The 71,171-nt window shown below is 42.4% G+C and overlaps 3 protein-coding genes across 6 annotated transcripts; 1 reads left to right on the plus strand and 2 right to left on the minus strand.

The window, feature by feature from the left end:
• Positions 1 to 7,839: 7,839 nt before the first annotated feature.
• Positions 7,840 to 27,266, plus strand: CCND1 (cyclin D1). 3 transcript variants are annotated; one of them, XM_065683448.1, is made up of 8 exons: positions 7,840 to 8,836; positions 8,925 to 9,031; positions 9,321 to 9,404; positions 10,332 to 10,717; positions 12,339 to 12,554; positions 13,187 to 13,346; positions 18,240 to 18,388; positions 23,790 to 27,266. In XM_065683448.1, the coding sequence occupies exons 4-8, from the start codon at positions 10,520 to 10,522 to the stop codon at positions 23,943 to 23,945; spliced, it is 879 nt and encodes a 292-aa protein (XP_065539520.1). In that variant the 5' UTR covers positions 7,840 to 8,836; positions 8,925 to 9,031; positions 9,321 to 9,404; positions 10,332 to 10,519; the 3' UTR covers positions 23,946 to 27,266. The 3 variants fall into 3 exon arrangements, with proteins under 3 accessions (XP_065539520.1, XP_065539519.1, XP_065539521.1); XM_065683447.1 differs by having other exon boundaries at positions 7,840 to 9,031; XM_065683449.1 differs by lacking the exon at positions 9,321 to 9,404 and having other exon boundaries at positions 7,840 to 9,031.
• A 9,331-nt stretch (positions 27,267 to 36,597) lies between these two features.
• On the minus strand, positions 36,598 to 42,436 carry LTO1 (LTO1 maturation factor of ABCE1). 2 transcript variants are annotated; one of them, XM_065683450.1, is made up of 6 exons: positions 42,320 to 42,407; positions 41,812 to 41,906; positions 40,790 to 40,895; positions 39,799 to 39,869; positions 38,720 to 38,837; positions 36,598 to 36,822 (listed from the first exon to the last, which is right to left on the minus strand). In XM_065683450.1, exons 2-6 carry the CDS (start codon positions 41,817 to 41,819, stop codon positions 36,613 to 36,615), a joined length of 513 nt encoding a protein of 170 aa, XP_065539522.1. In that variant the 5' UTR covers positions 41,820 to 41,906; positions 42,320 to 42,407; the 3' UTR covers positions 36,598 to 36,612. The 2 variants fall into 2 exon arrangements, with proteins under 2 accessions (XP_065539522.1, XP_065539523.1); XM_065683451.1 differs by lacking the exons at positions 36,598 to 36,822; positions 41,812 to 41,906 and adding an exon at positions 38,228 to 38,363 and having other exon boundaries at positions 42,320 to 42,436.
• Positions 42,437 to 47,469: 5,033 nt separating this feature from the next.
• FGF19 (fibroblast growth factor 19) lies at positions 47,470 to 52,848 on the minus strand. Its single transcript, XM_065686100.1, has 3 exons — positions 52,624 to 52,848; positions 52,440 to 52,543; positions 47,470 to 49,252 (listed from the first exon to the last, which is right to left on the minus strand). Exons 1-3 carry the CDS (start codon positions 52,844 to 52,846, stop codon positions 48,920 to 48,922), a joined length of 660 nt encoding a protein of 219 aa, XP_065542172.1. The 5' UTR covers positions 52,847 to 52,848; the 3' UTR covers positions 47,470 to 48,919.
• Positions 52,849 to 71,171: the final 18,323 nt, after the last annotated feature.

Here is a 71,171-nt window from a genome sequence, read left to right on the forward strand (position 1 = left end):
TCACAAAGCTAAGACAGTCTGCATATGAACATAAACAAAGTTGGAACTTTGCAGAAAATAAAGCCTTGGGGGGGGGGGGGGGGGGGGAATACCTCCAACTTCAAGTATATGCTGTTCTAAGAGGGTCTCTTTGTAATAAACTCCCACACTGTAGCGCTAAACCTTAATGGTCTGTGAAAGTTATCATGGGATGTTTTTAGCATTCAATTTCATTCTGACAGGAGTTTATGATGTGTATTACAGGAGAATACTGTTAAGCTAATCATATTTATACCAAATATTTGTAATATAATAGCTTCAAACATTTTGAGCAAGGCACAACTTGACTTTTTATAGACACAGAAAAACAAAACTTTTAATGATGTTATTTTCCTATTGCTTCCCCAAGTCCATCTGTTAGAGCTGCTAAAGATCAAGGGCAATCATTTCTTTTTTCTACATGCTGAACAGTGGAAAAGACACTTGGCTTCCCAGGTTCTAATTCTGCACTTTTTTATTTCCAGGGACAGTCTCTTCAGGCAGTATCAATTTGTCATTTTCTTTTCAAGACATGCCTGGTGTAAGTCATGTCTGAAATAGAATTCCTTATTTCTGCTACTGATGACAGGTTAAATTATAAAAAGGAATTTTATAGTTTTGTTTAGGTTTCTCATGTTAATATTATTTTCCTTCCTGCATTTCATTCAGTTTTGGTAGCAGAAGAAGCCTTATTAGAGTCACTTTTTCCTTCTATTCATTAAAACTAATTCTACCCTGTTTGCCTGTGATGAGCAGTTAGAAGAAAAGGAAATAAAAATACAGGTAGTAAATTCTCTGAAACTCACCAACTGCATATACTTAAAGAAAAACTGAATGTGCATCGTAAAGTTGTCCAGAGTGGCCCTTTAAGCTGGAAAAAGGGGCAGATTCTTTTAAACTTTCCCAGAGAATAGCAGTGACCTTGGAGATCAGATAACCCACGGTATACAGGAGTTCAAACATGTCATCGAGACTTTATTTGATGTTCCTTGGCCTACTTGCTCTGAGCAGGCTAATTGCACCACTCCCCAAAACCCCTCACAACAGGACTGTACAACCAGAACCAATGTCAGCAGAGGTACAAGGATAAATGAGACACTGTGTAGAAGGCTGGATTTTTGCTGAGTGACTCAAATCTGATGGGTATGATATATTAAAACTAATGGAAACATTTGATTAAAAATACACTAGATCTTTGAACAGAGTCTTATTACAAAGACATCACAGGCAGGCAGCCAAGTGCTTAGCTACAGCACAAATGACCATGATAGAAACCCACAGGCCCCAGTCATCCTCCTTCCATGGAAAGCTTGCCAGAAGGATACCTGGGCTCCTCATACTTCTGCTGCCTCTAAATATTTGCACTTAGAGACCAAGATCTGTTATTACCACCCTTAAAAATAGAGTCATCTTCTCCCCAAGCCCATGACCTCCTGGTGCATGTCCAAGAAACCTTAACCTTCCCAAGGGATCACCTTCTTTGTGTCAGGTTCTCTGAAAAGCCTTCAACCTGTATGGTTTTATTCCAGAAATGTGAGTTTGCCAGTAGACAGTGTGGTTGGTCCTCCTGCTTGTAGCAAAAACTTGACAGATAGCCAAAGAGAAGTGGTGAAGCTCCAGTCTCTGTGGCTGCTTCAGTGAGGCTGAGAGGCCATCAATGATGCTGGTGTGCCTATAGGATCTTCTGCATCCCACAATAGGGGGTGAGCATTTCACGGCACCCTGCCTCTTCTCACTTGCTTTGCAGCCAGCTTGATTTTGGCAATGTATTTGATTTGCTTTTCCCCTACCCTCGGTTATCACTGAAAGCCCATAAGCTCAAGAAATGTATTCCAGTCAGCATGAGAACTGCTCCCTTCAATTCTCTCTCTCATTGGCTGTAGCTTGTGAAACCAAATTGGGATTGCATGTACAGAAACCCACTACAGTGTACCTCCATCGATTTTTAGTATAACTAAGACTTTTATTTGCATTTTTATGACAGAGAAATAGTTTTTAAAGCTGTTGAGGAACTAGCAGTTGGGGTCAACAAACTGCATTTGTTTTACTCCAGCATAAGCCACTTCAGGGAAGCAAACCAGGAGAATCATAGAATCACAGAATCATAGAATCACAGAACAGTTAGGGTTGGAAAGGACCTTATGATCATCCAGTTCCAACCCCTGGCCATGGGCAGGGACACCTCACACTAGACCATGTCACCCAAAACTCCGTCCAAACCAGCCCTGAACACTGCCAGTGATGGAGCATTTATCACTTCTCTGGGCAACCTGTTCCAGTGCCTCACTACCCTCACAGGGAAGAACTTCTTCCTTGTATCTATCCTGAACTTACCCTGTTTAAGAAGACTAATCACTTTCAGCAACAGCTACTGTCTAGACTAGTCTAGCTTTAACTTTAAACTGTACCCTTAGGCTCCAGTTCAGCAATATATTTAAACATATTTAATTTTTAAGCATATGAGTAATTCCGGTGTACTTACTTATTTAAATTTAGGTACGCTTAAATCTTTTTCTGAATCAGCTTCTAAACAGTTCACAAACTGGCCTCATTTCCACCGATGCAAATCATTATGCTACATTCTTTGATTACTCCAGAAGTAGGAAAAATATTCTTGGTATTCCTTGAGAAAGTTTTCCTGCTTTTTATACTAGCATTTTGCTAAGATTCAGCTTCTCTAACAAGCCTGAATTCAAAGCCAAAGCTGGGATTTCATTAAATACTTTGGTTGTGAACAAAATATGCTCAAACTATGCGTAGGTTTTAAGAGGAGAGATAATATGGAGGCACAGCTTTATCATGTGTTTCAAACAGAAACTGAGCTATTCCCCTTTTCCAGATCCTCCCTTTCCCAGTATGGTGTTCTGGGAAATACCTGTGCATTTCAAGACATACTCACACTATGATACCCAGGCATGTGACACCAGCTTGTGCCTGGTGGAGACTTCTGTGTGTATTTTGGGTTGGAAAGGAGCATTAAGATTTATCTTGTCTTTTCTTTAGGGAGTTGAAGTGTTGGATCTGCATGCCACACCATTTTGGCAGTTGAGTTTCTCTGTCAGATGAGCTCATCTGACTTTACTGTGTTCATCCAGACACCATCTTCCGAGTACGGAATCCCATTCCAGTATCCTCTGAAATTTTAGCTGCATAAGAAAGACCTTCCTGACATAGTTAAGCAAATGGAGTTTTTACACTTGTTGACTGAGCCTTATCGTTTCCTGAATGAGTGGGGATCCTATCAACAGGCAACAGCAGACTACACACTTGGGTAAAGTCACTTCAATTCCAAGCTGGGAATCAAGAAGTGGTAAAGGAAAAAGTGAATTTAGAATGGAATGACATCATATTTTCAATTTTGATTGTTCTTGTACTTAACTTTAAAAGTGGATGCTGATATTGCTACAAGCTCTAGGCTCTTCATAGGCCAAGGTAATGTTAATACCACAGAAAATGGGAAACAAAGCATCTCTGATGCAGCTGTTAATCAAAACTGACATTCATGTTTCATTTTGACTTTTTTACTTTAATTCCTCTGAAATGCAATACAGGTTCAGAAAGATGATTTCTCTTTTTCCTTTTTCGATTTCCCCAAGAAGCATCCAGTTCAAGCAGTTTAAGATTGTAAATCTGACCAATTTAGAAAAGGATGTGAACACAAATGAAACTCAAACCAACAAAAGAAATTCAATTGAGTTAAATAGGAGGCTATTAGCATACCCTACATTTTCTTCTGTCACTAGCTGTAGCTCCTGTGGAGAGTAAGTCAGGTAAGAATTAACCAGAGGGGACAAAACAGCTACTGCTGATGTTATGCACTATTCCAGACACAGCAAAAAGAATATAGAATAAATAGTTTACAAAGGTGTAACTCTAGGATTGTGCATTTCCCTAAAGATATGCTATTCATTTTCAATCAAATTGAGATGCACTGCACCTAAGTAAAAACATACTATTTGCCACAAGCAGTTCAAATTAGGTATAAATATTTCCGAAGAGTTCATAAGACTATAACCTCATCTTTCAAGGTTTTTAGTTCTTCACTTCCTTTACTGATTTATGGAAACAAGTAGATGAGATTCCCCAAAGCTTGTCACGCTGCATCAGTATTTATATTTTTGCCCATCTAGTACAACTGCTCCAGATTCAAAATGGTAGCACCCTGGATCCACTCATTTGGCGCAAACATAAAAGTGCATACACACATAGGGCAAAAGGGAATAGAAAACCCAGGCAATATAAGTTTATTTTATTGTAGTCATTAGTGCTATACATTACAGGTTCAATCCTGCTCCCTTTGATGTTGATGGTAATACTCCCATTGAATTCATATGCTCTGAAAAATGCCTGAGTTTTGCAAATTTATCATTTTGTCATCTATGCTTCAGGTAAAAATCATAATCCAGTGGTTTAGACTTAGTTTTGAGCCAAATGATTTTTACGAAAGGTTCAAGGAATGCATGCTTGTCCTTCAGAAAGGTGCCAATCCACTTGACAACCAAGCAGTAAAACAATTGCAGTTTTCAAAATTGTATGAGGGATGCAAACATCTTACAGGTGACTACAGCAATCTCCGCTTCTAGGGTCTCACTGCAGCAAACAGCAAGGCCTCCTCTTACTGGGGTCATGATGGTGCCTGCCTGCTTAGGAAGAATTAGGAAAGTCATTTTCAGAACACCGGAAGCAAAGGATCATTCATGCTGCTGAACAGCAGCTCTTTCAGTGAAGCATCCTAAATCCTAATAATTTACATTACCCAGTCCACCAGTTTTAAGCGAAGCAGATTTCTTTCTCTCCTCCTCCTCACCTCTCAGCCCCTTGTGGAGAAACTTGCATAGTGAGATAAGTTAGGTAGTAAGAGGCAAATTATTCTGGTCATCATGATTGTTCAACCAAATGTATTCTCAACAGCAATATACAAGGAGTTCTAAAACGAGGCAGATGAGCCTCCCAAAAATGTGACTTCAGGTTAAGTCAACCGGAAGAATGGGAGAACATGGAAACAATTTAGGTGGGTGTCAGATGTCGAGAGTACATGGATTTTGAAAGCCTCTTTCTCTGTCACAAGTTAATGTACCAAGAAATGGGACCCTGAAGAAAGCAAGATCACAGGGTAGCCAAGCACCTGATTTACTGAAGGACTGACCCCTAGAACTGCCACTAACTTACACTAGACTTAAGAAGCACTGAGCACCCCCAAAAGTCTGCCCCCAGAGGTTATTTGTACTGCTTGACCTTGGGAGCATGTTGCAAAGATGCAGTGAGCAGATTTACCATTTTGAGACAGGTGGAGAAAGTGGAGAAAGCAGTGGACTAAAACCAGTGTGTGGCCGGATAAACTCAGATCTGGGTTTGGGAGAGCTGAAGAACAAGTGGTGGAGATGGTGACCAAAAATGTGCCCAATTCTTCTTTGTATTTGGACCATAGAGTCCCAAAATATGCTTCTATCATCACAGCTTTTTACTACAAAGAAAAGAGCACAGGGACACATGTTGATCTCTGGAGCCAGTGTGTTTAGCCAGGAAGCGAATCTGCCCCATGGAGGTACCCAAACCAGCCCAGCCTAACTGATAGCCTGGATCATGACTAGTAATGCTAGGAGAGGGAGATAAACGAAATGGAAGAGGAGGACACTCAAGACATTCCTGAAATAGCTTTTCTGCAGCATATGTCATACATACTGATTTACTGGTACAGGATTTATGCAAGGTACTCCACAAAATTTGCTTAGGGCTTTGACACTAAGGAATAACTCAGTGTAGGGATTCTTCCAGCAAACTCTCTATTCGCTGGCCCCAAGCACATCAGCGATCTGCCCCATCGATGGCTGCTGACTTCAGTGGGAGCAGAACTGAACCTGTAAGTCATGACAAAACATCTCCCTGTGTTGTTTGGTTTACAACACTGGTGAAGAGAGAGATGAAAAATAGTAACACCATGCTTCAAAAACTACTATCAATAGCTAATTCAGCGACAAACTTCTAATGGTATTTATAATGTACCTTTAACTTGCCTTGCAATACTATGAAGAGGAAGTGTCAGTTTGGAAAATGGAAGAAATGTTTCTTTTCTACCTTGTAAATCGAGTTTAAATGCTCTATGTGGCTAAGATGTGCTTTTTCATAGCTCACAAATCTGTATCAAACACCGGTGTCTACGTTGCTCATTTTCATGCTTTATGTATTACCAAACCATACTGTCAACAAAGGCTTCTGGGTTAACAGTGCATAGCAAAACAGAAACTGTAGCTGCTGGTTTTAAAATCAAAATATTTTCCACTGAAACGCTTTCACTTTGAGAATTCTGGTGCATAAAGACATTCGCTTGATACTGTCTGCCAGGCTTCCTTTGGTGCCTCCCCTTCCACCAGCTTGTTTCTAGTATGGCTGAACATGAGGATTCCCTTGATGAAGAAAGAAACAAAACCAACCCTTATTTCCTTCCATTTTCTTCCCCTGTCCTTAGCCTATTTGCCTCCCTTCTCCACTTTCTTACCTCTACTGTCAAGGCCCAACATGGTCTAATGTCCATCAGGTTGGGAAGCAATACCTTGTCAACCCAGGACACCCCAGCCAGCCTGCCCTGGCTCTGCAACAGGCTTATCCCTCTTTCACACCCCCCAGGCTCACACCTCTGCCCCTCTGTAGTTATGTTCTCCCACCCAGAAATCTTTCCTGAGCTCTGCTCTTTCACCTCCCTCCCTGCACAGGCAAAATGGCAGCTGCACACAGGCCCCACGTGGCAGTCACCATTTTGCCTGCTGTCATGGTCAGCACTGGATGGAAACCAGGGCACTGCTCCACAGCCCTGACACTCCTCTACATGGACCCACTTCTCCAGCAGCACTGTAGAGCTGTTCATCCATCATCAGTCATTCACCCAAGGGAGGAAGCCTGGGGACCTCTCCAGACACATCCAGGCCCAAGGGGAAAACATGATGGAGGCCACACCACCGCAGTTGTTCTCCTCAGCTAGGCTCTCATCTCCTCACTATTTCTGCCCTGCCAGGGCAGCTCATGCCTAATGGACACTGCTCCTCTCATCCCCAGTCCTTCGTGCAAGATCATAGAATCATTTGGGTTGGAGAAGACCTTTAAGATCACCAAGTCCAACTGTACCCCAGCACTGCCAAGGCCACCACTAAACCATGGCACTGAGGGCCTTGTCTGCACGGTTTGTGAACACTTCCAGGGACAGGGACTCCACCACTGCCCTGGGCAGCCTGTTCCAATGCCTGAACACCCTCTGGGGAAGGAATCTTTCCTAATACCCAGTCTAAACCTCTCCTGGCACAGTTAAAGGTCGTTTCCTTTGTCCTGTCACTTGTTCCTTGGGAGAAGAGAGCAGCCACCTCCTGGTTCCATCCTCCTTTTAGGTAGTTGTAGAGAACGATCAGGTCCCCCCTGAGCCTTCTCTTCTCCAGACTGAACCCCCCAGGTCCCTCAGCCGTTCCTCATCACACTTGTGCCCCAGGCCCTTCACCAGCTCCATTGCTCTCCTCTGGTGCAGCTCCAGCACCTCAATGTCTCTCTTGCAGTGAGATGCCCAGAACTGAACACAGGATTCGAGATGCAGCCTCACCAGTGCCCTGTACAGGGGAACAATCACTGCCCTGCTCCTGCTGGCCACACTGGTGCTGACAGAGGCCAGGATGCCGCTGGCTTTCCCGGCTGCCTGCGCACACGGAGGCTCCTGTTCCTTCCTCGTTGCGCCGCTCTTCGTAACATTACGGCTGCCGGGCTGAGGCGGCACGCGAGGAATGCGCGCGCCCGCGGCGGCTGCCGCGCGCGCCCGGTGGTGCGGGATGACGTCATGAGAAGCAGCCGGTCGCGGGCGCCGCGGGGAGCGAGCAGGAAGGAAGCGCTGTCGGAAGCCTCCGGGGCCAGAGCGGCGGCGGCGGCTGCAGCTCGGCCCCGGGAGCGCGGCCGGCAGCAGGGGAGGCGGCGGCATGCCCGTTCAGCACTCACCCGTGGGGCGGGCGGGGAGCGGGGCACGCACCCCCGAGTGCTGAGCCCGTAACGGGCGGCTCAGGCAGGGGACCCAGCGGGCCGGGCAGGTGCGGGGCCGCCATCGCGGCAAGCTCGTGGCCGGCCCAAGGGCTGCGGCGGCTGTGGCCAGACCCCTTGTGTGTCAGTGGAACCGGGCGAGCCCCGCGCCCAGATCTGCCCGGTCCGCCTGGTAACAGCCCGGCGCCGCCATTGGCTCCTGCGAAAGGCCGCTTCCTGCGGCCGCGCCGCCCCTGCCGTCCGCCGGGGGCTCCCCGGGCCAGCGCGGCTCCCCGCCGCCGGCGGCCCAGCGTGACGCCGGGGGTCTTTATGAATGAAACGCCGGCCTCCTGCTGGAGGGCACCCGCGGCCGAGCCCACCCCAACCGGGAGGGCGAGGATACTCGTGGGGGCTGGGAGAGGGGATTCCGAGCTCCTGGTCTGCCCGGGCAGCTCGGCAACGTGGCCGGGAGCACACGCTGGGAGACAAAACGCTGTCGTCATGCAGTGGAGTGGGACTGGCACCCCCGAACCAGCTGCTCCCCAGAGAGGTGCTGGGGGTCAAATTGGGGAAGTTCATTAAACAAGATCCCTGGTCTGGCCAAATGCCAGGACTGCAGGGTTGTGGCGTGTTTCTTCATTAAAAATTAAAACCTCCCTGGCCAACTGCAGTTGTGAGGACAGCAGTGTGTGTCCTTGTGTGTCAAGCAGAAGGACACAGCCAGGGGATGGAGAAACCGTCCAGATCTGCATGAGGGCAATCGAGATCCTCCAGCCTGTGATGTCCTCCTGACAGAGGAAGACAAAATGGAGACAAATGATCAAGCGAGCGGGTAAACTAGGAGAAATGAGCACGTATCTCACACAAAGAAATTACGGAGACACACAACTGTGATCTCTTTGGCATTGCTTTCACCACAGGTCACGCAGGAGAGATGCTGGAAGTGTTCAAGGCTAGGTTGGATGGGGCTTGGAGCAACCCGGTCTAGTGGAAGGTGTTGCTGTCCATGGCAGGGGGTTGGAACCAGGTGAGTCTTAAGGTCCCTTCCAACCCAAACCATTCTGTGACTCTATGATGACTCCATGGCATGTCCACTATGGCATGTCATGGCCTCCCTGTCCAGGAGACACTTCCGATACTGCTTTGAGTGCCCACATGATGCTGAAGCACAGAGGCCAAGGTGAAGCCAAGTGCTTGGGTCTGGAGGGTCAGGCTGGTAGCACATACCCCAGTCTGTGGCCTTCCACCTCAGTGTAGGACAAATTGTTTCTCCCATGCCTTGGTGCATTAACTTCAGTTCCAGTATCCCCTCGCAGGCCCCTGTCAGACCCTTGGAAAGTGACGAGCTCAGAAGAGACTCATTGTTTCACTGGAAACAAGGCAAAGCAAAGCATTTCCAGGTATGGGCAGCTCCGGTGAGGAACAGGAGTTATTTAAGGTGGGCTCCTGCTGCTGCATGTCACGCGTGGACACGCTGTTGGATGAGGCCCCAGCAGGCTCCGGTGGCTGCCAGCACCTCCCTCCCTTCTTCCCTCCCTGGTTCATCTCCCTACAGGGGCCGGAGGAAGCTCTGGCCACCATTTTGCTGCTCTGCTGGGATCTTTGAGCAGTGGTAGGGGCTGGGTGCTGTGTGTGGCCTGCTAGGATCAGCTGGTGCCCCATCCCTTGCCACCTCTGTGTGTACCCCTTCTGCAGGATAAAACCTTTAAAGTGACAGAAAAGACTTTAAAAAAATAAGGAAGATAAGAAAAAGCACAATTTTGATGGGGAGGGGGAGACCCCAATAATTCCTTCACAATTCTAGCATGCAGCAAAAACATCCGGGCTGGGAAAAAACAGGGGCTGAGGAAACAGGAGCAAGCTTTTTCCCTTGAGATCAACTGCTAAGGCTGGGAGTTAAGGTTAGGAGCGTGCAGGTACGTGTCAGTGACAATAATAAATAATAATAGGCTATAAGGGACAGGGTGCTGCCCGGCTCCCCCTGCCTGGTGCCCCCAGTAATATCCTAACCAGGTCTCCTTGTATCCACATCCTTGCGTGCCTGTGTGTGGCCTGGCCCTATTCATCATCTGGCTCCCGCTGCAGAACCCGCTCCATTTTTAAAGTTATGCATGATAAACTGAAGAGACAATTTGGGTTTCCCCCACCTCTCCCTCGCCCTTGAAGCGAGCAAGCCCTCGCCTCATTTGCATCGAACCCTGCTCGCTATAAGCGAAGCAAAGGGGGAGGACTTGAAGCCCATGGGATGGCTTTAGGGCTCTGCCCCTTGCTTTTGGCTCGCTCTCTTTCTCATTCTCTCCCGTGCTTTGATCTCTGCTTAACAACAGTAACGTCACGGGGACCATACTGGAGAGTTTTGTTGGAAGTTAGAAAGTTTTGCAGCCTCCAGAGGGCTGTAGCGGCAGTAGCAGAAGCAGCATCCAAGGGAACTCCTGGAAGGGGAAGAGAAGAGCGAGCGAGGAGCGCCTGCCTCAGCCCTGCTACAGAGAGCTGACTCGGAACGACGGAGGCGGCCATGGAACATCAGCTGCTGTGCTGCGAGGTGGAGACCGTCCGACGAGCCTACCACGATGCCAACCTCCTCAATGACAGAGTGCTGCAGACGATGCTGAAGGCGGAGGAGACCTGCTCGCCCTCCGTCTCCTACTTCAAGTGCGTGCAGAAAGAAATCTTGCCATATATGAGGAAAATAGTTGCCACTTGGATGTTGGAGGTTTGTATCTTGCGGGGATTTCCCTTTGCAAGCTTCGGCACCCAGATGAATTAAACCGGAGAGCTGCTCCCCCATCTCCTTGCCTTCACCCCCATAACCATTAATTCCCCCCCCCCCTCCCCCCCAGATTAGTTCCCCGGCTTCGGAGCCGCCGCTATTGCCGGTTCTTTATCCCTGCCGCGGAGGGGCGGCGGACGTCCCCCCCAACTCCACGCTACACCAGGCCGGGACTCGGGGGTGCCCCGGGACCTTTTCCAGCCGTCGGGGAAAGGCAGTCCCGGCGTGGGGGATCGCCGGGAGCGGCCGGGCCGGCGGCACCCCCGGCCCTGGTGCCCCCCGGAGGAACTTCTGCCAGCTCCTCTTATTTGGGGGGGTGGAATATATTTTATTTTAAATTAATATCCTTGTACACGTATGCAAGCGGCTGCCTGTGCCAGTATTATGCGCCATCTTTGTTCTTTTATTTGCAAAGCAAAAGTGTTTATTAATCGAAAAAAACCCAAACCCCAACACTCACCCCGAAGAAAGTCCCGGGGGAGACCGAGCCGAGGGTGGGAGCTGCGGGGGACAGCGAGGACAGGGGACCCCGCTGGGGCTGCGGGCACCGGGACCGCCCGGAGGGGCTCCGGCGGTGTTTTGGGGGGAGCTGCAGGGTGAAAGTTTCTTTGTTCAGCACGAAGAGCGGCTGTGAAGCTGCAGTCACCCCTCAAAGACACGCTTGTGCCGCGGCGTCCGGGCTGCAGGGTCGCCGGGGAAAAGAGAGTTGGAAAGGACGCCGTCCTATGGTGCGAGGCTCCCGGGGGGTGTCCCTTCGGAAGCCCTAGGAGCTGGGCTACATTTTCGTGCCTTTTCGGAGGCTCTGCGAGCCCGGGATCTATTTTTAATTAATTTTTGAAAGCGCAGCACCCCGCCTTTGAGCTGGGAAATGTCGCGCCCGGCTGTGCTGCAGGGCGAGGGTGGGAGGCGGTGGGTTTCACTTCGGGGGGGCTTCGTGGAGCCCCCCAGCAGCACCCCGTCCCCGGGGCTCGGTAAAGGACCCCCGCCGCTTCATTTTCATCTTTTTTCGAGAGCTCGAATTATTTTTTAAATATTTTTAAATATTTTTTGAAAAGATGACGTCTGGGGAAATGAGGCTGGACGCCACCTTTGTGTCTCGACCGGAGAGGGGGGAAATCGGCAGCACAACGACAAAGCAGATGACAAAAATAAAAGCGAAATAAGTCAATCCTGGGGAGCAAGGCCCGGCTCTGCACCCCATTCCCAGGAGCGGAGGGTCGCGTTTTCCTCCGCTTTTTCTTCCCTTTTTCTTCCCTTTTTCAAACTGGGTTCTAGGGGCTGGAAAGATGGGGACAGACCTTCCCCGCTTAGACACCCCCCTCCCTTTTTTAATACCACGAATCGCCTGCGGATTTCGAACGCCGCATTTCTCCCCAGTTTGTCACTCGTGACTTTCATTTTCTTTGGTGCCTCTGTTTCCCTCTTCTTTACCCGTTTCCCCCCAGCTGCATTTCCCCCCTAGTCTCCTTCAACCTTGCCCTGCAAAGCCTGGGGGGTGAGGGGAGGGGAAGCCTGCTTCGCCTCTATTAAATTATTCCTGAACGATTTCTCTCTCTCCTTCCAGGTTTGTGAGGAGCAGAAGTGCGAAGAGGAAGTTTTCCCCTTGGCTATGAATTATTTGGACAGATTTTTGTCGTTTGAGCCCCTCAAGAAAAGTCGGTTGCAATTGCTCGGAGCTACCTGCATGTTTGTGGCTTCAAAAATGAAGGAAACTATTCCTCTGACCGCGGAAAAACTGTGCATTTATACAGATAACTCCATCAGGCCGGAAGAATTACTGGTAATTTCACGTTTAATCATCTCAGGAAAGAAAAAAAAAAAGGGGAAATAATAAACAAAAATACGTGAAAAAAAACCCCAAATCGAACTCGCCGATTGGGACCCCCCTGCCCCCGGAGAGGGTGGTCTCCCTGCAACGGGGCTGCCGCCGGCGGGCGGGAGCCGCTCCCCGTGCCCTTGGAAGCTGTAGCCCATAAGGGGAGCGGGGCCAGGCCCGGGCTGTGGATGTGGATGAGGCCCGGTATCGGGATGGGGATCGGAACGAGGATCGGGACGGACCCGGCGCTCCCCCGCTGCGGCCCCCGGACGGCAGCGGCTGGGAGGAGCGCGGGCGCCCCCTGGCGGCCCCGCGGTGGCGCAGCGGCAGGAGCGTACGGGCGCCGTCCGCCCAGCGCCCGCGCCCCCTGCGCGGGCAGGGGCTCCGCACAGTGGGTTCCCCTCAGTCCCGCCGTAGTTCCGGCGTTCCCCCAACCTTTCCGCTGTCTCCCAGCCGCCGGGGAAGCGAGCTCGGCCGAGAGAGGGGCCCAGCCGCGAGGAGTGCTCGGCCGGGTGCATGTGAGCAGAGCTAACCACGTTTTCCCCTCTTCTCCTTCCTCTTCTCCCCCCCCCCATCCCTCCTTCTTTTCTTTGCAGCAAATGGAGCTGCTTCTGGTGAATAAGCTGAAATGGAATCTGGCTGCAATGACCCCCCACGATTTCATTGAACATTTCCTTACTAAAATGCCTCTCGCAGAGGACACCAAGCAGATCATCCGTAAACATGCTCAGACTTTTGTGGCTCTGTGCGCTACAGGTATGAGCCCTGCAAGTTAAGAAAACCATGCTGCTTTCCCCAACTTGCACACTACCCCCGGTTTGTACAGCTTCCTGTAGCTGTGACCTAAAGTGAGCTGTGGGGAGGTAGTTTAAGCCTGGTTATTGCCCTTTGCTTGTAGAATGTGGATTACTTTGCAGAGGTAAGTTTGCTTTGGAGAAGACGCTTTGCTTCTGAGCACAGTGCATGTTGCTGTTGAGGCAGGAGGAGTGCCTCCCCCCTTTGTGGCTTAGCTGTGGAGTTGTGGCAGGATTCCTTCACCTCTGTATGTGGGAGCTGCATGGGGAATCCCTCCCCATGTAGGTTGATTCTTAAGATGAAGTTTTAAAAGCAGAGAGAGATTTTATGCTTGTGAATAGCTCTACATGGGGGGGGGTGGGGGGTTAAAACTTCTCTCTTCAAGCTGCCTCTTGGCCCTCCCGTCCTCCTCCTTGGTGGCTGGTGGGTTGGAGGAAGGCCATGCAGCACTAAGGCTTTGCTGGCACAGCACTGAGCCACTGCCATCTGCACCCTGCTGACCACGTGCTGCACTGAAGCCATGTGCAGGCCTCCAGAGATGCTGAGTAGGGAAGTATCCACACTTGAAAACCTCGGTGGGACCTGTGCGATGGCATGGCTTAGTGTCGCGTAGTTTTCTTTTCCAGAGGTGGATTTGGTACATAAAAAGATGGAAGAAAGATTGCAGGCACTCAGAAGAAAAGTCTTTATTGCACGGAATTGGCTCTGCTGCAACGCCCAAAGATAGAACAATCGAGTTATAAAAAAGAAATACATAAACACTGGCATTGCTCTTCATCTTGGGCCTAACACCAACCCAGAGGGCAGTCTGTAAGTTAAGATTGCTTGGAATAATACTTGGTGTTGGGAGCACCACAACCTTCAGAGAGCTTCACACTTAACAGCAACGGCATTTTGGGAATATCAGACCTAACTGTCTGTGCCAGATCCCACCCAGAGCTTCCTTTGCTGTTAGCTAAAAAGAGCAGCTACCCGGACTCCCTTTTGGCTGTGGGGATGTTTAACCTAGGTTGTTCTGCTGGCAATGACAGGGATGAAAACAAGAGTAGTTCAAAGGTTGGAGACTTGCTAAGAGTCCAGTACTTTGATCTACTGTCGGTGTTGTTAACGTTTCTTTTAGGAAGCACATCCAGAGCCTTTATTTTACACTGCTACACACCACAGCTGGAGAATGGATCAGTAAATGAGAACCATGTTCTGGGAGTTTTACTTAGCTTCTTAAACAACCCCACAGTGCTGAGCTCACCAGAACTGGGGCCCTCTTCAGTTCCGTATGGAAGATGGGATATTGCCTGGGGAAAAAGCATTCAGGAAGGCTGCCACTGGGCTCTGTGTTTTTATTGTCCTTTCTGGATGTCGGGATTTTCTTGTGCCTTTTGCTTTCCTCGTGGCTTCTTTGTTGGCTAGTGAAGATCACATGTGGCTTAAGTAGCACCTGGACTTTGCTTTGCCTGTTACTGGGTTGTGTTGTATTTCCCCTTGCCAAAATGAACCTAGATGGACTGCAAACTGCCTGGATGCTGTGGGGCCCGATCCAAAGTCCACTAGAAACACAGACACTCACTTAAGTGGCCTCAGGGGCAAGTACAGTATATACTTTGCATGAAGTTCAGCCTGTGTCCTGTGCTGTAAATGAGAGGGTCTCCTAAGAAGAGCTGGCAAAATAATGCTTGCTTAGAAAATGAAAGTTGGCTTCACAAGGTGAAAGCTATGGAAGTGTTGCTAGATGTGCGTATATGTGGTTGCTCCAGAAAGAGAAGGTTATGCTGCAAGGTGAAGTTAAAGGGGAATTCCTTCTAAGCTCCCTGTTCAGTTGTCTGGCTGGTAGAAGTGGATTTGTTTGATTTGGTTTAGTTGTGAAAAAAAAAAAAAAAGAAAACCATTTTCACCAAAGGATGTCTTTGTGCTGTGGTAGGTTCGGGCGAAAAAGCAAAGGGAAGAAGAAGAAAAAAAATTACCAGGGGTTGTTTGAAGTTAACACATAATTGAGCTTAATGAATGGGGCTTTGGCATGGCCGAGCAAGGCAGGGAGAGCTCAAAAGGAAGCAGGCCTCTTTTGGCCCAAGTTAAGACCAGTGTTGAGGGAGAACTGCAGCTCTATACAAGCATAACAATGAATAGCAACAAATATTGGAGCTTCAGCATTTCATTATGTTCCTCTGGTTATCAAAACATACTAGGTTCCTTTTATACTACTATTATTGCTATTATTACTGTTGTTGCTTTCCTCCTCTGGGATGGAGAAAGAAAGATCCCCCCTTTGAAATGAATGTGTTACAATTCCCCTATTCTCCGGCCTTAATAAAATTGGAAGTCTCAAGGTATGTGACCAGTTGGAACCTGTTGCATCTTGCAGCAAGTGATTTATGTTCGCAGTTTTGATTTGCCTCAATGAAAAGATTTTCATTCATAGCCCCCAGCTCTCCAGACGGATGGAATTGCTGCTCCATTTAAAAAGGAAAAGGGGTGACTCGTCTTGTTAGGAATTTTTTTAAAGCGCTGCAGCGCCTATATGCCTGCTTTGTCCTCCCTTCAGGGTGGCTGGCATTCTTCTCTCTCCTCCCCCTCCTCTCTCTCTCACTCTCTCTCTTTTTAACAACGCTGAAGTTGTTTATTCTTTTTGGATGAAGTCTCAGATAGGCTACTGGGGATGTGTGCTTCAATTGATGGGGCCCCCTACCCCATTGTGGCTGTGTCAGGTCTAATTCATCTCACCGAAGCCCCCTTGTTCCTGAGCGCTCAATAGCGCAAGATGAGGCGATGAAGGCTGACAATGATGCCACACTCTTCACTTGGGGGCATCCAATTACAGGCGAGAGGGGCCCCCTGATTAATATGCTGAAATTAGTGGCCTCTGCCACAAATAATTCCTTGTTGAGTTGCAACAAAAAGGCAGTCCATGCTGCTTGTCTGGAGTGGTTATAGGGACAGACACAAACTGGTCATTTAAACTTCATTATCACTTTTCCACCTTGGAAAGGATGAGGGTGTGACTATGAATTCATGTTCTTGTTTACTGCTCCATTTAAAAGAAGGATGCAAATATTAATCCCAAACAGGATCCTGTCAAGACAGACTTATTAAACTGACACATTTTGGTCATGTTCTGTTTGTGGAGCTCACTAAGTAAGTGTTGCGAACATGCTGCCACACTACTACCCATACTACTAGCAGCCCAAGCTTAGCAGAATTAGTGCTCGCCTACTGAAATCCCTTACGTCTGAGGCCTACCTGCAACTATGTATTGTATTTCAGGGAGAGGACTGGCTTTGCAATGTGTGTAGTGTCAGTAAGTAGTCTGGACTACTTAGATTTTTGGGAGTGACGGAAAGTTGCTAGAAGATGGGTCTATTTAATATCTGCCCGGCAATGGACAGATTAGGAAAAGGGGATAAATTAAAATCATTTCAAGCATAAATGAGGCTATTTCAGATCAAGTTTCCCCTTCTGCTGGCAGGGCATCTCGTAAGTTTGGTGACAGTTGTTCATACCGGTTTAATTTTGAAGGTTTGCAGCATGCGGGGCAGAATGCCCCTTTGAAGGTAGATATTGGTCAGGGCTACAATGGAATGTCAGAGGTATGTGAATAGTTTCAGAAAGGGGACTTTCACAGAGTCCCAAAGTCTGTAGTTTCACTGGTAAAACATGTACACAGAAGTTACTTTATCATAATAAAGGAGATGCATGATTTAATACTTAAACTGTTCCACTGAGCCCTCTAAGCTGTCTATTCCTTTGATTTCATTCAGGGGTTTGACAGTTTATATTTTTTTAGCCCAGAGGAAGCTGTATCCTGATAAAAGCTGAAGGAATGTGTCTCAGGTTCTGGTGTACAATGTGGCATTTCCTTTTCTTCCTCAAAATTAGACGTTTACTTGTGCCACTTGCTTCCGTTGTTTCTGATTCTCCTCCAAGGTGTACACTGCCCCGGATCAAATGCACTCATGTTCCTCAGAAAGAGTCTTGGCATTGAAATGTGAATTATTCTTACTAAAAAAAAACAACCAACCAACACCAAAGTAACAAAGCAAAACAAAAACCCAAATGAAAAACATGTTAAATGGCAGAGATAGCCCCTTAAGGAATCATGGGAGTGGCTTTGTGGAGAGACCTACAGCAATGCAGTCTGGAAGGGGGCCCAGGCTCTTGTCAGCATGGTGTCACATCAGAATGTAACTGATTGTCCGCCAATTCTTGGGACCCCCATCACTTAGTTATGCCACATTTACATTAAATCCCTGTTGCCAGGGTGGATGGCAGCCACTGACAAGAGACTAGCTTGAGACAAAGCATTTTGAAAATGAAACCTTAATTTAAATATGGATTATCTGCCTCCTGACAGGGTTAAGCGGCCTTTCTCTTCCTTTTTTGTGGATGTTGTTCATTAACGCTATATTCCTTTGACTGTCAGTGCAAAGGTTTCCACTTTAAAAGGCCTGAGCATTTATTAGAGTTCACCTAGGATCCCATCACGCACAAGTGCAAACAGGTTTTCTTGGATGTCTAGTGCCACTGACCATAGTGGCATTATTCACATGAGCAAAGTATTTTAACATTTGAAGAACAGGGGCCCTGCTTATGATAAAAGTCCCTCGGAGTGATGAATGGCCTCCCAGACTCAGTGCTAGGAAGGGGTATTCGCTGAAGCACAGTTGCTCCTGTGGATAAGTGTTTACAGGTTTGGACCTGTAACAGTTTAGAGTGGGAGGCACCTTTCTGCTCCCAGTTTTCCTTACCTTCTTGGATGCAATACTTGGCAGCTGAAGGCCTGCTGGCAGCAGGGTGCATGTGTATGGGCAGGCTTCTAAAGTAATCATTTCAGTCTTTTTTTTTTTTTTTTCTTTCTTCATACAGATATTAAATTTATTTCAAACCCACCTTCCATGATTGCAGCTGGCAGTGTGGTAGCAGCTGTGCAAGGCCTGCATCTGGGGAACACTAACACTTTCCTGTCCTATCAATGCCTCACACACTTCCTATCACAAGTTATCAAATGTGATCCGGTAAGTAATTCTTCCTCTCGGTTGATCTCCTGCCTTAGAGTTTAAGAATGAATATGTAGCTGGTCTGACATAAATCTTGATCAAAGTCAAGATTGTTGAACGTGTTCTTTCGTGTCCATCCTAGTTATTTAGCTGTCATTTATAGCCATTAATAATCTGTGATTATGCTGCTGCGGTTCACTGATAGGAATGCCACATCCAGTTCAGATGTTTGTAAGAGAGGTGTAAAGGAGTAAGCAAAGGAAAAACTGTATGGATTTAGGACATTGCAGAGGCTGGGTTTGGTTGCAGGTAATTAAACCAGGAGTCTGTGTAAAAACTGAAAGCAAGACCACGAGAAATAGTGAGACCTCGAGGTATCTCTGACCTTATCTTTGACAATTCTTGAGGCCTTTTATTGTGCCAAGTGGTGTGAAAAAGCCCTTCTTGAAAGAGTTCTAATGATCTAATTTGGTTTATTACGTGCTAGACCTGCACAGTAGCTGGCATTCAGTTCCTTTTTCGAAACAAATGCTTGTCCCACGACTTTCTGACAAGGTAGATGGTCCTCACAGGACTCTCATTTTGCCCTGCAGCTTCCAGGAGATGCACATCAGTAACTAGTGAGCAATAAACCTTTCATGAGTGAATGGGCCAGGAAGGGAGCCTACAAGGAAGACCTAAAGTCAATGATCCATGTCATAATGGTGTGTGAAGTTGGGGCAGAGTTGAGCTTTGTTTTGTAACAATGCGGAAGACCAATAAATAGATGCTTTAAAAAGGTTCTTGTGAGGTCTCCCAAGCACTGGACAATGAGTCAAAATAAAGACAAGTCTGTGGTTAGCAGCAGAATCTTTGAGATGCTCTTCAATTATTTTACAAGTTAATAATCTAAATGCATAGAGAACTGTACTAGTCCAGACACTGCAAAATTAGGTTTGTATAACTGGACTCTGTTGACAGGATTGAGTGATTTCTGGAAAGATGAGTAATAATTAATGACTCACAAAAGAATATTTAACTTTCGATAGAAAGTGTCAAACAGTTGCTGACAAACATTATTTCTCAGCATATTATTTTGATCACCTTAATAGTGCCTCAGTATTGAGGGTGTTATTTTTGCCATTTATCTTACTGCAGCTAAAGTAATACAGATGCAGTGCTCAAATGTTAAATACTACAAGAACTGCAAATGCTGCAATAAAATGCTGCTCTGTTCGGTATTATATGTGTAATGCATAATGCTTCTAGTCAGTCTGTAGATATTTCAGTGTATGGTTGGCTACTATCCAGCAGCAGATATCTGAAGCAGGTACTGAGGAAAAATGCTAGGCTAACTATCTGTCCTGACAGTATCAATTCAAATAACTTTATTTAGTCATTCCTGATACAGAGCATTGAGGTAGATTCTCTCACATCTTGGAGAAAAACAGCATGTCCTTACGTGACTTGACTTAGTTGATGACAGCTCTTCTAAAAGAAAACAAAGTATTTTTATCAAGAAAGGAGAATTAATTTTTTTTCACTGTCTACTCATTGCAAGGCCACAATCTGTATAACCTGAACTTAGCAGCATGAAAAGGAAGTAACTCCCCTCCATCTTTCATTGCTAAATGTGTTACAGCAGCTGGAGTTAGAAGTGTTTTTACAGATTGCTACAGAAAATAAGCATCATTAAAATATATGTATGTATCACTGTGCTTGTAACTGAATAAGGGAGCAGCTACTTTAACTACCATGGCTTTGAACAGAGAAATCTGCTTGGTTTCATACAGAGCATGAGTCGCGTGAAGAGAGAATTTTCCGTAAGATGTGCCTGTGTAATCCATGGTATCAAATGCTATTCCCATTATCTTACTTCACTAGCATGTAGATGAAGTTTGTTACTCCATTGTGATGGTTCTCCTTGTGCAAACAAAGAGGCTTTATATTGAATTGTCTTGAAATATTAACAACATGCATTATAAGATGGCTAACATTCTCTTGGATTATGTGTTAGCTAGAGCAGCTGGTCTGTTGGATTTCAGGTTGTGAAATTACACTTTTTTTACCTTTGGTTTCAAAGACAGCAGAATCTAAAGTAAAATGAATATCACCTGATTGGAATTCCTTTATGGTTCATGTTTATGTTGGTAGAAGTCCAGTTTCCCATTTTGCCTTTGATCAGGGGTAATTAGAAGTCAGATAATCACAATTAGAAGTCTTGGGCTGTCTTCCATCATTCTGTTCTTGACCCCATCATCCAAAGAGATTAAATTTTACCTGACATTCATTTCCAGGCCAGAAATTTGCTAAACTAGATTAGATTGGGTTTCCATGCTGTCTGTTAGTACACTGGAATTCCTCTCCTGCCTGCCCCTACTCAGAGGCACCTTCAACCATGTGCTTGTTTCCAGAGCGGGTCAGGGAGTAACAAAGGATTCCCAAGCAGTTCCTTTTTTGTTGTTGTTTCCTTCCTTTACTATCTCTGGCCCTGGAGTCTGATCATGGCTTCTGTGTGTGTTAAAGGTATTTGACCACATCAGTTAAGCTAGTAAGTCTCCTTATTTTTCACAGAGGAGCTTAATTAATCCACGAAGGGTTTATGACCTTGAACAAACTGTGGGCACTGAGAATTTGGGTAGTGAAGTAGAAAACTTGTTGGGAGAAGTTATCAGAGTAATGCACAACGTTTGCTTTCCAGTGTTCAGAAGTACTGAGAATGCAAAAAAGCTTTGGTGAGGTTGTTCACAGGGAATTTTATTTTTTTCTACTATTTTTGCTAGCTCTAATACATTCCTGTAGTCAAACTCTTCATCATAGAATCATAGAATGGTTAAGGTTGGAAAGGACTGTAAGATCATGGAGTCATTTCAGTAAAAAATGAACAGAAATGCCTGAAACATAAAATAATTACTATTTGTTCAATTGTAGCTTAAAACATAGTCTCTTCATAATAAATTGTAGAGATTATGTTTTTAAAAAATACATTCCAACATGCTGTACTCTGAGAATCTCACAGAAAAAAAAAAAACAATTGGTAAAAAAAATACCTTTAATTTACACAGTCTTGAGTAATTGTCCACGACTGGAATCCAGAGGGAGAGTAATTTCTAGAAATGCTTTTCAATGGTTTTAGTTTTCAGAGCTCAAACATGCTGTATACAAATGGTTAAGATTAAAAAAACAAACCCAACCAAATGCAAAACCTCCACCAAACAATCCATGCCCCCTTCCCCTAAGAAAAAAAAAAAAGCCTACAAGGAGATGTGTTGCTCTGAAAATACAAATTGGCTTTTGATTTGGAATGCTGAAGATGCCACCTTGTTAAAACAGAATTACCCTCCGAAGTGCCTCGATCTGTAAGCCCCAGAATACCTAAACCTGTACTCCTGTACTATTTAATACATCTAATTCCAAGTGTGACTGAGGTATGTGGTACAGGACATGCAAGGAGGAGCCTTACAGTCAGGATTGATCAGTCATACCTTGAGAAGGGGTGAAAGGATTTCACAGAGATCTTACTGTGAAGGCCAGAGGTATGTACGAGCTAAAGGCATGATGACTTTAGGATATGAGGTGTTTCTTTTTGTCATTTAAAACACTGTGTATCTCTGTCAAGAGGAAATATTACACTAGGGTTTAAACCAGAAAAGGTCATAGGTTATGTGTTTTCAGTGAGCTGTAACTGATGGTCTGATCTGCTTAGAGGTAGGATTAACCTCCCTCTCTCAGAAAGGACTTGCAGAGAATTGTTTGCTTGGGTTTCTAATCTTATTTTACCCCAAATGCCATGTGCCCTTATTGGTGGCAGGGGAGATTTTTGTGGTAGTGGAATCAGTGAAAAGCTGGCAGATCACACAAGAAGCCTCTGAATGAAGGCAGAATTGAAACTGGGAAATAAAGAAAACAGCAGGCAGGTCACCCTCTCAGGAAAACAACATTCATTCTCAGTCATGCACATCCTAACACTTTTGACGGCAATTTATCATGGAAGACTGGGTTCACTGCAAGGGCTAACACAAGTCATAGGTTAAAGCAGAAAAGGCAATCCTGAAAGGAAACTTCAAAGTCCTTAATACACAGAGCTAAATTTGTTGGGAAAAAGCTTAGGATGTTTGTTACAAAGATAGGAGTAAACAGCACGCTGAAGGCATTCTGGCAAAACGTCCTGTGATTGTTTTGCCTATTTAAGGCACCATTTCCATGTCATTGCAATGGACGTACATGGCTCTGAAGAATGCAACCAGAACTTGCAGAATGTTGCGATAGGTTGAGCTAACAGGCCTTCTCCAATTGTAACTGCTGTGGATTGATAAGTAGAATTGGGTATAAATACTGACGGTATTATTTAATGCCTGGGGGAAGTTCCTTTTTCCTACCTTAGTGCTTGTCCTGGTGCTTTATGCTTTTAATTCAACTGATGCCTGTGTGAGTGGAGAGGGCCTTGGACCCTCCAGATAACTCACTAAGACTGGGTACATTCTGTTCAGAGAAAATGCTTGTGAAGGAAGGGAATGAGATCTCACCCTGGCTGAGATTTCAAGGTGAATGCACTAGCAAACTGAAAGCTTGACAGCACTTTGTAATGCATGGTTAGGAAGGTGTGTTTAGTGATGCTTCTGATAAATCTCCCCAGTTTGGGGTCAAACAGTCCAGGATGTTTTTCTGTTCAGATGCTTCCTGAGTTAGAATCAGGTTGCTAACTTGAGCTGCCCACTGCTGGACACAGCAGCAGTTGGCAGCAACTTTGGTGGGCATGTATATCTAAATACATGTATATCTTAGCACTTCTAGGTAAGAACTTTGTATTATCAGAACTCAGCCTGGAAAATTCACTGTTTATGACCATCACTTCCAGTAGACTGTACTGCAGAAATGCTTCTGTGGCCCAGCTCTGGTTCCAGCTCAGTTTCATGTCTTTACAGTGCTACTCATTTAATTTTGATTGATTCACACTGCTGTCCAGTCAGACTGTTCCCCTTTTTTCAAAAGGTATAAAAACCAGTGAGGTAAAAGATACTATGAATGGGCCTTTACAGGACTGCTGTGTTAGCAGCGCAGGCATAGTCCTGCCTGGGTTAGTTACTACATGTGTCACTAGTGGAGCGTGCAAAACATTCAGCTGTAGACCAGTAGTTGAGAGTAACAACAGAAGGGCAGAGGACCATGTATGGAGATACTCTCCTAGGCCATTAAATAAAAGAGGGCAAGAGTTAGTTGATGAAGTAAAGATCCAGGCTAGCATCCTGTAGAAAATGGGGTAGCTTGTCCAGTCCTTTTGCTAATCTTGTTCTTCCCAGACTCCTTTCAGTCTGCTGCCCTCCCAGATAACTTGGGTTATATTTCTCTTGCTTTTTCAAGAAATGGTATTTGTTTTGTGATCTTACCGTTTTTCTAAAGGACTATGGATCTTTTTCTGCTTCCATTTAATCTTCTGTAGGATTGTTTACGAGCCTGCCAAGAACAGATTGAGTCCCTCCTTGAATCCAGTCTACGTCAGGCACAACAGCACAACGTATCTTCAGAAACAAAGACTGTAGAGGATGAAGCAGACCTTTCCTGCACACCTACTGATGTGCGAGATGTGAACATTTAAGAGGACTTCTAAAGGGTTTGCTTGGCCAGAAAAAGCAGACAAAGAAAGGGCATCTGAGAAGGAATCAGCATCAGGATCTACCCCCCAAAAACCCTTTTCTGCAGGACATTTTTATACCAGAAGGGAAAACCAGTCTTGTTATATTTTTTCTTGCTCTGTCTCCCTTCCATCTGTGACTTCAAACAAACAAATAAACAAAAAATAACCCCAAAAACTGTCTTAAAAAAAGAAAAAAATAGTATTTGCATTACCCACAGGGGTTTGTGCTACAAAAATAGAGGATTTTATACAATAATAATCAACTAGTTTTTATATTAAAGTGTTCTTGTCTGTATGTTGTAAAAATAGGCATTAACACACAAAATGTCTCCAGGGGAGGTATTAGATTTGATTTCTTACATATAAAACAAACCAGCCAACCATTTTTAAAGTAGAAGAGGGTTGTTTTTTTTCTTCTCTGATAGTAAATGAAATACTCTTTTTTTTTCCTTTTAAAAAACATAGCTTTAACGCAGTTCTAGGCTTTTCTGTATCTTGCTTGCTTATGCATTTAGTCACTTTATAATTCATTTGTAAATGTTTATTTCCTTAGGTTGGTTTTTTTTTATCATCCTCTTCACCTTATAAATGGTTAACATAACCCATAAGTTAGTATATGTTAGTATGCAGCATTATTGTATGTTAATCTTTTTTTTTTTTTTGTGCCTGTGGATTGCCTGTGCATAAGGCATTTGTAGGGTTCCAGCTTAGCATTGTTGGAAAAGGCCGATGTACTACTCATACAGTACTCTATTATAAAGAGAAACCGAAATAGTGACATAATATATTCTATTTTTGTAATCTTCCTATTTTTGTAGTTACCTGTGTAAAAATGCTGGTCTGACCCCATAGATATTCAGCCTAATGATGGTCAGGTTCAATCCACAGTTCAGTCTTTTATTTTGTTGTTGTTTGTTTGTAATATTCTAAAACCATTCCATTCAAAGCACTTTCAGTCCATTAGATATAGGAAATTCTTTTTGGGAAATATTTTTTTCTTTTTTAATGGAATGGTTTGGAAATATATAAGTGCTTGTTCGCAAACTTGGAATTGCAAAGCAAGTGCATTTAACTATGGTGTTAGAGGAGAGGTGATATTTTTTTTCCGAAGGTTGTGTTCCAGTAAGAGAAATTGCATTCACAAATTGCCAGGAGATATCTTCCTATCCTTTTCTATAGAAAAGTTGAAGTTTAGAATCCTTTGGTGCCAACTCATCTTTATAAAATTAGGGGGCCTTAAAGGTTCACATATAGGACACATAGTTTTAAGGACTGTCACTAGATGTTTTACAACTGAAGGTTTTTAAACACTAAAATATATAATTTATAGTTAAGGCTAAAAAAAAAGAATATTTATTGCAGAGGATGTTCATTAAGGCCAGTATGATTTGTAAATTAATGCAATTGCCCCGTTTTGTTTTTGAAAGAAAGAATCTTTCTCCCCTTGACCTTGCAGTTTTAACAGAGCTTATTAAAGAAGAAAGGACATGCTTCAAAGGGCAAACCCAAAACAAAGCAGTCTGCTCGGCCCCTTCCTATCCATTTTCAAAAGCAGTCTAACCACGCAACAAAACGCCATAGTCAAGAGATATGAGAATTGGAGTACTTGAAAGAAGCTTTTTATTCCAGTATATGCGCCCCTTTTGTTTTGTTTTTATTTAGCTACAAATAGAAAATTTGCACATCTTGGCTATGTATCATTTTATTATTATTTTAGAAAGTAGCTGAAGGGACGTGGACATAGCTGTTGAAGTTGATGCTCGAGGAGAATGTGATGGTGAAATGTGTGAGAAAACTGCCGCTAAGGTGTTGATTGTAAAAAAAAACAAAAACCCAATAAAATGACAAAAAAAGGACAAAAAAAAAAAAAAAAAGAAAAAAAACTTAAAAATTGAAACAAAAAGAAAAAAGGAGTGGATGCTCCATTTTTATTGAGCTGCTATGGATAAATTCCCAGCATGGTTTGGAAAAAAAAAAAAAATTAACATTGCTTTTCTGTATCTTTGTCATTGTGTTTTGCTGCTATTTTGTGGATCAGTTTGTTGTTTTTTTGTTATACAATGTCATATACTGCCATGTTATAGGTTTTAATTTTCTCATAGAAAATTATATTATTGACATCACTTTTTTTTGGTAGACTTTTTTTATGTGATCAATTTTTACTTAATGTGATTACTGCTCTATTCCAAAAAAGGTTCCTGTTTCACAATACCTCATACTTCAGTTAACCATGTCTAGACCAGGTTTTAATGTTTGTACACAGTGCCTCATAGTTCTACTGCAGACGGAAATGCATCGAATGGGTCTCGCGATTTGCAACTAGGTTGTGTTAACTTAAAACCAGCAGCCATTTCAGAACATCAAGTAATGTCATGTTGTTGTAATGCATTTTATAAAGCTGGATTCTTTTTGTCTGATCTGGGGTTTATTATAGTAGTTTGAAGCTGTGTTATTAGCCACACTGATATATGAAAGGTGCATTATAATATAATTCTTGTATGCCACCTGATGTGGTTTCCCAGCAGCTGGAACGCATCATTTGGTATGATAGGTTATCTTCTGGAACTCTAAGTATTGTGTGTTTAATCTGTTATGATATACTAGGGTTTTTTTTTTTTGTTTTTTTTTTTTGTTTGTTTTGTTTGTTTTGTTTTTTTAATTATAGCATAATGCTAATTTAAAAAGCCTGTAAATCTCATAAATAAGCCAGCTAACAGAGTTGTATGCTGAAGAATAATCTAGCTGTTGCCTGTATGCTGCTAAACCAAAACAGAATTAGAACTCATTCTGAGGCAAATGCAGTTAAGATCCTACATAGTGCATAAATAAAGCATTGCAATGCTACTAGCAGTCGCAGGACCCAGGAGGACTGGATACATACTGTCCAAATTTCAGGAACATTTCTAACTGCTTACCTCATGAAACACTTCTGTTTGTGGCATCTCTGTGTCTCTGAACCAAACATGATTATTGAGCTAGTGCTTGTTGGTTATAATTATGTGTTACACTGAGTGGCAGTGTGTACTGCAAACTTCTGTAATAAAATACTGTATGTACTAAAAGGCCAAATCCAGATTAAGTGGGTTCATGCGCCAACAGAGATGCTTTATTTGTCACATTATTATAACAATCTGTAGTAAGCAAGCAATTCAGATTTGTACATTTTTATATTGTACTTATTGGCATCATTGGTCTGAAATGCACATTTTCACCAACAGACCTGTAACAGACAAGTTTCCAGCGAAAAAAACTAAATCTAGAAATAAAATTGGTAAAACCCAATGTCTGCTTCTGTCTTTTTTATTTTTATTATTTTATTTTACATTACCTTCATGAATGCTGAAGGGCAGTAGCCACCTGATTCAGTGAGTAAGCCACATGACATTTTCTGGTTTTGACTCTATACTTTAATAGTTGCAATGCTGAAGACCTTTTGTTGTTATTTTAGGAAACCATGGGTTTTTGGCAATGGGTAGGTGACTACTTGTCACAGTGATGTGTGTTTTTAAAGCAGCAAAGTAGTTTTTTGCTGAAGACTTTATTTTAAACAAAGTAAAATACCATTTCGTGGTTCTTGTCACTAAAAGGTAAAATAGAGTAGGTGTAGGATAATACAGAATACTTATTTGTATTTATTTATCAGCATAAGGTTTTGTGTCTTAAGATACCTTTATAGAAGATTGCAGCGGTGAGGTTAACCTGCCTTTTCCATCCCTTCTCATGCACAGCTTTTGTTATCTTGCTATTTTATCACTAAGATAACAAGGAATAAGCCTGAAAATGTAAAACCCTACTAAAAATACATAAAGAAGAAATGAACCTGGAAGGGCAGAAATTGTATATAAAATTATAGAATCAACTAGGTTGGAAAGACCTTTAAGATCATCAAGTCCAACCATTCCCCCAGCACTGCCAAGTCCACCACTAAACCAGGTCACTGAGGGCCTCGTCTACACAATGAAAAATAACCCGTCTCTATTCACATTCCAAAATATCTCTGAAAACTGGGGATGTGCATTATCAGTTATCACCAAAGCAGGACACAGAAACAGCTTATTCTTAGTAGAGATGGTCAGGCTTCTAATCTATGGGTTTGACTATTTAGCCTGTATTTCTGCCTTAAAAAACACCAAAAAATCTATGTAAAGTATCAAATGTTGCGTCTCCTAAGAAAAATTAGTAACCTAGTTGTCTGCCTCCTGAGTTTCCCACTGACTAAACTTCACATTCTTTGCAGTAAGTACAGAAAAGGAAATGAAAAATGAAACTCTTGAGCTAATACCTAACGTTAATCACAGCCCAGCGCAAAGTAAGTCTCAGTGCAGTTAGCAATAGATGAGAAACCACCTGCATCAGAAGAATCCCGGCTGAGCTTGTATTAGACTGACAGTTCCCAGTCATTTCGGACAGAAACTTGAACCATGCAGCCTGCTATGAAATCACAGATTGGGTAAGTAAAGTAATATCAGTACATAGTGGCAGCTACTTTTTTCCATTCAAAAGGGGTAAGGTGCCTCGATATGGGCAAGTTATACTGGTAGGCCACTGAGGAAGATCTGTATAGCACTGAAAGATGATCTGAACTAGATTCAAAGTAATTCTAAATACAGACGCCAAAGCTGGACCCTGTCAAAACCAACTAATTTTTTCCACACAGATCCTTTATCAGTTTTCTGTAAAATTTCAGCCTATTTCAAAGAAGACAAAAAAAAAAAAGGCTCACTTTTGTATCACTGATGGCTAACTTTTCTAATTTTAAATGCTTGAAAATTGAGGGGTTTCTCCATTTAGGACAAAAACCATTTTGCTGATAAAAACCAATAAGATTCAGTGAGGAATTTAAACCTGCATTTTGTTGAACATATTAAATGGGTCTCGCCTTTCTTATTCATTCTATAAACTTCATTAAAGCAACTGAAGTGTTCTGTGAGTTCAGAAGGTTTAAGCCCACATAGTCAGCTCTGTTATTTACATTTTCTGTGTCCCAAGCATCATCTCTAAATGCAATTACTAAATTTGAATGTTGGGTGAACTATGCCAGTATTACTCACATTGCAAAAGGCAGGAAGACAAGAATGCAGCAAAAAAACCCAACTTACTATAGGCTGTAAAACAATATGCATGTTCAGCTAGGCTATACTGTGGCTTAGTAAAGGGAAAACTACTGGCTTTTCTTATATCAGATTGAGACGTGTGCACAGAAAAAACTCAAGAAGTCCTCCCCAAAACCTCCTCGATTCCATTGCTGAATTCCAACAAGCTTAGACCTTTTTGAACACTTCAATTCACATACTCTTTATTAAAAGAATAAACAAGATCTGTTAAATGTAAAAACTTAGAATCCATTTACATTCAAGTGTATCTGGCATTTTAAGTGATAGAAAACTAGAAGATAGAGGATAAAGTGAAGCTTTGAGCTATTATTTCAAAGAAGCCATAGGAATGACCCGGGCATGTGGGTTAGATACCCTGATAAAGATGCCTGGCAACGTCATTGAAAAGCTACAATGGGACAAAAGCAGTAAAGCTGCAAATGACAACATTTTAATGAATTCCTGGCAGCATAATTTTATGGGAAATGTATCTCTTTAGACAAACATGGTATTTTTATGATCCCACAATTGTAACTGATAATGGCAATTGTATTGGCATGGCAAACATGGATTCCCATATGGCTTTTGACTGAGTTCCACCCAATATTCCAATCAAATGATAAGAAAGGGACTGCAAATTAGTCAACCAGATTGCACTCATGAGACTTGCTAGACTTCTCATTTTGTTCTTCAAGGTCAAGAAAGCACAAATTTAGGAGCAAGGCACAAGTTAACCTTTTGTTTCGTTAATGTGAAAGCCATTTAAGAGGGAAAATAGAAATAGGTTCTTGATGATCCTATCAGCATCTGCAGAACCCTACTTAGATCTGTCATACTTTATGCCTGCATGAAGACCACATATTAAAATGTCTTATATTTCAGGGAAGTCACAGAGGATTCACAGCCACTGTTTTCTAAAGAGGGAATTACTAGCAGAAAAACTGTGCTTACAGCAAAGGAGGAATAAGGAACAAGGGCAGCAAATCTTCACTCTGCAGGGATCCTGTTGATGCAGGAACACCACTCACAGTGTATGGCAAACAGATCTGCTCCTGGGGTACACACCACCACTTCTACTAAACTCCTGAAGATGTTTTTAATGTGGTCTTCAAAGCATCCATTCCTTCACAGAACAGCCCCAAGCTTTTAGGGAGCAGTTACTACCAAATACACACAGACAAAGGTTAAAGCAGCTTTTTACTTGTCTCGAGTTGCCTCTCTGGACACAGGAGGCTGTGTTTAGTAGCTGCTAGATGTCTTCCCTCTAACACAGAATGAAAAAAAAAATATAAATCCATCTGTGTGGTTTCCATCTCTCACTTTAATTACAGCTTATGTTACTTTTCTTAACTATAATAATATCATTGAAGAACTATAACAATTAGTGTTTATTTCAGATTAAAATAAAAACCCCATGTAGTGATCCATCTCAAAAGCAGAATACCAGCCTGTCCTCTCACATGCTAGTGGCCGGTCACAGCACAATCTTCCCTGCCAACACGTCTGTCAAAGGGTGAAGCCTATCTGAAAGCCAAAGACTGCCTAGTCAAGTGAGACCTGGACTACATCTGCTCAGCTCTGGCTAATGTGGCATGAACTGGGAAACAAAGAAGCAAAATAAGAACCTCATTAGGCAACTGTTGCTAAATTCACACTCCATAACACATTTGGGGTGGGTGAACACAGGGCAAGAGGAACCACCTCCCCACCAGTAACTGGCCTTGGATATGGAAAAAGAATGGCCTGGGACTGCTTGTAAATATATAAAACAGTAATTGGTTAAAAGGGTGCTACCCTCAGGGCTGGAGAGAGCTCCAGGTACAGATTTCTAATATAATCATAGAATCACAGAATCAGTTGGGTCAGAAAAGACCTTTAAGATCATCAAATCCAACTTTCCCCCAGCACTGCCAAGGCCACCACTAAACCATGTCACTAATCAAAGCAACACCACATGCACAGGACAGGACCTGACATGCTGACTAGTTGGAGCAAGAGTCCTCCTGGGTTCATGGGATGAAGGTCTAGGGCTTTGACTTGTTCATTTAGTGTGCGGATTACAGAATGTAAATTGGTATCCACTCACCATTTCCAACCTGCTAAGTTAATAAATTTTAGATTATATGTTGCCAAGTGGTGTGGTTTTGTTACTCCATCCATCCCACCAGAGCACGCTGTGACACTTGTCTTAATCCACCATCAAGCTACATTCCCTTAAAAGCTTGGTCTCCTATGATAGCTAACATGCAACCCACCATAAGGACGTTGTCTGTAACGTAAGCACCAGTCTTCAAGGAGCTGGGTAGAGATGGGCAAGTTATTTAACAAGGATGGCTAAACTACCACTAGAGCATTACGACAATGCACTTGAGCCAGCACCGAACAAGTGACCCAGTGTCCCAAGTCACTACTCTGACGGCAAACTGTCTGAAACGGACAATTGAGCTTTTTGATGTTTTATTTCTCCTTTTATTAGATTTTATCACTATAGTTTGTTTGAATACAGGGTATTATTTTTTTAAGAGCTTTTTGCTCTTGGAACACCTGCAGGCCATAGTTCTTTATATCTGGCTGCTTTAAATACGAAAACAAGATCATCAGCAAATGTGTATTGTTATATATAACCATGTTCTTCTTATATGCACAGGAATAACATCATCCCAAGATTTCCAGAAGGCATCAGCAATTATTTACTCAAAAGTAAACATTATTTCTTGTAAACATAACACATTTATTTCATAGTTTTGACTCAATAGCTGTTTCTGTCATTCACTATGACCACTCCGTTCCTTTGAGACAATAAATCTACCAGCTACATATTAATTCAGGTTTCCCTTTTTATGGAGACCCTTGGACTGCAAAGGATCAGGAAGGTTCCTTTCTTACGGACCTTTCCAATGTAAGTGAAAGCCTTCACCTTTCTTCACTTTTTCATGATAGTACTGAACAGAGGTGCAGAGTCAAACAAGTACATGCAAAGCCTCATGTTTGTGGAAACACAAGGGTGCTCTCATCCTCAAAACAATCTTCTAATCTACCTAAATACAGCCCTCCTTGTAAACCTGCTTAAAGTGCCTTCAGAGATCTCCTTCCACTTCTATGTTTCTGCTGAAGGAGAATTTCAGGCAAATCACAAGCCAAAGCTCCTGGAACAGTCTTCTCCACATTCTTCCCTAACACAATTTGTTTCTTTCTCAGGACTTTGAGAAATTAAGATGCTACTGGATTTTTGTGAACTTGTCCTTATTTCACTGCGTAAGAGAACTTAAAAGAAGAGCCAGACATACAACATCATGAGACAGATCATCATCTCAACATGTAGTTCTAACAAGGCACCTATGATGAAGCAGGTTTATGAACTCCTAAACTATGTTCAAATCATTCTCCATCTTATTCAGGTGTTCTGGATATGACACATAAAATGGTGCCCAAAGTCCATGCGGTTTTAGGTTTACAGTGCACTTGACTAACTGCACCATGACCAAGGTTTCCTCAAGAAGCAAATACACTGTAGATGTAACCTCCAGCTCTGTTCAAAAGTGACATTCTATTCTATCAGTTCTTAGTTTCAAATAATAATTTGGGGTTTTACTTGGATTTCAGAAACTGTCAAGTGCTTATTAACAATAACCTCTGTATGTGTGAAAGGCAAAAGGGGTCTCAAAACTTCAATGTCTGCACATACACTGAAAAGAAAAAAAAAAGCAAAAAAAAAGCAGCCAGTTTAGAGAACAATGTAGGCATGTGTTTTTAAACTACTGTTCATGCAGTCTGGTCAGGACTGTGTGACACAGTATACAGTGTTTTGTCATCCAAGGAATGTCTTTGATCAAGAGTTTATGCAAGAAGGAAAAAAAAGCCATGAAACCCTAATCCGTTCCCACAGTCCAGTAAACATGAGCTGGACAAACAGTGGACAATAGAAGTAAAGCTTGCTGCTGGAACAATAGCTGCGACTAAAAAAATTAAAGGATTGCTGACTCATAGTTCCTACTATCAAGAAACATACCATGCAGTGTTGTTCAGAATCCTGAAGATGCTAAACGTTAAGGATTGTAATTACTATTATGTTGAGATAAAGCAGCAAAATATGCTGCTAAACAATAAAATAAAAAAAAGAAAAAAGAAAGAAAGCGACAAAAACTGATGTTGATTCCATCTAGTGCAGAGCTGGGATGAGAGACTGAATAATCAATGTTTCTGCCTAAGCATTTTGCTAAAATAAACACTAATTTTATTATAAACAAACATCAATTAAATCCATTCAGTCAGTGTGCCATGATTTTAGATGCCACCCATCCAAATTCGGCATGACTACAATCAATCTTTCTAACCTTTTTAAGACAAAAGCTATATCCTGTTTCTTATTCAAAAATCTATAGGCAATTTTGCCATGCCAAAACCAGGTACACAGAATACCGTATTACTTGTCAATTACATGTGGATACAGAATATAATAACTAAAAAAAACAATTAAAAAATTGTATAGCAAGTCACTTGCAAATCAACTGGCACTTACTATAGCTGATTTTATTTTACCTTTGGAAGTGGACTTATTACTTCGTCTTAATAAAGACTTTCAAAGTCTCCTATGTTGGCTATGTTTTGGATAATCTTAGTGACCATGATGCCTTCCACATAGTATTACATGATTTGGTAGACCTGTGTTTTCAGAAGTTGCAAAGTATTTGAATCTTAGGATGAAAAATGCCGCAAGTACGTAATGATTACATTGGGGAATAAACACTCCTGTGATTAATGTAGTAATATTCACAGTGTGATGCCAAAGAGAGATTCAAGTTCGCTACAAGTGAACTAACTGGATATTTAACTGCACTGTATGTTAGCTATATCCGTACATTGGCTAATAGTATCCCTATTAACATAGGGATACTCTTTCTGATGCATTAGATACGTTTGATTTTAGCGCAGGTATTACCCCACTGCATAGTGTAGTCTAGACAATCCCAAAGAATCCAAGAGCTCCAAGATCTCTTCTTGTCTCTGCTACAGAAACCATTACTTTTCAAGTCTGAGTGCATGGATTTATACACTTAGAAGACTGCTTTCAAAATGGAGCACAAAGCTTTGTTATTATTAACAGCAACAGGGAACGAGCTGCTTCTACAACTCCAAACACTGGGACACACTGAAACACTTCAGTACCAGGTTGCTCTACCTGGCCTTTATATGCTATACTAGACACCAAAATAAGCAACTGGAAAATTGCTGAACCCATTTCACATCTCCCAGACCTCCATTTTCTCTGGTGATATATACAGTTGTGTGGTAATGTGTATGGTCATAACTTTAGCCATTTAAAAAAAAAAAAAAAACAACCCTGGCAGACTAAAATGAGAATCATGGTTACTTGCCAAAATATGAAAGGTGATTTTTTTTAGGCTGTAATTAGAACCCATTACCATTAACAAGCTGCAAAGGGCAGTATTCAAAAGGCACTAACATTCATACTGAGTAGTACCAAGAATATAAAGACTTATAACAACAGCAGAAATATTAAAACTTCTGTTTCAAACCAAAGCCTTTCTCTGTAAGATGAAGACGAGATATAGCATCACACACACATTGCTATGCCTGCCTGATCCAGCTTTGTTACAACCTTCTCTGGAGTGTCCTGCACAAAATCCCATCAGAAATCAACATTCTAATCAAGAAGGACTTCAGATAATTCTAATACACCAGCAGATTTCAAACTATATCCCTCAGATCACTAGGCACACCAACACCAGCACTTTGTCAATAAATATGTAGTGCTTCCCACTGCTATCATTGCAGAAACTGCTTAAGAAAGCAGTTACCCAGAGGAGTCTTATCCTTTTCCTGCCCACACCTTTAGCTCCAGAAAATGACATTCCTTAATATCATCAGCATTCCCTTTCTGCATGCAACACTGCTGAGTAACTACAGGACATTATAAAAAAACCCAAACACAAATGTTCAAACAAGCCACCCACTTTTATTTGAGAGTGAAACTAGAAAAGAATCTAAGATTACTAAATCAGATCTTGAAACAGAAGGCTGTATCTAATAAAATACACAGCTTTGGCAGACTTCTGACAGATGGATCTCCCTCTGTTCCAATGTAAGAAGTTGTGTTTACAGTCAAAGCACAAATAAGCATTCATAGATACATCAGAGGGCTCAAACTCTCTCTTCCATCTCCTGAAAAGCCAAAACCTACATAAATTTTAGAACAAATCGACTGAAAAATTGAACCTCTTAATTTTATCTCAGCAGAATCTATTTAAAAATAATCAATAAAAATGTGCTACCTTTCTAGAACTTCTAAGTACACGGACCAAAACGTGTACTATACTTGCCAAAAATAATCCTGCTTACCCAGAGTATTTAAACCAACCTATATTTTTCTTTCTCTAAATGGCATTTATTCATAAAGCTAGCAATATGAGTACGAGTTGGCACAGGTTCTATGTGCATACTAGAACACACATTTCATACCTCAACAGCAATTCCTGGGGGTTGTAATGACTTCAGTACCCCAGCAGTAATCAGTTTTGTACCCATCTTTTAAGACAATTCTGTACTTCCCACTTTCAGATGAGAGAATTATGATCATGAAGAAACAAAACTAGCTAAAACACAGCCCAGTCAAGAAATGTTCAACGTTTCAAACATTCCTCCCTACCTACTGAGCAGCATCTAGAGGTGGTAAACACAGTGACAGATATTTAAGTCTTAGTAACTTTTAGAACATTTTAACTGTTCTTAACAGATCAGGTACTTCTGCACAATTCCAAACCTGTTTGATGCCTTAGCACAAAGCAACAATCCCCTATGTCCTACTTTATTAATAACCAATATTATAATCTACAGATTGCACTGTTTCCCTTTTCCACACAGCCTTTAAATCAATACTCAGGCTGCACAGTTGAGCACTCAAACCAGGAAAAGTCTGAGAGACTGTGGCCCACAGAAGCTTTATTCAGCCTCTCTGTGCACAGATCTTCTGACAGGGTCTTTAATTACTTAAAGTAATTAAAGATTCCAGCAGAGTCTCCAGCACTCAAGAAAAGAGGATGGATAAGCAGGGCATGGAACTACCAAAGCCATTTGTAAGAATTTGTTTCATTTGTTACAGATTCTAGGAAGATGTTGACATAACAGGACAGAAATATCACAAGCTTCTATCTCACAAAACTGAATACTGGGTTTTGAAATTTTGATGGATTTTTTAATTTCTCCATTAGCATTCTAGTTGGCTTAAGCACATCCCTTTCACAGGTGTTTGCTAACTCTACTGTTCCTCATTTTCTAGGTGAGTGGTCTGAGAAACACAGGCAAAAAATACCAACATGGAAAAAAGCTCAGTACTCAGCCACTCTTGATATTGGTGAGAAGCACATTCTGAAGTATTTAACTACTCAAAATGAAAATTATTTGGAATGAGCCACAGTAGACACTTCACATTGGTTAACGCAAACCAACAGTCTTGACATAACCTGGGCTTTAACTCCTTAGCTGTAAATAAGGTATAAAAATACCCCTCCAGTATGCTATGAAGACTCCACTGCTACAGCCTGGACACACAGAAAACCCCTCAATTGGTTGCAGAAGTGTTTTAAAAATTGGCACCAAAGAAAGTACACAACTACATACCCAACATAAATTTTAACCATACCTCCTTTAATAAACACCTTCAGGCCCATACAAGACATGAAACAGAAGATACTCAGAAAACAGACTTGTGGAAGAAGAGACTCCATCTGCATGGACACACATATGGAGCCAAATTTAAGACTTCATAGGCAACCCTAAACCTGGCTCGTCCCAGTTTGAAATCCTTAAATGTGTTTATCTAAATATATATTTAGATAATAATTTATTCTAATAATTTGCTATAAATAAAATTAAATGAAAGATTTTCCATCAAACCCATTTTCAAAGGAACTGTCATTGACTGCTTGGTTATCAAGAAAAGTCACTAAGGAAATAGCTTATTTATATACTTAAGCAACAGACAAAAAAGAACAAATTGTTTTGACCTAAGTTGACACAAATGCACACAACTCCCTTCTTACATTCAGCAGAATTATCTTCAGAGTCCAAACTCAAAAACTTTTAGCAGAATTCATGTGCTTTACATCCCAGATGTGACTACACAGTGACAATCTAAAAATACAAGTTATTTTCTTGTATAATAAAAAAGCTGCACAAGTAAACCAGAGCTGAAGTCTAGATGGCACATAGCAGTGCTGGTCAAGGACATAGCTATATTAAAACATTTCCTTCACCCAAGATACTTTAGCCTGCATACAGCTTCTGACAGCCATGGGACTCAACTCTGTCTTTACAAACCTACACTATGCTGTGTAGACTTAGCCAGCATAAGTAACAACTGATGAAAGGTCTTCTAGAACCCATCATATCTTGCAAATGGTATGCAAAGACATCCAGCAACAAAAAGTACCTTTCAAGCAAAATAACTGACTGTGCTTCTCTTTAACATAGTGGAATAAATTTAGCTGACGGCATCCTTTTTTTCTTTTAATAAGACTAACAAGTACATATTCAAGACTAGAAAATAAGAAGCTATTCCTTGATAAAATGTACTGATATATACAGAAAATCAGTATCAACTCTTCTATAGCTGTGTTTCTCTCACTGATCATTTATATTGCTTGCTGTTTGGGTTTCAAGGGGTTTGGTAGGGTTTTTTCATGTTCTGAGCTGTAGCTACTTTATGAGCGGTATCTTAATCTTTCTCCTTCCTATTCTGACTTCCTTTGTCATTCTATCCTTTACTCACAATGATTCCTACTGCAAAGTTTACAGGCAACTGATTATATCTTACTTCACCTACAATACCTACACATTGTGTAAACTGCATGATCTGCATACACAGATTTTTAACTAACATACACTCTTTAAATAAGGAAACATTACAAATGTGTATATTTTCCTTTTGAGGAACTAAATCTATCAGTGCAAGGCTAGTTAAATATTTCTATTTAATAGCGTTTCAGTGCTCTCAAGTAAAACTTGGAGATAATAAATGTTAAGTGACATATAAGAAGTACTCTGGCAAGTTTGATGGTTTTCCCTTTCCCCCTTAATACTTAGCACTCCTTCGCTACTGTGATTTTGTTTAAAGTAAGAGCAAGTAAACACTTCTCCAGTTATTTGTTCTTTTAATGTTTCTTCTTTGGTCATCCATGTTTACCTTCATCTGTTATATTCAAAATGTTAGGGAAGAGCTTTCAGTACTGATTCTAAAATCAGACTGAACATTTAGCATTGTACAAACCTAAAAAAGAATACAGAAAAGTGTTTCAAAGAGTCTCTCTTCCAAGAAGAATGTTCAACAAAATTCCCAGTTTCTCCATTTCTCTTCTTCTGGTCCCACTTGTAAATATCATTTGACAATGAATTACAACTTTTCCCTTTAAAACATATTTTTATTTTATTTTGCATGTGCTATCAGTTTGGGAATTTTCAACTATCAAGTATTTTCACTTAATTCACTTCAAGTGTTTTACTATGACTGCAAAAGGAGAACAAGAATTGCTCTGTGCTAATACTGTGGTTTTGAGCAGGATTAGAGACTAAAAATTTCCAGAAATTAATACCAGTGTTCTAAAATAACAACTTAATCCTACAAACCTGTTTAAATTTTCCTCTGATTTTTTCCAGATCTTCTTGCAGCTTATCATAAGTAGGGTCTTCATATGGGAATTTCTGAATCATCCTTATTAAGGAATCCAGAGCCCTTATCTTTTTGCTATAAAAGATCAAAACAAAATACAATGAGCCTACTTCAGAAATTCTTCCAATCTATCAATATGAAAATTATACCAATACTTATATATAATTCAGCGCGTAGGACCCATCCTTCTTTACTTCAACTTCCATCCTTCTCTACTTCAACTTCTCCCATTTAGCTCACTGAGAGAGTGTATTTGATAGATATTTAAGCCATAATCAGAAATTCAGCTGTAGCACAACTGATAAAGTCAAAGTTTCCCTTTTAACTTAACTGCTAGAAGTGGAGAAATATTCAAGAATCTTCAGAAATATTGATTAGATGACAGAGCAAACTAAGGAAATCAATAAAAAACCTCACCAGAACACATCAAAACAGCTGACATACGGTGGCAATTCTGTCAGATAAATTAATCAACACTGGATAGGAAAAATATACAAAGAAAAGAATGACAGTAATACAAAAATGTAGGTTGAAAGGGACAGCTGAAGCCATCCCATCCACTTTCTACAGAAGCTGGCCCAACTTCAAAGCTAGATAAGGCTGCTCAGGGCTATCTTCAAGCAGATTCTGAAAAGCTACGAAGATGTGGCTTCTAGAATCTCTTTGGACAGCTGCTTGCACTGGAAAGGGCCTTCTCCTTATGTTCCATGAGAACTTCTTTCAAATGGTGAAAGTTGCCTATTGTCTTTTTACTGTACAATTCTGCAAGGAACATGCCTCCACCTTACCTAGAATTTCCCCTTCTGTGGTACCACTAGGTATCTCCCTTGTCTTCTTTTCTGCAGGCTGACAAAATCAAGGTCCCTTATCCTCTTTTCATTATCACATGCTCCAGCATATTATACCACCCTAGGGCCCTCTGCTCACCTTTCTTCTAGTTTTTCAACATTTCTTCTGTACTGAGGAAGAAGGAAAGCTGGACACTGTAATTTGAAACAGTATTAAAGAACAGTAATTCTTTTTTTTTTAACCTTACCTGTTCTTTTCATCTGTGCATTTCTGAAGCAGACATTGCCATGTCAGTGCAAACCCAAGGTAGCAGCCAATCTGAATGTCAGGAGGGAAAATATGTATATTTGGTATAAACATTGTATATATATACAGTATATATAGTCAAACAGAAATAAGGCACTACATTGTATGCTTTTCTTCAGGAAACAAATCACTGGATACACTGGATTCCTATGCTAGGAAGTTCAATAAATTAGGGTGGAATAAATGAAGGCTACCTGTGTTACAGACACTGAAAACTTCTTCTAAGGATCTGTTCAGTAACAAAGGATAATAAATTATAAACTTGGTAGTGTTCAGTAATCCCTGGCAGTGTTGAGGGCCAGGCTGGATAGGGCTTCGAGCAACCTGGTCTAGTGGAAGGTGTCACTGTCTATAGCAGGGGGTTGGAACTGGATGAGCTTGAAGATCCCTTCCAACCCAAAACAGTCTGTGATTCTGTGAAACCTGCACATACAAGAAAAGTTAAGGTTGTTCACCAGCACTCTCCAGTCCTTTCATTTCTAGGAAGGCTTACCGATTCAGTGTGTGTGCCAACACACAGGACTGACTCCCATGTTCTAAACAATAACAGTGCCTCAACCAGTCAACTCTCCCACTATTAGAAATAACAAAAAGTGTAACAGAGACACCAGAACTGCCCCTTGATGGTTCTCTATCCAACATTCCATGTTTTTCCCTAATGCTGAACCACAGGAGACAGTACAGGAGCGCCCCTTCAGCCACAGTTTTGGGTTACAGAAACAATTGTAAAAGAAACTCATCTATTTAAACTGTTCAGATCAAAACACCACCTTCAAACTAGCTTCTTGGACACATACAAAGCAGTGTGACATAACAGGTGTCAGGCTACCAAATTATGGAACTTTGTCTAACAGTTTCTGCAGTACAATAATTTTCTAATGACAAAAAACATTGTGATTCTCATTGTGATTCTGAAGTATTTTCCCATTTACCTCAGACCCAATCTTTGCACCATGGAGTGATCCATATTTCCTTCCCTCAACAACTCCAATGTGACTGCCTTCAGCATACCCCTCCTGATACCCTTCACCATGAAACCTGTGAAGACAGAAAGCCAACTTTTTTATCAGACACTTTCATATCAAAGTCACACTGCACACAAGCAACTCCCAGGAATAAAACTACATTAAAAAAAAAAACAAACCCAAACACACACACAAAAAAAAAAACCAACCAACCAACCAACAAACAAAACAAAACAAAAAAAAAAACAACAAAAAAAACCAAACAAAAAAAACAAACCCAAACCCACCTCCAAATGCAACTACCAATATTCAGATACATAATATTGGTTTAAATTAAGATTCAATTACACATTCTGTGTTCTTTCCAAACATGTTTATAACAATTTGCCAAGAAAAATAAACTCCACAATGCAGATCAACACTTTCACCAAAATAACACTGCAAACTACAAGCTCTCAACTCTGGTTCAAGTTTCCACATGGTGGAAGAGCCCAGATTGTGCAGGTTGGTCACTCAGCAACAGCAAAGAGAAGAATTTTGGCCTATGAAGGCAGGCTGTGGGGACGTGGTGGCACTGAAACACTACACACCTGCAGGTATCAAGCTTCTACCCCTTGGCACTGAACAGGCTCCACATGCAAATGCAGAACCAGGGGGCTGGTTGGACTTTATGATCATGAAGGTCTTTTCCAACCCAACTGATTCTATGATTTTAATTTCCCCCACTCTTCTCCTTCCTCACCCCCTCCCCGGACTCATTATGGAATCACAGAATCAACCAGGCTGGAAAAGAACTATTAAGATCACCGAGTCCAACTGTTCCCGAGCACTGCCAAGGACACCACAAAACCATGGCACTGAGGGCCTCGTCTACACAGTTTGTGAACACTTCCAGGGACAGGGACTCCACCACTGCCCTGGGCAGCCTGTTCCAATGCCTGAACACCCTCTGGGGAAGAAATCTTTCCTAATAGCCAGTCTAAACCTACCCTGGCATAGATCGAGGCCATTTCCTCTTGTCCTGTTGCTTGTTCCTTGGGAGAAGAGAGCAGCCACCTTCTGGCTACATGCTCCTTTCAGGTAGCTGTAGAGAGCAACAAGGTCCCCCCTGAGCCTTCTCTTCTCCAGTCTGAACCCTCCAGGTCCCTCAGCCATTCCCCACCACACTTGTGCTCCAGGCCCTTCACCAGCTCCGTTGCCCTTCTCTGGACCCGCTCCAGCACCTCAATGTCTTTCTTGCAGTGAGGAACCCAGAACCGAACACAGGATTCCAGGTGCAGCCTCACCAGTGCCGAGCTAAAGCCCTGACCTCAGTCCCTTTACCGCCCTTCACTCCTCAGTTTTCTCTTAACTCCTACCACCGGCTGCGGACGTCCAGGAGGGCCTAACCCCGGAAGTCCCCTCCCCTCTTCCCGCTCCGTCGACTGTTACCCACAGCAGCTCCGCCGGCCCCCCAGGGTCCCTGGGCCCCAGCCAGGGCACCCCGACCCACCGCACCTCTCCTCGGCCATCACGATCTCCTCAAACAAGTCGTGGCCCACCGTCTCAGCCGCCATCACACCACCACCAACCGCAGCCTCTGGGCATGCCGGGAAACGACGGCGAGCCGGAAGGGAGACAGCTGCTCCAGTGCGCAAGCGCGTAACACCCCCCCCACACACACACCCTCTCCACACCCCCACACCCCCCCCCGCCGGGCTCGGCGAAGACAGGGGGCGTGGCCTGAACATGTCCTGACCGCGCCTCCGTGCGTCTGGCCCCGCCCCGGTGAACGGCGGCGCGGCGGCAGGGGGCGCCCGAGCGCCACCGCAGGGCCAGGCCCGCGGACGTGGCTGGTGATGAAGGGGTGAGGCTTCCCCCTACGCCCCGGCTCCGGGACAATCCAGTGTGGCGTTGCTCTGAGGTGGTTCTTAGCTTCAAGTCGTGTATTATCGATGTATATACCCCAAAATGCATATATTTTTGATGTAAATACCTGAATCATGCTTCAGCGTGCTTTCCAGATGCCTTTGTTACACGTATTTGGTGTTATGGATCCACACTGGTAACAGGAAGCGTTTATACTCCTTTATAAGCATATATTTTCATGCTAACTTACTGTTGTATTACATCCTTTAGTGAAAATGTGGCTTTAGGCACACCGAAGCCAATCCCAGTAGGGGTACTGTAGGTCTGTTACCTTCCAAACCAAGCACAGGAGAAAAGAGGATTTGAAAACACGGCTTTAAAATCCAGAGGAGGGTCTAAAGAGAAGAACTACATTAGAGTAAAAGTCGTGCTACTAAAGGTTTGGCTAACTGGATACAACAATCACAGAATCCCAGACAGGTTTGGGTTGAAGTTCATCCAGTTCCAACCCCCTGCCATGAACAGGGACACCTTTCACTAGACCAGGTTGCTCCAAGCCCCATCCAACCTGGCCTTGAACACTGCCAGGGATGGGGCAGCCACAGCTTCTCTGGGCAACCTGTGCCAGCGCCTCACCACCCTCACAGGGGTAACTTCTTCCTTACATCTAACCTGAACTTCCCCTGTTTCAGTTTAAACCCATTTCCCCTTGTCCTGTCAGTCCCAGTCCATTAAAAATGCTTCACGACAGCAGGCTGTCCTGATTTATCTTGAGTGACTGTAGTGAGCGGGCCAGTGTGTTTTCTGCATTAATTTAAAGTGTAGATATCACTGTATCTCACATAAAAACACTGAAGGTTTGTTAGGTGTGAATATCAACCTGCTTTACAACCACACAATCACAAAGATATACTGTTCAATGAGGTCAGTGGGACTATCAGGTGTCCCAAAGGTTTCCTGTAGCTAATAGCTACAGCTTAATTCTTGCTTTGGATGCTACTGGGAAAAAAAAAAAAAAAAAAGAAAAGGAAAAAAAAGGAGTTCTTTGACCTCAGTAGACCATGGGATTGATGGAAAATGCTGAAAATATGCCTTATGCTGCCCAAAAGGAGAGTTGGTTTCCATAACATTTTTGGGGAAAGAAAGTATAGTTCTTTCATTTATTGTTCTCTATTCATATACAAAGTACTCTGTCCGGGTAGAAAAAGTAGTCCTGGATTTTCCACGAACATTGTTTCAGTGCTTTGAGCAGAGGTAAAGTTGATATTATGGCTCTTGAATAAAGGATTTATAGCTTTTTACACTTCTCCAATGTGGAAATGAAGATGCCCAGAATCTCCTTTCCTACAGTCTTCCCACTATTCTAACACCTTGTATTTACACATCATAGTTTCTGACTGAGACTTCACAAGGGGACATTTGACACCTGACCTTTAAAAACCTTTGAAGGCTGTAAAAATGTACTGTTGCAAATGAAAGCACTGCAATTGTCCTGCTGGCTTTGAGAAATGATGATCAGCTGGGAGGTATATGGTGAAAGGTGGAGGTGGTGTTTACATTCCCACAGAGCCAAAGACAGTGGTGTGTCGAGGTTTTGCACACCAAGTTCCTGACCAAGTCAGGTGCCTGACAGTAGGGAAAGCATTTTCCAGTAATCCTTCCACCTCAAGCTGTGACCTTTCCAGATTTTATAAGCAAAGCAGCCAGGTTTGGTCAGAACACGGATGAGAAATCTCCAAGGAAAACTAAAGTGCTCCAGGAAGCGGTGTGGGTAATTTAGCTCCTGGCATCTTCCCTCTGTCTGAATAAATATTGAACCAACCTCTAACTATGCTGTTGCAGTAAGAAATGTGCTTCTGGGAGAAGATGCAAATCCAGAGTTGTCAGCAAACAGAGTCACTGGAGAGCTCAAGATGCTGTTTAAAAATATAAGGTCACTCATCTTTGTGCTCTTGAACAATATTCATGAACAACGATGTTACATCTACTGAAAAGATCTCTGGTTAAACAGTTTACCCTCTATTTGCTGTGTTTCCCATCAAAATTGTTTGGTTTCTTTTTAGCAGAAAATTAAAAGTGAATCTTTGTTGACCAGGGATTAAAAATACGTATTTATTTGGTTTTCTGATTTTTACGTCTCAAAAAAAAAAAAAAAGTCTTGAAAGGTACCTAGTATTCAAAGACAATATAGTGTCTGATCAAAACTGGGAATGAAAAGGAGAAACTAGTATGTCCCAGGCCTGAAAACTGGAATTAAACAACTAGCTTGTGGCTGGATGGCTGCACGCAAAGAGTTGTGGTCAATGGCTCAGTGTCCATCTGGAGGCTAGTAACGAGTGGTGTCCCTCAGGGATCGGTGTTGGGACCGGTCTTGTTCAACATCTTTGTCGTTGACACTGGAATGGGTTGCCCAGGGAGGTTGTGAGTGCTCCATCCCTGGCAGTGTTCAAGGCCAGGTTGGATGAAGCCTTGTGTTGGATGGTTTAGTGAGAGGTGTCCCTGTCCATGGCAGGGGGGTTGGAACTAGATGATCTTGAGGTCCTTTCCAACCCTAACCATTCTATGATTCTATGACATGGACAGTGGGATTGAATGCGCCCTCAGCAAGTTTGCCGATGACACCAAGCTGTGTGGTTTGGTTGATATGCTGGGGGGAAGGGATGCCATCCAGAGGGACCTTGACACACTTGTGAGGTGGGCTGATGCCAGCTTATGAAGTTTAACCATGCCAAGTGCAAGTTCATACGCCTGGGTCGGGGCAATCCCAGGCACAGCTACAGGTTGGGCAAAGAAGAGGTTCAGAGCAGCCCTGCAGAGAAGGACTTGGGTGTGTTGGTCGATGAGAAAATGAACATGAGCCGGCTTCAGTGTGCACTCACAGCCCAGAAAGCCAACCGTATCCTGGGCTGCATCAAAAGAAGCATGACCAGCAAGTTGAAGCAGATGATCCTGCCCCTCTACTCTGCTCTTGTGAGACCTCACGTGGAGTATTGTGTGCAGTTCTGGTGTCCTCAACATAAAAAAGGACATGGAACTGCTGGAACAAGTCCAGAGGAGAGCCACGAGGATGATCAGGGGGCTGGAGCACCTCGTGTGAAGACAGACTGAGAAAGTTAGGGCTGTTTAGCCTGGAGAAAAGAAGGCTGTGTGGAGACCTCATAGCAGCCTTCCAGTATCTGAAGGCGGCTTATAAGGATGCTGGGGAGGGACTCTTCATTAGGGACTGTAGTGATAGGACAAGGGGTAAAGTGTTAAACAGGGGAAGTTTAGATTGGATAGGAGGAGGAAGTTCTTCCCTGTGAGGGTGGTGAGGCACTGGAATGGGTTGCCCAAGGAAGTTGTGAATGCTCCATCCCTGGTGGTGTTCAAGGCCAGGTTGGACAGAGCCTTGGATGACATGGTTTTATGTGAGGTATCCCTGCCCATGGCAGAGGGGTTGGAACTAGATGATCTTAAGGTCCTTTCCAACCCCAACTATTCTATGATTCTATGATTCTAACTTGAAAATCAGGACTACATCTCCCAGTATACAAGGAGCAGGAGCCCTCCAAATGTGTGTCAGTGGCTCAGCTGAAAGGAGATTGGGAAACATCGCAGTAGGTGTTTTCCAGCCAAGATATCTGCAATTCCTGTGACTCACAGAATTTCCAAACAGAAAACAACATATTTTTTCAGGTAAAACCCCCCAGTTTTCTTACTGGCTGAGTGTGGTTCCCATCTGTAAAAGGAAGCAGCCTTCCATGTATAGGATTTTTCGCAGGTGAATTTCGCACAGCTGAAGAGAAATCAGAGAAAACACACCTGGTGGGGAATTTTTCCATCTCCCCGAGGAATAACCTCCTGTGAGCAGCTGGGGCTTAGTGCTATTTTCTGTGTCAGGCACCTCGAAGGCTGTGTGAATGGCATGGCAAGGTTTAATGACATAAATGGAATATGGAAGGAATATTTTATGGAATAGATGCAAATCCACAACTGAGGATGTCTACAGGCAGTGTGCACCTTCCTCAATCTACAAGTACCTGAAAGGAGGTTGTAGTGAGGTGGGTGTTGGTCTCTTCTCTGAAGTGACAAGTGATAGGATGAGAGGAAATAGCCTCAAGCTGTGCCAGGAGAGGTTTAGACTGGGTATTAGGAAAAAATCCTTCACCAAAAGGTTGGTCAAGCATTGGAACAGGATACCCAGGGTAGTGGTTCAGTCAGAGTCCCAGGAGGTATTCAAAAGATGTGTAGATGAGGTGCTTAGGGACATGGGTTTTTTTGTGGTGGACTTGCCAGTGTTAGGTTAGCGGTTGGACTAATGATCTTAAGGGACTTTTCCAACCTAAATGATTCTATGAATCTATTCTACGATTGAATTAGGAAGAATAGAAGGGGACACACACTTAAAGCTGAACTCATTTGTTGTATCAAGAGAATAATAGATTAGAACTAAATGGAGCGACCTTCACATATCGCAAGGTCAAAAATTAACAAGCTGTTTCCAAAACCCTCCTGTAACAGAGATACTTTTCTTAGACTTGCTGTTATCACATGTTGCTCATCAGTAACTGGCAGCAGACAGACAGGCTTGAATTCCAGCCTTGGCATTCACTGCCTAGCTTTGGGAAAACCTCTTTGTCTCTCCTGTGTCTGTTGTGGCTCAACTATGCCACCTTCACAGGGACTCCACCTTCACATGGAATGGAGCCAGATGTCGCAGTTTCCTAAAGCTCCTTCAAGCCTCTAGACTAAAGGAGTGACAAGAGACTCAGCTAGGTTTCTGTGTTGAAGATGATTTTCTTTTTATTGCAAATGTACACATGACACTACTGATGATGCGCAGAAATTTAAAAGGCTATTGTTTGCTAAAATTGCACTACAAAACTCCACAAAATCTGTTACAACTAAAAAACCCACCTTCAGGAGTATATAAATAGAATTTTGAGCATAAATAATAGTAACAAAATAAACAGATGTATGTATTCAATAAATTAATTATAAATATTGCATTGGCAATGAAGTGCTAGGTCAGATGAACACCAGTATTTCCAGTCGAGCTTGGTTTTCTTTTTATAGAAATCTCTATTATAAATGAACCTTTGGAAACAAGTAGAATCTCTCAACCCTTGTTTCACATTGCTTTTTGTTTCTTTTTTTCTTTGGTTATTCATTTGTCAAGTTGTTTCAACAGAAGAACAGAACTGAAGACATCAGACTTCCAGGTTAGGTGCTCCTAATTCCTTCTTGCAAGAGCAGCCTGGCTAATGCAGTTCTGTGGCATTGAAGTCACTAAACTTGTCTCATCACTGATGCCCAAGGATGCAGAATCAAGCCTGGAAGGGACTTGAAAGAATTGCTAATGGATAAAGGTTAAACACAAAAACCTATTTTGCAATTGATTTGACCTATACATCATCCATTTTCAGTCTTTCTCTCCATTTGCTAATGACATACATGCTTATATACAACAGTACCTTAATTAAACATTCTAATTTGAATGGTTCATTCCCTATCTGATGAACATAAATGCTAGTTCTGTGCACTATTCCAGACACACAATGAATTCTCACTAATGTTAAGGAGAACTCATTGCTGGATGATGCTGATGCCACAGTGAACATAAATTAGCCTATAAAAGAAATCAAAGATCCAGTTTTCCAATGTACCCCTTAGCAATAAGGGAAAGAAGAATCTTTTTCCCTTTCTTCCCTTATTTCCTAAGGGAAGAAAAAGCAAAATATACAAGCAAAATTGTTTTTTTTTCAGTGGTATGCTTTCAATAGAAAGTTTTCCCAGCATGTTGTCAGCAGCTTCTCAAGAAACAGCATTAAGTCTAATTCACGCAACTGCATTTGCTAGGTTTTCTTTAATCCTGTTTTGTTCCATATGTTTGTCTTTAAGGCCTCCAAAGAGGAAAAGATTTTCTCCTATGAGCTATAGAAATAACAGGTGAACATATGTAGTAATGAAGTTGATGTAGAAAAACTCTAGGTATTTTGTCATCACCACAGTTAATGGAGGGACTTTGACGAAGCTGCTGAGCTTTTCTTATTTTATCCTTCTTCTCCAGATAAAACAGTGGCTAGGCAATTCTTTAGACTATAGAACAGCCTCTGGCACTCATCTCTTGCAGGTACCACACATTGCAAGGAAAAGGCTGTCTCCATACTGAAATATACAAAAAAGTTGGACATATCACTACAGGAAAAGCTAAAAACCCAGCAGTATTCTGTGTTATTTCTTTAAAAACACATGTGTGTGTGATCAGAGTCATTTCTGAAAGCTGGGGCTCTTCACTGGTAACAGTTTGGAGGTGATACCAAAGGGGTCCATGCTGTCTGTTTCCAGAGGTGAAGAATACACTTCTGGTTCAAAGGCCTGGCTGTAATCACCATATTCACCAAAGTCTGTTGATTCCACAGGCACAGTGTTGATCATAGGTAAAAAGTGAGACAGTGGAAGGAAATCTTTCCCTTTGAACTGCTGTCTTTGCTTGGCACTACTTAAAGACACTGATATTCCGTGTTTTTTTGATCTATATACATTGTAGCCGTCTGGACGAATCTCCTCTTCAAAGGAACAATCCTCTGTGGAATACCTGAGCTGAACAGCAAGGAGTAATGAGAGTTACAAATGCACCTGCCAGACTCATTGCATTCAACTACAACATAAACCTTTGATGCAACCAGCCCTTCTCCCTCTGCTTTCAGTGAGGGTGTCCTTCTGGCCTGTCATGGGTACCCCAATTTGGGGCACCTTGCAGACCCCACTGCCGGATCCATGGTGGTGAGCTGTCCACTGCCTCTCTACCTGGCTGCTGCAGGGATGCAGGTGGGACCCATTGTGCTGGTGACAGTGATGGGCCACAGCTGCCAAGATGAAGTGCCCTGAGATGGTCAGGCATTTAGACTAGATGACAGTTGCAGGTCCCTTGCAACTGAAATCATTCCACTGTACTCTACTCAAGCTCCCTACCTTGCACACAACATGCATTTTGAGTTACGAGGCCGTTAAAAAACCTAATCCCACACTCCTGAAGTTAATACATGTCCATCACACTAAATAAGCTTTGAATCCTGGGTGTGGACTTCTTCACAGCTATGACACTTATCCTGCCCTAAACACAGGGAAAGAGAGTCTCAAATGACAGCTCATTTAGATAAAGTGTCCTTAGTGGCTGACAGTACTTAACTGCAGTCATGAGACCTAACCCAGCAGTCCTCAGGTATAAACCTCCAGGCTCTGCTAAGGCCTGTGTAAGAACTTCAGGATCATGTCTGTAGAAAGGCAGTGCTGTCAAAGACAGCACTTATACAAACAAACATGTCCAATCAGTACAGATTTGAAGGGTAAGATTCAGATTCAGTCTGTGTGTAACTAAAAACATAATTGCCTTTCTTTCTATTCAGCATTTATTGAAATTACAAAAGACCAGTTAATGCAGTGTTATATTCTCATTACACCTTAGAACTATCAAATAAATCCAAGAAGTTGTTAAGATTTTGTATAGAAGACGACATTTTCTTAGGTATGAATTTGTAGAATTACACTTGTGACATTCTGTACAGATAGTACCTTAGGATTTTGTGTCAGACCTTTCAAGATCCTTACACAAGCATTGTGTTTCTTACAACTCTGGTGCTATTCCAGGCTCAGCCACCACAGGTGATTGAACTTGTGGTCGGTCAATAAAAGTCAATTGCTGATTGTGTCTCAGTCTGCAGTGATAAAAGTGTCCTTACATGAATGCTCTGCCTGTCTGCATAGAGAGCATACTTGTTGCTCTTCAGTCCTTCTCAAACACCCTCAATAATATGTAGTGCAATTAAGTGTATGCATTTGGTTATCTTTTAAAAATAGTTTTTGAATGCATCAAATAATTTTAAAAAGGCATTTTCTCAAAATAAAATGATGAATATTTATCTTTCTACACACACTGTATCTCAGAAAAACATGTGTACATGATACAAATCTATGAATTGTTGGTTGAATAATAAGCTGTCTTTATGAGAGCTCAGTCTCCCTAGCGAGGATGATGAAATAAAGAAGCTTCTTGAGCAAGTGCACTTTTCAAATAGCAGTTATTGATTGTGCTCCCCATGCCTCAACTATATCATTCACTTTTCGTATCACTGGAATTGACTCTAGCATTATTTTTTAAAACAACTACCAAATGCACTTTAACTATTTCCACATTATGGTTTGGTTTTTTTTTTTTTTTTTTCCACAGGAGGAGTTTACAGCATGTCAGTATCTTCAGATTTGCCTCTAAACTACTAGCTGCAGCACATTGCACATTGAAAAAACAACTCTAGTCATCATTTTTCAAGTGTTATAAAAGGAGCATGTTGCAGGAGTGAAAAAGGTTGCCCAGTTTGGTCCCCAGACACCGTATTTGCCTTGGTAGCAGAGAGGTGACAGCATGTGTCCACAACATATAAATGTGATGGCATGGTTACATGCCATTGCATTTTGAGGAAAACAAAAAACAAAACAAAAACCAAACCAAAACCCCTGTGATTAATACTGTACACCAACAAACACAGTCTCAATCAAGGCATATATGTCTTCAAAACAGTGTTAGGCAAAAGCTGGTTTCAAATTCTGGGACTCTTGAAGTCCAGCTGGCAGCTCTGATGGGAGCAGATTCCAGGCTCTGCTTTGTTTTCATTGATCATTTTGCTTTGGCTATACATTAAAACATTAAGTTAATAATTGACCTGCCATATCATCTGAACCTCTCCATTATCACTGTATCGACTGATTCTAGCCCAGAAAAGCAAGAAAATTCATGAAGAAAGGCTTAGTTCTATGTTATATATGCATTCAAAACCATCACTGTATCAGTACCACTTATTAAAGATGCTGGGGGGGTTGAGAATGTGCCAGAGAAATCAAAGCAGAATCAAATTGTATCTTTACTATGGCACAATAAGAAGTCATCGCTCTGTGAAAATCAGGCTTCCATGAAGCATTTAAACACAGACTGAACCTGAATCTTAGCCTTCAAATCCTAGAGCTGGCAACTTCTCCTTGTGGCTTAAAAACCAGAAAACAAAAAAGTTTATATGGCTGATGAGGACTAGCTAATGTGTTGACATACCCAGGGGAAAAGAGTGACCCAACATCAGTTGATCCCTCAGCTCTTCAACCTCTCGGAGTCCCTCAGGTATGCTGTTATCACAGCGGAGGAGAGTCCTTTCCCTCGAAATCCCGCTTCTGCTTGGTATTACCTAAGAGATGGCAACTCCATCTTCTGGGATATGTGAGCCTGGCAGCCAGCTGGCTGCATCTCATTTCCAGATGAATAATCTTGGGGGTTTGCTTTTGGTTTTCGTTTTGCAGAATGACTGACCTGAACTATAAGAAGTTATTCAGATTCTATGGTGTGACTTAGTCTACTCCTGCAACAGGAACGCAGCCACTTTTTGGAATATAAACGCAGTTTTGCCCTGGTCTGTATTTTCAGTCTATTTTGCCAGGACGCATGCAGTACAGACTTTGTTTTCTAACTGTTATTTCCTTACTGCCTTCTAACAATCCTCACGGCGCTATCAGTGACAAGAACCACAGGTCCTATAAAAAAAAAAAAGGAAGCTGGGGGGACGACCTGTAAGCTTTGTTAACCCGTTTTACTAACAGCACAATAAGAAAAATACACCAGCCCTTTGGTCTCGCCTGCCGTTTCGAGCGCCGCGACCGGGATAGAAATCTCCCTCGAGGAAGGCGAACCCGGGACAGAGCCGTCGGGAACCGGGGATCGGGTCCGGGGTGGGAATCGCAAGCTCACCTGCCCGTGCAGCCGCCCCGCCTCGTCCATGCAGAGGTAACGGGAGCTTCGCACGCCCTTGATGGCCACGGTACGCACGGCCACTGCGCGGATCTCCAGCAGACCTGCGGGGCAGAGGGAAGAGCGGCGTCAGCTCCGCGGCCCCGTCCCGTCCCGCTCCGGTGCCACCGCTGCCGGTACTCACTCTGCAGGCTCTGGCTGCCGACGGCATCTACCCGGCCGTCGCCTCCGATCCGCAGGAAGCAGCTGAAGAGCCCGTGCTTGCTGGCGGTGTAGAGGTGCCGCAGCCGGATCGGTTCCCCCCAGCCGTAGTTAACATGCGGGCCGGCGTCGGGCAGCGGCAGCGGCACCGCGGCGGCGGCGGCGGCGAAACCCAGCAGCGCCAGGGCGGCGGTGTGCGGCCCCATGCCGCGGCGCGGACCGGCAAGGAGCGGCGCGGAGGGAAGCGTCGCTACCTTGCCCTGACTGCGCCTCGGGGATGAAGCGTGGGTGAAGCCAGCCCTCGGCCTTTTATAGCTCTCCATTATCAGCCCGATCGATTCGGCTGCATCCAGCTCCGATACAGAACCCATTTCACAGAGGGAATTGGTCGGATAGGTCACTCCCCCCGAAAACATTGATCGGATGACATCATTTCACAGGGGACACCCTGAAGTCGCTCCTTCCTCATCCACACCTCCAAGATTTCCACCCACTTCGAGCCTCCGGCAGCGCCTCTCTGTGCGGTCCCGGCTGCCACGAGGGGACGAGATGAGATGGGACAGGACAGGAGGAGATGGAATGGGACGGGGGACACTGTCGGTCCCGCAGCCCCAGGGAAGCGGACCGGGGATGTGCGTGTGTAAATCCAAATCCGTGTGTAAATCCGACCCGGGGAGTGGGGGAGGCTGCTCTCGCCCTTCTGCCTTAGCTCCTTGCCCTCCTTTATTTCCCTTTTTAGAAATTCGCCTTCACGAAATGCTTTTTAAACCTCGGGTCACCTCCCAGGGCAGGGGCTGTGGATGCGCGGCACCACCGGTCCTCGTTACCGGCAGCCGGTGGGGCACCCGGTACGGCCTGGTACGGTACGGCCCTTGCACGGCGCCTCTGGGCGGGCACGCACTGCTTCCCGGGCTTTATTGATGCCCGGTCATCCCCGGCTGTGTCACTAGATGGAGCCTGGTACCTAGGCTGCGGGGCTGTCCTGGACCCGGAGGAGCTGCTGCCCGGGGGCTCTGCACCTCCTCTTGGAAAGGGCTGCCCAGGGCAGTGGTGTAGTCACCGCCCCGGAAGTGTTCACAAACAGTGTAGAATAGGCCCTTAGTGCCATGGGGTTAGTGGTGGCCTTGGCAGTGCTGGGGAATGGTTGGACTCGGTGAGCTTAAAGGTCTTTTCCAACCTGGTTGATTCTGTGATTCCAGGATTCCAGGTGACTCCTGCTCCTGTACTGAAAGATTAGTGAGGGGGGAAATGTGTAGGAAAGCTGCATTGCTGGCAGGCAGCATCAATTGATCTGATATTTTTTACTGGTCTGTGAGTGGACTTTTTCCATACAGGTTCCTCTCCAGGATGTTGCTCAGCAATGGAAAAAAGCAGATACACACATTTGGGCTTGTTCCATGCTTTTTTCATCTCAGGGGGTTTGTTGCTGACTCTTCTGCTGCCACACAAACTGAGCATTAAAGGGATTTTCTCAGATCTCAATAAATAATAATTTCATAAAGAAAAAAGAAATCCCTCCTCCACAGTACGTATTAAATACCCCATTGCCCCCAGCAACATTTCTGAGTCAGCAGTTTCAGTCAGTTTCCACAGACTGTTCCTATATTTTGCTACCTTTTATTTCCATCCTTCTGTGGGCACACACACATCTCCTTCCTGTAAACACTCACAGAAATAAATTTTCTTTCTGAGCTCAGTGAGGCTGTGACAAGGTCACCCCAAAACAAAGAGGAGGTTGATGGCCTGCACTTGTATAAATGCTTACACTTACCATGTGGAGCTTATGGTGCTGAAGTTAATGACATCAATCAACCAGAGTCTGAATGATCAGGGTCTTGCATCACAAGATGCATCCTGGAGTGAGGCATTGTATGTCACCAACCATTTCAAAAGCAAATACTGATTTTTATTCTGGGGTTTTGATGGTCAGCTTGAGACACCCAAAAAGGAGCCTTCTCTGCATCCTTGTAATTAATAAAGATCAGGAGCACTTGATTTTCAGGTGTCTCATGCTGCATCCTCCAATCCAGGCACTGCTTTGGGAAACTCTGGCCTTTCAAACATTGCAGAAGCTCACAATATTACAAACCCAGTAAATAATACGAAGGTATCCAAGACCCTATTTTTTTTTCTCCTGAGCAGAATTCTGCAGTCTTATTACATGGCTGCTACAAAGGCAGTTCACTGCCCTGCAACCCTGGGCCCCACAGCAGTTGTGCATGTAACTCATCCTGGCTACATATGCATTCTTCAAGATATTGAGCACCCACCACACACAGAGGTTATGCTCTGAAATGAATCTGAAAGGTCTTTTTAGCTCATTTTGTGGTGCATCTCAGTGAACAGATGCTATTTTATGATTGATCTTTCTGCTATACTATACTGTGAATAATATTCACCATCATACATATTCATTTTTTTCTATGATTGTATCATTTTCTTCCACAAGAAGACAAATATCTTTCTGTCAGTAAGGAACTGATGCTTGCAACTTGTTTATTCGTTTTGGCAGCATTACAATTCTTTTGTGAAGATGAAAAATAGAGGCAGAAAAGGCAAATCATTTGCACAAAGTGATATTCAAAATCAATGAAAAATCTGGCTGTACATGAGAATTTCCTGATAACTGATGGAGAGATATTAAAAGTTGCATTCATTGTTGCTGTTGCTGATATTACATGGACTGATGTTTAAAGGTTCATATCAAATCAAACCAAAATGAAAATTAAGCATTTACTTAACCAATTTTTTTGAATGGCCTTTCTTATTATAAGAAGCTTTCAACCTAAATCTCTTGTCCAATTTCCTTTGTGGTTAGTGACAGGGGTAAGTGTCTCCAAGTACTTACCTGGACTGCATAGTACCAATCCTATCTCAAAAGAGCTGTTTAAGAGATAAGGGTTCAATAATCTCTGGAAGTATGTATTTCTTTAACTGGCGCTGGAAAAAAACCCTAGATGTTTAATTCACATTAAGTACCTTTTCCTTATCTAGAGATAAATGAGCTAATGAATCTCACTGTTTTCAACATGTAAGAGTTGCAACATATGATTTTCATTTTGGTTCCTTTCTGTGTCGGTGAACTTTCTCATTTGTTTAATGTTTTAATCAAAGTTCGATAGAAAGACACGTCTTGGCACATTCCCACAAATGTATTTGCAGAACAAATGTATATAGGGTAAATCACACCATCATTTACAGAGCTGGACCTGCTCCCTCTGTAAACAGAGCCTGCAACAAGGAAACCTGGTAGGGTAGGACTTCTTGCTTCTGTGAGGATGGGAAGGGGAGAGAAGGTTTATGGAACAAAAATACCTCCTGACTAAACAGTACACAACTGCAAAAGCATTTTCACCTGTTGTAATGAATCATTTATTTTCACCGCACTTTTCCATGTCCCAGCGTAATTTCTGCAGAACAGGAACATCAACTTTCTGTTACACTGAACTGGATGTGTTTTGGATAAACATAACTACCTATATTTAAAAGTCAGACATCCAGAGATCCTGGAACATGCCAAAAAGTTAACAGAGGGCTTGTGCCTCACTGGGCAATAACATCCCGGGAACTAGCAGAAACAAAACTAAAGAAGTTGCCACAAAAAGGATCAGAAATAAGGCATGAAGCCACCCATGAGTAGAAGATGGTCATATGTTACCTTGTGGTGGAGATCAAAGACAAAATTACATAGGTAAGTCACTCAAGGCTGAATGAGGGTCAAAATGTGATGAACTGGATGTGCTCAGGATGAAGCAACATCTGCTCAATAGTAGAAGAACTCCAGAATATCATGGTGAAAACTTTCTACTATGTAAGTCACTGCAGAAAGAGGAAAATAGTACAGAAACTTTAAAGATATTCTGCATCTTTGGTATGTCCTGCAGATTTAGGAGTACGTATAACATGAATGTGATCCAATAGTGCTTTTGAGGAGAGATTTGTGTTTCCTCCTCTTCTCTGAAGTCAGAAGTGGCAGAATTACAGAGGCTGTAAATACCCTGAGGGAAGCAAGGTCCCAAACAGAGCTGGAGATGGAGTCCTTTAGTTTCATGATTTCTGCTGTAGTTCCTGCATGTCATCCCAGACGTGACAGCAAAAAGAAAGCCTTTATTTTCCCTGTGGCAGAGGGCCAGCAGAACTGTCCAGTTCTTTCTTTTGTTTCTGGTAGGGAAGAGTATGTCAGGCAAATGAGGGAAGGCAGAAGTGAAGACATAGTACACTGCGATATGCAGTTATTTGAGCACAAGGCTGTTCTATAAAGAGCCTTATCAGCACAGCACTGGTTAAAAAAACCTGCCTAAGAAGGAGAGGTTACTCCACCATATGTCAAGGACTGCTCTGTTTCCCAGCTGCTTCTGCAATCCAAGAGGCATAAAGGTGACAATATTTCTCCCTGGGCTGTGAATGAGTGCAGAATTGAGATTCCACAGCTCCCACTGCGTGCACCCACTGACAGGATGTCATACAACAGGACAAGCATTCACAGAGGCTCTCCACAGCTCTCACAAGTGTAATAGTCCTCAGTGAATTTGTAGGATCCAAATACATTGGATACTTGAAGATTTTTCAAATGATCAACTTCCGGAGAGGCTGATCCTCTTCTCAAACTGCTCTGCTAAAGAAGGTCAATGCTCTGGAGAGATCGTTGCTACTGTAATTTGTAGTTGCATGTGTAATTGCTGGTTCTTTCCAATGAGCACAGCCAGACAACTAATTTCAAATATCTCTCACCATTCTGTTATCTAATGCTTTCTTAACTATTGCTATCAGTTAATGCATTCCCAAGAGGAATACTTAGCCTGGAATTGACTTGCAGCTTTCATGGTCAAATGATACCTTCTGATGAAGTCTACTCTAAAGCACACAAAAGTCCTGTCAGTTTCAAAAGGCCTAAATGCATTTTTTCCTCACTGGAAGTTATTTCATTCTTCAGACATACTTGATCCACACCATCTTTTCTGTGTGCTAGGAAATCCTTTGTTATCCTGGTATAGAAGCAGATTATTGATTTTCTGGGCAGGTATTTGGTACAATAGCTCTGCATCACCTTGTTTATACTAAACCAACAGAAGCTGTTTTTTTCCATTACTTTCTGTGCAAAACTGCATCCTGCAGCAGAATTTAATAATTGCAAGTTTTTTTTGCCAGTAGCTTTCATTTTCATTTCGAGTTGACCTAGGGAGTAATGCCCCTGGACTTTGTTTCTGCAATGTGCTCTTGAAAACCATGAGGAAAGCTTTTTCAGGGAAGAGTAATTCTAGATCACCAGCTTCTCAGTCAAAAGTGGTATCCATGGAGCATTTACCACTACTCTTTTCTTGGCAGTCATTAAATAATATTGCCTTTATGACAAGTTCCAACTCCACTAGAAATATTTTGCCTTTAATAGACAGAGAATGGGCCAGTAGAAGAAGATGATATACCACAAGAAGAAGAAATAGATGTTATCAGAGTTTTGCTTCAGATGCACAAGAGTGCATACTCAGAGCTGTGGTCCTGTTCAAATACATCCAAAGCACTGGAAAGCCAGAATTAATCAGGTGATTCAGTCTGATATAGTGACAGTTCCCAAAAATCAGTCCTAAAGGGCACAGTAGGAAGCTGGGATGCAAAAGAACTTCAGCAATGAGACCAATACAGGCACATTAAACCAAACCTGACCCTGGAGCAATTTCACTGAGTTATATCTGGGATAAATTTGTTCCATAAAGGTCTAACTTCATGTCATTGGAGGTGTAAAACTGTTTTCTTGGTTAGCAAGAACACTGAGCTAGGGTCTCACAAGTGGTGATTTTTTTTGGAAGTTGTTTTGGGGATGAAAGGGGTTTAGCTATGCCTGTCTGTTTGGTGTGGCACTGAATCCCCCATTTTCTTGAAGTCAGGCTTCCTATGTATCTGGGGACATGATTATAACTCTGCTTAAATGCAGATGTTTTCTCAAAAGCACCTATGATAATAAACCTCTTTTGTTTTATAATTTTTACCACAGAATCTTTTAGTCATAAATATGTTAATAAATTATATCACTCATAGTATTTGGTAGGTTTATGGCCATCTAAAAGGTATTTTAGATAGAATCAGTCAGGCTTGGCTAAGAACTTATGGGAGAACTGCTGCGGCTTACCTGATGTTGAGGATCAGACTACCCTATAGTTGTCCCCAGTGGCCCATAAAGGTAAGATGCCTTTGGGATGTTCATCTGAGGCTTTACAACACATAGAATTTACACACTGCAGCTCTGTCAGGAGGGTGATCCCATACAACTGAGTGATAGTGGAGCAAACATATATATATAAGTAGTTGTGCTAACAAAGAGCTTGATTTTCTTAAAGCTGCTGTCAGCTCAAACTACTTATTGTGCTTGCCTTTGTGCTTTCTTGAGGAAGGTTCTGAACTGCCTCAGAGCAAGAGACCTCCATTCTTTGTTTGCTGTTAAAGTGTGCTAAAAGTTGTGGGAGGTTTCCAGTCCAGGTATGGTTTGATGAAGCTGACACTGCTTTTTATCTATGAGAATCCTATGTTTGCCAATATATATGTAAGATCTGCAGATACTTGGCACAGCAAGTCCCTTGGAGGACAGAGGCTGAGAAGTGCCTGGCTTCAAACTGTCCCTGTATGGGTTAGTTCCAGATTACTCAGTCCTGCTAAGACCATAGGATGTGAAAGGTAAGAATTATACATGTCTGGGGAACTTCTGCTTATATTCCGCTGTAGTTGTGTTGTTTGGTTTTAGTGTTTGTTTTAGTTTTTTGGTGGTTTTTTTGTTTTGTTTTGTTTTTTTTTTAATCTGTGCTTCAAACACTTGACCAAGTTCAGAAAAAAGGAGTCTGAGTAATTACAATTTGCCGTGTTGTGGAGTAAGAGGGTTAGAAAGGGAGTTGAGGAAGCCAGCTAAGATTCACAGTTTTCTTTCTCCCTCTTATTTCATACTACACTTTGCTGCTTATCATTACTAGGAACTGCAAGTCACCAGCAGAGCTGTATAAACTGTTAGAGAGAGGTAAATGGCTAGTAAACGCAGGTGAATGTTGTGTCAAATTGTCAGTTCAGTTCACAAGTGCTTATTCACCTACTGTCATCACTTTTGGTTATTACGATATTGCAGGAAGGACTCTGACTGAAATGATGAAGCCCTTTATGAAACACTTAGAACAAACATGAACTTGAAAAAGTACAAAGTTTCGTCATGGCATCATTTAAGGCTGTTAAGAATATTTTGCTGACAGCCTCACGTATCCTAAGCTTCTGGAAAGCAAAATGATTCCTCTGCATCAGCAAAAGTCTGCCTTCCACTCCAGCCCACATTCAGGGTCTAAAACCGTGGAGAAATATCTTAGAAGAAATGAAATTATTGTGCAACAATTCCAAAATCTGTTTAGTAGATGGAGTTACTTCACCTGGATTTTAGAAAGTGTGATGGTATCTTGCCTCCCTCTTCAAGACACCCAGACTCAATATAGGTGACAGTCATGTAGAAAGGTTTCACAGTGGCTTTGCTCAAGAGGCAAGAAATTAAGGTTACTAATAACTGTTCTTCCTCTTGGAGGTCATAGGAAATAATTTTCTGCTGAAAGAAGCCTATGCCACAGCTGTGGAGTAGCTGCAGTTGGGAATCTCAGTAACTTACTCTGATGGTCCACATTGAAGCTTTTTAAGTAGTCACATCTGCTGCCATGAAACATGGCTGTGAGACATTTGGGGTCAAAAATTGAAGGGCAAAGGTTACTGAAGCATCCTGCCACTGCAGCTAAAAGTGATCTTTACTTGACAAAGCAGAAGTAACATGGGATCTAAAAGAACATAGCTAGTCCATCCAAAACATTTTATTTGGATTGATCCTAATCAGCCATAATTTCCTAGTTTAATGGCCAATTAAAAGGCCATTTGAAAGTAAGAGAAGCAGAACAAATCAGCCTGGAAAGAACCTGGATGGTCTTTAGAAGGTAATTCAAGTTTACTTAGGTTTTGCACATCTGACTAGTGAGAAAATGGGTGGGTAATGGATGTCTTACTCCAAAAGTAATTCAGATTCGTTAAATAGCTGGTTTCAGCATAAGATAAAATCTGACGCATTGCTGAAAAGTGAAATGAAACACCTGCAATTAAAACAAGGGATTTATCTATCTAAAGATGACAGCAAATATGAAATGGAATGTAAAATCCCCCAGTATCTGGCTATTGACTATATACATAGCTTGATGTAAGAAGCAGAATAAAACTCAGTATTTACTCTACGTGTATTTATAACTGTAATTGGGCATATAATGGTCATAATTATTCTAATTTACTGTCTTTAAACCACAAATTTTATTATGTTAAATGCTTTTATGGTTTTATGCCAAATGAAGATTTTATGTTAAATCTTCAAATTCTTTGATTTTCCTAACATGAAATATTACATGAAATATTATGTGAAATATTACAGGCCAGAAATGGGAGCCACATTCCTGTTTCTCTTGCTGTAGCCTCACTCTGCAGAACAGCTGCTGTTGCTGGGCAAGAGACACCCGGTTTTCCTTTCTTTTAACTAAGAGGTCACATATTGCCATCACTATGATTTGGATTCAGTTAGGCAGATGTGTCTCTGTATAACATTGTAGAAGGAACTAGCCAATATAAATGAAATAAAAAGCTACAGAGCTGTAAATGGACCCTGTACAAATCCTTCCTATTTGTTGCTCCAGAGGCAATAGCAGTATCCCATTCTCAAGAGACAGTAGTCCCCAGATTTACTTTATCCTCAAACACACACATAGACAGCAATGGCAACCTCTTGCATCGTCATCACTGGCAAAGAGCAGTGATACAAAACCCCTCACACTAACTGCCTGACTTACATTTTCCTTTAGTGCTGCAATTTAACTCTTATTTCCCTGAGAAAGGTAGTGATAGACATATCAACTATAACTTTTTCTGGTTATTTATAACCCTCGCTCCTTAAGTTCCTTCTGAACAGTCGTTAGGAGATGGTCATATTTTCCAGTTATGATGCCTAGTCACCACTGTGCACTGAAACAGATCTTATTATTTGGTTGGTGTGGTGGTTCATCATGGGTGGGTTGTATTTCAGGCTCACCATGCGGTACTGATTATTAATAAGAAGTTATTGTTCAGAAAAATATTTTTAATAATTGATTAAGGAAAGGAACTTGGGCCCAATTCTGCCTTCCATAGCAAAATTCATTTACTTCAGTGGCAACAGTCAGACATTTGGCAACAATTTTTGGTAGTGAATTATTAGAGTATCAGTTAATATTTATCATTTAAGCCTGTTAAACCCTCATAAGAATGAAGGCTCCATTTTGCCTCATGTTATATGTGTGTGCACAAATAAGCAACGATGACACATTCTCCCTAGTGTAATGCTGCAGGATGGGTGGATTTTGTAGTTTCCCATCCTGTACATTTATTCCTTGAGAGTTTCACTCATGTTACAGATGAGAACATGCATGGCTACATTTTTTCCAATTTTAGATCAATGAGCCACACAGCAAAGAGCACTGAGTTGGCAGGTCCCCCGCATTCATGTGAATGAAATGAAAGGAAACTCAGTTTTTGGCTCCAGTTTTCTGTCACTCCATTGTCATTCAACAAAACGGACCAAAGAGAAAAGCAATCAATCCAGCTCCTGAAGCCTCAGTCTCCCGCTGCCATCAGCTTTGAGCTCCCTGCACTGATCTTATCTGCTGCAGAGTGATTGAAAGTAATTTGTTTTGGTTGAAAGTAATTTGTTTTGGAGAGTAATTAGATTATCTCTTGGGGGGCTTCCTACCTGGTGACCCAGTGTTTCTCCTTGCCTTGATGCTCATTAACATCAATTACTATAGAGACACTCTTCAAAGGCAGGCTTGCACTGCCCAGGCTGTGCAACCTATGAAGAAATATGCTTCTCATCCCTACTAGGAAATAATAAACCTTCTAATGTCAAACAATTATTTGTGGGTCAGGCACATATGATCCTTGTGGGGCTTAAGCCTTCCAGTTGCCATCCAGTGTGAAATGCTTAGTGATTATGAAATGAGCTAGATCTTTCTATAACAGTGTATATTGTTGTGAATATAACGGTCTCAAGCAAACAGCTACATAATATTTGTGAGCAATTGTCAACACTGGACACATATTCCACATTTGCAGAGGTACTGTGACAGCAAACAAAATACATCTCTGCCAGGGAAAAGTGTAGAGAGGTTCAGAAGTTCGTGCTTTGACTCTTGTACCCAGAATCAACTCTTTTTAATTGAGACAATGAATATGACACAGCACTGATAGGCGTCATGATAACACCAGTATCTGTTTTTTTTCTGTAATCATGTGAGCTCTAAATGAGTCACTACCAGACTGTGATATTTAGTGTTGGTGATTACATCATTACTACTATGCCATCCTACAGACCATAATGGAATAAACAAGAACCACAATGATTCATCTTTAGAACCACATCTCATTTTTTCAGACATACCAAATCTGAACAATAAATTGCCCAGTTATCCATTAATTTTCATTTGTTACAGCTATTTGTGCTGCTCAGGCAGTAGAAAGGGGTTATAGAGGGAGCAGAAATTACCTGTAAAGGTAAGGTTTGGTTGGTGGGCCTTTCCTGGTTGTATAGAGGTGCTAGCGTCATCAAAAGTTGAGGGCTGGCCCTGGGGATGTAGGATGAGTTGGGACTGACCACAGGGAAGCTGCGGGAGAAACATAGAATAATAGAATAGGTTGGGTTGGAAAGGACCTTAAGATCATCTAGTTCCAATCCCCTGCCACAGGCAGGGACATCTCACACTAGACCATATCAACCAAAGCTCTCTCCAACCTGGCCTTGAACACTGCCGGGGATGGAGCGTTCATGACTTCTCTGGGCTGCCTGTTCCAGTGCCTCACTGGCCTCACAAAGAAGAGCTTCTTCCTTATATCTCACCTGAGCTTCCCCTGTTTAAGTTTTAACCCATTACCCCTTGTCCTATCACTACAGTCCCGAATGAAGAGTCCCTCTCCAGCATCCTTATAAGCCCCCTTCAGATATTGGAGCATGGTAAAAATGTCCTTGTTCTACAGCTGTTCATGGCTACCTGATCCATAAGGAGGCGAATATAAGTCAACACAGTCCAAGGAAGTCCTGATGAAAGGGAATCATCACCAGTGTTTGAAGTCATCAGACCCCACCCTGTTAGGTGATACTGGCTCTCAGGATTTGAACATGTTCTACAAGTCCTTTAAACCTCTGTCCTGAAGAGTTGCTAAATGCTGACATCTGAAGTAAATAACTGCCTTTTTCTTTTTTTGTTTGTTTCATTTGTCTTGTGTGAGTAATTAGGTCATTACATCTGAAAGTGATTGTTTTATTCATGCCAAGAGTGAATAATGAAGACCTTTGATGAATCCAACAACCATCATGTAAATGTGGGGTAGGAATGTAGAGGCAAATGAATGACCTTTCTGAAACAGAAAAAAAACCATCAGTTAAGGCGTTTATTTTTTCCTGTTGTGTATATTATAGTTGATTCTTCAATGCTTCCTTTTCCTAATAAAATCCACATTGTTTGAAGTGTTTGCAATATTCTTTAAATAGGCTACTGTGGGCCTGTCTATGAGCCAGCCAGCGGCTGCTTTTATGGAGCTAAACATTTCTTCCCATAGTTTTCAAGGAATGCTTAGAATATAAATATTTTGCCAGGTTGTGTTTATATAATTTTGATATTAATGCAGAGTTATGGATGGTCTTTAGCCACCTCCCCAGCCTCTAAAACTGAAGTCAAATGAAAGTGAAAAAATAAGCTATATCACTCATGATGGTGTTAGTTAAAATAAGACAAGAGCCTGTAGGGACAGGACAAGGGGGAATGGCTTTAACCTGACAGAGGGGAGATTGAGGCAAAAAATTAGGAAGTTCTTGCCTTGAGGGTGCTGAGGCACTGGCACAGGGTGCCCAGAGGAGCTGTGGCTGCCCCGTCCCTGGCAGTGTTCAAGGCCAGGTTGGACGGGGCTTGGAGCAACCTGGTCTAGTGGAAGGTGTCCCTGCTGGTGGCAGGAGAATGGAACTGAATGAACTTTAGGGTCCCTTCCAACCCAAACCAGTCTGGGATTCTATGACTGAACAAGCAATGGAAAGTAAATAACCTTTTGTTTCTCAGGACTGATTCTCACAGGAAAGGGTGGATCAACTGCTTCCACTTAGCTGGTCCTGTGAGTGAGTATGAAATGTTACTCCACAGCCTGATGAGAGCAGATAGACTGTGTCAGTCACATTATAAATTAAACTGAGTAAAGCAAAGAAAGTGGAAATATCATAAAAAGGCTGGCAATGATTTTGCTTTGCAGGTCTTTTCTTTGAGCCCAGGGTGGGAGGAGAGGTGTTAATACCTATCAGCATCTTTGCCTCCATGCACTGATGCAATTGCAAGGCTACTTTGCAGAGGGATGACCTGACCCTTGCATTGTAGCCAGGGACCCTGTAATCCTGTCTCAGGTCTGCTGGCTTCCAGTGGGAAATAAAATTCAGTCCTTCAGCAGTACCTACTTTGTGGTAAGGGAGGGGAGAATTCTTATCTGACCTGTGTACTGCAGGTGTACTGCAAGTATCTGTGTACACTACCTTCTGTTAACTGGCTATGATGATTTAAGAAAATGGGTTCAAACCACTGGTTTACTTGTTGTTTTGGTGTGCAGTATGTCAGTGAAAAAAGGGTCTATTTATGGCAGCGTTTTAGCAAAGTCAGAATCAATAGTTTTAAGGAAAACTGATTTCCCTCCTTGCTGAGCTTCAGTTTGCTTTTTGGAGAAAGTTGTATCAGAGCATGTGGACTGAATTCTCTCTGGATTAAACTAAACCTGTGTATGTGCTCAGGGAAGCCTCCTGGCATGCTGTTAACTGCTAATGGCTGTTCAGTCTGTGGGACCAGATTAGATCTTGTCTAAAAAAACCCTCCTGAACTGTGCCCAGTGTTAACGCTGGGTCCACAGCACCTAGGGATAATTACGGGACAATTCATGATAGTCACACTATATCTTATTTTTCCTTGAATAAACACTTCTTTTTTTTTTTTTTTTTTCCTGTTCATGACAGACAGCAGGTCCAGCAGTTCCAAATCTTAACATTTTGTAATCTCTACTGTCACAGAATCATAGAATGATTTGAGTTGGAAGGGACCTTAAAGATCATCTGGTCCCAAGACACTGCCACATAATTCCAAATCTTGACATGACATCTGACAAACTCTATTACTGATTTCAATGTTTTATTTTACACTTCAATGCTTTGACTCTGAGCTTCATATCCCAACTCACTGCTCTTGCACCTGAGCTTTTGTATCAGTCAGTTGGCCTTCTATTGGTGTGGGCTGATCTCTGTTTACAAGGTGATTTCTAGCTCTTTGTTCTGAGGTTTCTGAAGTGTAGGTCTAGGGAAATATGGAGAGTATTATCATCAACTTCTTATTTACTTGTGGGAAAGATACCAAGGTAGCTATGCAAAGCAGGGTTTTAGATTGAAGAAAAACAAAAAAACCAAAAAACAAAACCAAAAAACAACCCAAAACCCATCAAAATGTGTTGGATCCAAAGGGGTGAAGAAGTCTGTGGTAAAATACCCTTGGGAAAATTGCAGTTTCCCCAGCCAGCAAACTGCAAATTGCACAGTCATAATCGGGAAATGAAACAGGTCACGTATCTCAGGGATATTGTGGGCAGATGCTCCTGTTTGAGCTGTCTTACAGTTCTGAGATTTCCTCTGGGACTATAGAAGACAGAATCAGAGTTTAAAGAATGAACCTTTCATCTGGAATGCAATACAGCAAGTAGGAGCTAATTTCGATCTTCATTTCTCAACCCTGGGATCACAGGACAAGATACTTCCTTAATGGTTTTGTGAAACCTCATGTGGGTTTTGTTAAGACTCATGTGGGTCTTAGATCTCCTGTCTACAGAAAATGTCTGCCTCTTCATGATTCTCTGCTACAGTAATGTTAAGTAAGGAAAAAATTGATAAAGTGGCAAAGAAGTAGCCATTCATATGATTTTATCCACGGAATAATTATAAACCGTTACAAATGTAATTGCCAAATAGTTTTCTGTAAACACAATAGAGAAAAAATATTGTTCATTTGGATGGTTGATGAGGAATGCTTTAGAAACAGAACTCCGAGTATTTTTAAATGCACAGTTTACTCACCCAAGGCACAGAAATGCCAGGGTATGAACTAGGGAGCCACTTGCCCAGAAGGGTAGGAAATACCATGCATGTGCACACCCCCAATGCAGAAAGCTCAACAATTTTTCTCTTTGAAACAGGTACCAGCCACAATCCTAGACTCGTAGAATCATAGAATAGTTTGGGTTGGAAGGGACCTCAAAGACCATCTAGTTCAACCCAACCTGCAATGAGCAGGGACATCTTCAACTAGATCAGGTTGCCCAGAACCACATCCAGCCTAGCCTAGAATGTCTCCAGGGATGTCCATCACCTCTCTGGGTAGCCTCTGCCAGTGTTTTACCACCGTTACTGTAAAGAATTTCTTCTTCACATCCAGCCTGAATATTAGTGTCTACTGGGAACTGTTTGTGTAGCAATCACAGGTTATGTAATGAATAAAAGTAATCAACTGTTTGTAGGCAATTTAACAAAGTCCCATTTGTTACTGTCATGGCATGTTCAACCATCCTGAGTGAAGAGGTGAGAATTCTTAAGCTCCAGAAAGCAAAGTAACCAAATTAAAAAATACCAAATGCAGTTGTGAAGGCTTTATCATCTCATGTTTCCACTTATCTTGAGATCTGAACACTGGCCTTTTCCCAACATTTCCAGTTTATGACTACAGATTTTGTCTACTGTATCCCTTGATGGCTTCACTGGGTCTGCCTTTTCCCACTTGCTTCTGCTGTATAATCCTACTCAATCCCTCATGTGAACAACAGGGCTGTGAGGGATTCTAGGGACATGAGCAACTCCTGGTAGAAGAAAATTAGCTGCCAGCACCCTCTTTATTGGACTGACACAACAATCCTGTGCTAGCTGGTTCATTAAAGGGATGTTGCAAGACAGCAATTACAGGGAGAGTTCAGCTGGTTTTCTTTTGAAATACATGAAGGTGGTGGTCAGGTAATGGTTTTGAATATTATTCCTTTTGATGTATGCAGGCTTTACACTTGCACATCTGGAAGCCTGCACACCTAGCTATAAACAGGCATCACAGCTGTGTTTCACAGCTGTTTTTACAAAAGATCAGCAGGATGCACATCACTTACAAATGCCACCCTTTTCCTTTAGTTCACTTGAAATTGTATGTTGTTAACTAGTTACTTGCTTTGGTGATTGTTTTATTCATTTTCTTTTTACTCACCTTCAAAGAATAAGCAATCTGGCCCCACAGGCTTTTATGTGTTGCCATAGGAATAGCTGGGGCCAGGCGCTGGCATTTGTTCTTGGAAGCTGATTCAAGACCTGCTGCAGAGTGTGTGAAAGCTTTGCTATGGTGCCAAGTGCTCCCAGCCCATCACGAAAGAGATGAGGATATCATGTCAAAGGAGTTGTGGTGGGGTCAGTCTGGACATAAGTCTTATTAATGTCAGTCTCTCTAGCTTCATATTTAATTATCTTTTACTTCCAGATTCAGAGTCAGTCTGTTTAAGGAACGACAATATTCCATTATCATTCAAAAACTGCTTTATGGAAGCAATGTCTTTGGAAAATTTCTCAGTGTCGGAGCTCAAAAGCATGTTCTTATCTAGACACAGGAGTAACCATCATTACTTTTTTAAAGACTCTGCCAAAAAATGCTACTGTATTTGAGATAGTTTGCTTTAGACAGTTGGCCATGTCCTCCCAGGGTAGTGCTGTGTGGGGCATGCTGCCTGGTGCCAGCTACTTAATTAACAATTAAGCAGGTCTGGAGCTTTAGGATTGCTCTTTTAATAGTAAGAGGCTGCTAATTAGGGCGTAAGATGGAGACTTTCCAAATTCACAGTTTCTCTGCTTTCCAGTTTGGTCTCATGTTGAGCTATTTGAGTTAGGGGTTGGATAAATCTAGAACCATGGTGTTTAACATCCTTCAATTATTTTGTTAACTGGAAGAGTATGTCTGGACAGATTTGCAAGGACATAAGCAAATGTTCTCATGTCTGAAATGAGTCAGATTGAAGATGAATTTATTCTGGGACAGTGCCAGTTTGTAGTGGTTAGCTACAGATATCTACAGTACAGCAAGATAAAAAGGACCATATAGAGTCATTCTTCCATCTCTGGCAATAATTCATTAGAGAGACTTTACAAAATGAAGGTTAAAATCTGGATCATTGTGCTTAACAGCTTGTAATGGCAGTAACATTTGATTTGATGACTCTATTTTTAGGGAATAGGAGCTCCAAGATTCTTACCCCATGGCAACCAGGGCAAGGAGACTTGTCCAAACCCTCACAGCTGCAGTGTGACTTTCTTTGGTAGAATCTTTATGGTGTCCTGCCCACTCTTTTGTCTCTGTCCTTGTGACTGCTAATAATTTTTCATTATGATATTAAACAAGGTGCCCAGTGTTAATTTTTTCCTGATTTCTAGTTTTATTGGTCTTCCCTTGAGGCCTTTCGAAAGCAGGCATCATGTTTGTTACCTTTCCTTCTTCTGAGACTAAGGCTGGTACAAGCAGTAAGATTTGTATCGCAGTTAGCAGTTCAATGAGTCCATGTCTGAGCTCATTGAAACTCTAATACCCTTTGGTCAAGAGCACTGTGGTTCATTACCCTGTTGTGTTTGCCCCAGGAGAGAAATAGAAAAAAAAATACAAGGGATGGACATTTACGCAATTAAAACAGTATTTATAAAGAACTTTCAGACCAAACTGGGAAAGTAAGTAGCAGAAATTCATCAGCTAATTTCTCTGTGGTACTCAGTTTGGTGTAAAACCTCCATCTAAATAACGTTTTTACTACATCAATGACCATCCATTGCATTTTTTAATTTAAAGAAACACAGAAAGTAAGGAATTTAAGATAGGAATTTTCCATATTATTCTCCAATTTCTAAAAAGTGAAGAATAAGAAATTGCTGTCTCTTTGATAAGGCAGATTTTCAACCAGACAGTTTACTATCAAGTCCATCGGTCCTCCCTACCCTTCTCCTCCCCAGGACCACATTCCTACAAAGCTTTAGTTGAAACGGCTTTGTTATTTTCAGCGTGCTCTGCCAGATTGCAGCCCATGCCATGAGACAGCATTCCTCCTGCTTTGTTTGGGCTGCTACAGTTTGGAGCTGACATTTAGCAAAACTGCATTAATGCCTTCCTAAGACAAGAGTCCTTGTTGAATGCAGTTAGCTGAAGTTGCAAGTTTGAGGCACAGGCATGAGCAGGGCATGCAGCCATGAATCTCCAAAAGGAGTCCCCACTTCCTTAGAATCATAGAACCAGCTGGGTTGGAAAAGACCTTTAAGATCACCAAGTTCAACTGTTCCTGAGCACTGCCAAGGGCACCACTAAACCATGGCACTGAGGGCCTCATCCATATGGTTTGTGAATACTTCCAGGGATGGTGACTCCACCACTGCCTTGGGCAGCCTGTTCCAATGCCTGAACACCCTCTCGGGGAAGAAATTGTTCCTAATATCCAGTCTAAATCTCCCCTGGCATAGATTGAGGCCATTTGCTCTTGTCCTGTCACTTGCTACTTGGGAGCAGAAACCAGCCCCCTCCTGGCTCCATGCTCCTTTCAGGTAGTTGTAGGGAGCAATAAGGTCCCCTCTGAGCCTTCTCTTCTCCAGACTAAATCTCACCAGGTCCCTCAGCCGTTCCTCATCACACTTGTGCTCCAGGCCCTTCACCAGCTCCGTTGCCTTTCTCTGGACCTGCTCCAGCATCTCAAAGTCTCTCTTGTAGTGAGGAGCCTAGAAATGAACACAGCTGTGGAGCTTGCCTTGGGCTTGGGTTGCCCTCTAAGACAGTCAAATAGAGGAAGATCATTCCTCCTTGGAGAACAGGAACCACAATTTACTTTGGCATTTCAGGGGCAGGCATGTGGGGAAGACTTTTCCAAACCCTATAAAGACACTCCTCATGTATTCATGAGACGCTGAGCACAGATTTTTTGGACTGAAAGAGGCATATGTATCTGGGGGGATGTGCTGAGTGTGTTTCCTTTCCAGCATCTGATTTAGGACTTGACTTCACTGAAGTCAATATAAGTCTTCCTACTCATTTCAGGAGACCTAAACCAGGGATGCAATACAAAGTACACTGCAACTCGTAAAGTATAAAACTTTAAGTGTATATTTGCTACTTAGTCAGTGCTACATCTTTACATCAGGAGCAAATGCTTTTTTAAAGCAATCACAGTAAAAGTTTTCCACAGCAAACCTTCCACTCTGCCATAGGCAGCTTTTGCTAATAGAGGCTTACAAGTGTTAGCTGGATAAGTGAACTAAATAGTAACTCTTTGTTTTCTACTTAGCCAATGTCTGTCATAGCCCTGCTAAGCAGCCAGAAACAAATCATGTGTGAAACTCAGCATCCCTCTCTCTCTTTCTCTCCTGTGATAGGTATTTGCTTATGCAGC

This window comes from Lathamus discolor, chromosome 6 (assembly GCF_037157495.1).
Source record: "Lathamus discolor isolate bLatDis1 chromosome 6, bLatDis1.hap1, whole genome shotgun sequence".
NCBI classification, from domain to species: Eukaryota; Metazoa; Chordata; class Aves; order Psittaciformes; family Psittacidae; genus Lathamus; species Lathamus discolor.

Coding starts and splice junctions, on each gene's coding strand:
- CCND1 (XM_065683447.1), top strand. CDS start 10,520: ATGGAACATCAGCTGCTGTGCTGCGAGGTGGAGACCGTCCGACGAGCC. Junction 13,347..18,239: donor TGTGGCTCTGTGCGCTACAG/GTATGAGCCCTG, acceptor TTCTTCATACAG/ATATTAAATTTATTTCAAAC. Junction 18,389..23,789: donor AAGTTATCAAATGTGATCCG/GTAAGTAATTCT, acceptor AATCTTCTGTAG/GATTGTTTACGAGCCTGCCA.
- LTO1 (XM_065683450.1), bottom strand. Junction 39,870..40,789: donor GTGCAAAGATTGGGTCTGAG/GTAAATGGGAAA, acceptor CCTGACATTCAG/ATTGGCTGCTACCTTGGGTT. Junction 36,823..38,719: donor TCAGAGGAAAATTTAAACAG/GTTTGTAGGATT, acceptor GTGTCCATGCAG/ATGGAGTCTCTTCTTCCACA.
- FGF19 (XM_065686100.1), bottom strand. CDS start 52,846: ATGGGGCCGCACACCGCCGCCCTGGCGCTGCTGGGTTTCGCCGCCGCC. Junction 52,544..52,623: donor CGGCAGCCAGAGCCTGCAGA/GTGAGTACCGGC, acceptor TCTGCCCCGCAG/GTCTGCTGGAGATCCGCGCA. Junction 49,253..52,439: donor CGGGGCGGCTGCACGGGCAG/GTGAGCTTGCGA, acceptor CTTGCTGTTCAG/CTCAGGTATTCCACAGAGGA.